Source organism: Trachypithecus francoisi, unplaced genomic scaffold (genome assembly GCF_009764315.1).
Source record: "Trachypithecus francoisi isolate TF-2019V2 unplaced genomic scaffold, Tfra_2.0 Lachesis_group5, whole genome shotgun sequence".
Classification (NCBI taxonomy): domain Eukaryota; kingdom Metazoa; phylum Chordata; class Mammalia; order Primates; family Cercopithecidae; genus Trachypithecus; species Trachypithecus francoisi.
The window spans coordinates 131,496,620-131,565,767 of NW_022681470.1; the positions used below are offsets into that span (position 1 = coordinate 131,496,620).

The window sequence follows — 69,148 nt, forward strand, 5'->3', positions numbered from 1 at the left end:
CGCTTGAACCCAGGAGGCACATGTTGCAGTGAACTGGGATGGTGCCACTGTACTCCAGCCTGGGCGACAGAGTGAAACTCCATCTCAAAAACAAAACACAAAAAATTGTTTGGTAGCTCACAGAAGTGATGAGAAGGCTGGAAAACTAGGCTCAGAAAAACAGGCTGGAGTGCAGTAGTGCAATCACGGCTCCTTGCAGCCTAGAACTCCTGGGCTCAGGTGATCCTCCCACCTTCGCCTCCCCCAGTAGCTGGGACTACAGGCGTGCACCACCCTGACCAGCTTTTTCTTTTCTTTCTTTTTTTTTTTTTTTGTAGTGGTAAGTTCTCACTATGTCACTCAGGGCTGGTCTTGAACTCTTGGACTCAAGCAATCCTCCTGCCTCAGCCTCCTGAAGCTCTGGGATTACAGGCATGAGCCACCGCGCCCAACCTGAGTGTGCTCTCTTAACTTACTCCTCCTGGCCACAAGATGGCTGCAGAAGCCCCTGGCATTGTGTCCTCATAAGAAGCAGTAAGGAAGGGAAGGGGGCAACAAGGCCTCTCTCTCCCTTGTCCAGAAACACCCGACCCCTTCAAGCTTGCTGGCCAGAGCTGGAAAACATGCCCAGATTGCAAACAACCCCAGCAAAAGGCATTGCCAAGAACGGCTCAGCTGAATCTTAACTCCGGAGGCTGGGCACATTGCTGCTGGGTTCTGATGGTGAGGAGGGAGGAATGGCTGCCCGGCTGGCCATCAGAATGAGAGCGACAGGAAGACGAGAACGAAGCAGGGGCCTTGCTGGGGGTGGAGCACCGCTTGGTGTCCTCCTTCCCCCGGGGTGTGCACACAGAAGTTGCCCATGGCCGCTAGTGTGAAGAAGGCTGCCCTCACCTTCCCGCCCCAGCACCTCTCCTTTGTGCAGCAAACATTCGAGCTATGCCCCGTCTGTGCCAGGCTCTGTGTTAGGCACTGGGCTGCTGAGATCCACGGCTGGGCGCCCCGAGGAAAAGCAGAACCTGAGGCTGCACCATGCAAAGTGAATCTCCAGGGCCCGTGAGAAAGGACGAGCTGGAGCTGCTTCCTCGGAGAGGGAGCCAGGGGCGGGTTTCCAAGCTGGCCAGGTCTGGGCCGGATTCCCACCTCACGAGGCTCCCCAGAGGCCCCCTTGGCCCTCACTTGCTGAGAGGCCCCAGAAGTCACACTTGGCCTCCCTCTTGCGGGCCTGCATCTGACCGTCCCGAGAGACAGCGTTTTCCCACAGCCCGAGCCCAGGTGCGAGGGAGGCTCCTGCGGCCGGCGTCCAGGCCTCAGCGAGGAGGCAGGGCGTCTGGAAGTAGACAGGCTTCCCCCAGGCTTGGGGCGGTGCCGGGTTCCAGACCCCTTTGGGCCGCCAGGCAGAGTGGGCTACGCTGCTCCAGGGGTGCATGCACACACACGTGTGTGTGTGTGTGCATTTCACTGTGTGCGGGTGAGCATGTGAACACGTTGCAGTGTGTATGGGCAAGCATGCATGTGCAGGCGTGCACGAGCACGACCATGTGAATGTGTGTGCTGCGGCATGCGTGTGCAGGTGTGTGCGTATGTGTGAGTGTGCGCAGGCGTATTCTGCCTTTCTCTGAAGGACACAAACGTTCACAAAGTGAAGATTCAAGCCAGTTTCTGCTAAATTAAAAACAGCTTTTTCGTGTTTAAAGTTTACAATACGAAAAATAATTTTCCTTTCTTGGGGGGATGTGGGAGGAGGCTGAGGGAGGGGCAGGGGGCCCCAAGAACATTCCACCAACCGGCATAGACGGTTATGCACAATCGATCTGGTTAGATACAGCAGCACCCCCGCCCTGGGCCGGCGCCCCTGCCAGCTCGTTGGGGACAAGATGTTCTGAGGTGTGAGCTGATCTGGGGGACTTGCAGCTGGCAAAGCTTCTCACTGCCCCCTGAAGGGCCCATGCCTCCAGTGGGGAAGGGTTCTCTTTGAGGGAGCTCAGGTCGGGGGTGGGGCTGGAATGTTCTGGTAAGTCCTGACAAACTCGCCTTTCGTTTTGATGCCCTGACAGTGTGGGCTTCTTTTAGGTTCCCAACCATGTTCTTATTTTAGCACTGCCCACCCCCTTAGCCTCTAGTGTTACCCCAGCCCCGATGGCTGCCACACAGGAGCACCAGGCATGCGGGCACAGCGACTTAGGCACATCCAAGCATGTGTGATATCCCAGGGCCTCCCCTCTAGGAAGGCCGTCCGGGAACATCAGGCTTTCTCTGCTAACCTGCAACTGGTAAGTGGCCTGCTCTGGGCAGCCCAGTTCATAGTTTGGCCGGCCACGATGAGAGTAGGGGGCTGAAGGCTCTTCCAGAGTGCCAAGGTAGGCTGGGTATGGTGGCTCACGCCTGTAATCCCAGCACTTTAGGAGGCAGAGGCAGGCGGATCACCTGAGGTCAGGAGTTCAAGGCCAGCCAGGCCAACATGGTGAAATCCCCTCTCCACTACAAATACAAAAATTAGCCGGGTGTGGTGGTGTGCGTCTGTAATCCTGGCTACTTGGGAGGCTGAGGCAGGTGAATCACTTGAACCCAGGAGGTGGAGGTTGCAGTGAGCCGAGATTGTGCCACTGCACTCCAGCCTAGGTGACAGAGCAAGGCTCCATCTCAAAAATAAAAACAAACAAACAAAAAAAACAACAAAAAACGTCAGGGTGAAAGTCCTGGTCACACTTCCTGCTGCCTCTGCACCCCTGAGCCAAAGCCCAGCCCCCTGCCAACTCCTCTGCAAGGCTGGAAAAGGCTGAGATGGGGGAGAGGAGCCCCCAGCCAGACACGCGGAGGACACACAAGGAATCTGTGACCAATCAAACCCAAGCCGCACAAGCTCAGTGCTGGGCTGGCTCCATCTCTTCACCATAACATTTTTATTAAATAAAGGGAAATATTAGGAGACGACGTCTGCTAAGATAGGAGGTTAATTCTCTACACGGTGAGTGGGTCACAGAGACAAGACATCAATCATCTGTTAGCAGCAAGAGAGACACTTCAAGTTGCCCCGAGAGTACAAATCCCATCTATGAGACAGCAGTGCTGGCTTCTTAAAAAAAAAAAAGTAAAACCAATCAAAAAGAAAAGGTTTAGAGGTTCACACATTGAAACAAATGTGGCCAGAGATGCCACAGAGCCCTTGAAGGGAAAGGCCTGACTGCCGGCTCGGTAGCAATGTTGACCCAAAAACAGGGCAGGTTGGAGAGTGGTGGGGCGTGGAGGGATGGAAAGGAGGGAGGAGAATAAAGACACCCCACCAGACCTGCGGAAAGCAACACTGTGGGATTCTGAAGTTAGCGTCCCCCTCCAGTTGTGGGAAGGGGACCGCCCAGCCAACAGGGCAAATGTAGAGGGCCAGGATGTCTCAACCAGTTAAAGCCCCACAAGATGCCTAGTGCCAAATGGAAGGTCCAAGGCCTGTAAAGACCGTTTCTAGGAGTTGATATGGTTTTTCCTCCGGAAAGCAGATGAAGACAGAAACTGAGGCATGACCAGGGCCTCCCCTCAGCAGCTTGGAATGGGGGAAGGAGGGTATCCCAGAGGAGGCAGACACGTGCCCTCGTCCTCCACCCACTCCAAACCAGGGGCTTCCAAGCTGCCTCTCACTGCTCCTGGAGGTCCGTGTATTATGGAGGTTTCTGGTGAGTTTATTTTAAAAACACGCGCGCAGGAGACTTGGAAGGAGGGTGAGTCATATACCACTGACTTTGGGTTCAATGTTGATGAGCTCACATCTGAATGCCTGAAATTGTGGGGCTGGGAGGCGGCAGAGAAGTGAGATGGAGCTGCACAGGGACCCCCTGGAGACCTGAGATTCCACCCACCAGCCCGCGGGGACTCGGGGATGGGGGGCAGGCGAGGAAACCACCCCGGGGAAAAATTTGCTGCCACCACTTCTGACGCTTTGCGGGCAGGCTCCCTCGGATGGACTTAGAGCCAGGATCTGCTTTGGGAAGGAGGGAGGGACCCCTGGGAGGGGGGCCTATCAACGCAGCAGGCCCCTCAAGGGCAGCCCGGGCGAAGGAGGGGGGCACTGGGGTTCTCAGGCAGACGTGCACTCGCCAAGCCCCACTTGGAGACAACATGCGGTCAGGCTAGGGTCCCAGGGGTCTTGGGGGCTACCTCCTGGTCCCGGCCCGGGGCAGCAGGACAGGGGCACAGGCTATGCCCGCGAAGGACTCCGGGAAGTGCAGGTCCCGCTCCCACTCGTCGGTGTCCGTGTTGTACACCTGTACGATGCCTGTGACGTTGTTGAGCCGCCAGTTGTAGCCCCCTACGATGTAGATCTTCCTCTCCAGCAGGCAGCAGCCGGCCTCTGACTGGCCAGCCCGCATGGGGCTGACGCTGGTCCACTGGTCCGTCTCCGGCACATAGTACTCCACAGCCAGCACGTCGAAGCAGCGGTCCACGTGGTCCATGCGGCCCCCAAGGGCATAGATGCGGCCGCCAGCGCCCACCATGGCATGCAGCACGCGGGGCTCGCTCATGGGTGCCTTGAACTCCCACTGGTCAGCCACGGGGTCGTAGCAGTGCAGGGCCTTCTTGTCCTCCACCGAGATCCCGTAGCCACCCGAGATGTAGAGGTGGCCCCCTGAGGCGGCCCCAGCGTGGCCCCAGGTACGGCGCTTGAGGGAGCAGGCGTAGCCCCACTCGTTGCGCCGGGGGCAGTACCGCTCCACGGAGGCCAGGCTGCCGGCCCGGTTGCGGCCGCCCGTGGCGTACACCATGCCGCACAGCACGTTCAGCTGGAACTGGATGCGGCTCTCCTGCATGGCCTGCAGGCGCAGCCAGCGGTTTAGGTGGGGGTCGTAGCGGTAGCAGGCGTCCACTGCGCCCTCGCCGCTGCGGTACTGCAGGTGCTGGCCCCCGGCCACGTACACGAAATTGTCCAGCACAGCCACGCACGTGTGGCTGCAGCCTACCTCCATCTCCGTGAGCTCACGGAAGTGGCGGGCGCCTGGCTCAGGCAGCTGGTAGACCTTGCTGCTGACGGAGCGGTCGCTATCGGTGTAGGGTGTGCCGCCGAAGGTGACCAGCGAGGGTACATCCGAGCGCACGGCGGTGCGTGGAGACTGCATCTCGTGCTGCCGGAAGGGCAGCACCTGGTAGTTGAAGGCCTCCAGCAGGTACTGGCGGCATAGCACGTCCTCCACCATGATGTCCAGCGTCTGCACACTGTCCACCAGCTCAGACGACTGCATGAGCGGGAAGCGGATGTGGCAGAGCACATGGCTGGCCCGCGGCCGACGGGCGGGGTCATGCTGCAGCCAGCGGACGGCCGCACGAAACAGGTCGATCTCGGCGCAGCTCTGCAGCCGGTTGCTCTGCAGGAAGAAGACCAGGCGCTCCAGCGGCAGGCGCAGGAAGTCCTCCTCCTCGGCGATCTGCAGGAAGTGCCGGAAGGTGAAGGCATCCACTGACTCCCGCAGCGAGGCCAGACTGAAGGTGGTGGCCATCTGGCCAATGTTGAGGCAGGTCTCCACGCTCATGGCCGCCTTCAGGAACTCCTCACACAGCTCCACCACGGGCAGCATCTGTAAGAACACAGCCGCGCCCAGCACGTCCTGCACACAGTCCAGGTCCAGGGTCACCTCGGCGCTGTAGGCAAAGTCGATGATGTGCCGCAGGCCACGGGCTGACACGCCCTTCAGCTCGATGACATCCTGGCTTGCCTCCCGCATGCCTCCGGTGAACATGGCCCTGGAGGGCAGAAACACAAGTGTGTGGCTCACAGTGGCTGAGGTGTGTTATGGCCAGCCAGGAATGATCTGGCCTGGGGAACAGCGGCCCCGGGACACAGAATGCAGGGCACAGCCAGCAAGAGGAAAGGAGGCGGACTGCTCATTAAAAACATGCAAAGGGACCAGGCGTGGTGGCTCAGGCCTGTAATCCCAGCACTTTGGGAGGCTGAGGCAGGCGAATCACGAGGCGAGGAGATCGAGATCATCCTGGCTAACAAGGTGAAACCCCATCTCTACTAAAAATACAAAAAATTAGCCGGGCGTGGTGGCAGGCACCTGTAGTCCCAGCTACTCCGGAGGCTGAGGCAGGAGAATGCTGTGAACCCAGGAGGCAGAGCTTGCAGTGAGCCGAGATCAGGGCACTTTACTCTAGCCTGGGAGACAGAGCAAGAGTCAGTCTCAAAACAAACAAACAAACAAACAAAAAACATGCAAAGGCTGGGCGCAGTGGCTCACGCCTGTAATCCTAGCACTTTGGGAGGCCGAGGTGGGTGGATCACCTGATGTCAGGAGTTCAAGACCAGCTTGGCCAACAGGGTGAAACCCCATTTCTACTAAAAATACAAAAAATTAGCCGGGCATGGTGGTGGGCACCTGTAAACCCAGCTACTCGGGAGGCTGAGGCAGGAGAATTGCGTGAACCCAGAAGGCGGAGGTTGCAGTGAGCCGAGATCATGCCTCTGCAGTCCAGCCTGGGCGACAAGAGCGAAACTGTCTCAAACAAACAAAACAAGAGAAAAAAAAAAAAAAAAGGTCTTGAATCCCACCCAAGCCATGCATCTTCCTATAAACAGCAACTCCCTGCTTGGCCCCTCTGCAGGGAGCCCTGCCCCTGCCCCTTCATGACTAGTTTTTGACTCTGTTGGAGCTACAGGAGTGGTGGCCCAGGTCAGCCTCACCCACAATGTGCCTAGCAGGGGGGCAGTTGGAGGGGCCAGGTATGGCAGTGCAGGATGAGAACACACCCTGTGGCTCTGGGGACAGATGCAGCCCCACCTGACACCTGAGCTCAGGAGCTGCAAGGCCAGTGCTTTGGAGGTGCCGTGCACCACAGTTCAGCCCTCACCTGCTCACTGACCTAAGCAGGCAGCTCTGACATGCCCAGCCCGAGTCTCAACAACTATCATGTGAAGAGGGGAAGGTAATGAGGGTCCCCAGGAATGGATGCCCCACCAGGAGGCTGTGCTGGGGTGACTGCTGTCTCCAGAGACAGGCTCAGGTGGTCGGGGAAGTGCCTCCCACCCAACAGCTGTGTCCCCAGCCTCCACTGAGACCCCAGCTCCGCCTTTGTACTGCTCTGCTCTGCAAGGCAGAACATGAGAGGGGGAGGTGACACAGGCCCCCGTGAGGGAGGGCAGCGGGGAGGCACAGGGTTCTAGGTCACAGTTCCCCTACAGCATTTAGGGTGTTCCCCAGCAGAAGAGGGGAGAGCACCCCAGCTCCAGGGGAATGGGTGGTTCCTTCCAGGAGGTGCACTGGCGTGGCATAGCAACTCTCATTCTGGTCGGTGCACCTCCCCTGATGGCTGTCTGAGGAGGACGGAACATCCCTTGTGCATTTTGACCCACAGAGGACTGTCCCCTAGTCTTGCGCCTCATGTGAGCCAGGTTCAGGGCTACAGGGGCAAAGACAGCTAGCAGGGCGCTGTCTCTGGGCTGCCCACTGACATCTGCCCAGCGAGCCGCTCTTCAGCATCTCTGAGAGGCCCAGGAGCAGTAACTACACTGCCAGCAATCCAGACCCTGCCCCGCTTGTCCCCATGGGTCCCCGCTGGCCCTTGGGCATGATATGATGAAGGCAGAGGCGGTCGCGGGCGACAGGAGGGAGCTTTGCCTTTTAAGGTCTCGCTGGCTGTAGTGCCAGCACAGGGGAGCCTTTAAAGGGCATGGCTGGCTGGGCTGGCCCACCCGTCCCCAAATCCAGAATAAAAATAGAAGCGGCGCCCCAGTTGGCTCGGCTGCTGCAGCCCCCACAACAGCCTCATTGAGCCCATGGGGCAGGCGGCCCAGGCCTCGGGGAACGTGTGGCTTAGTGGCACACCTGGGCTAGGGCCTGGGAACCGCCCCAGGGCGGCCCAGCTCTCTCTGGCAGGGTCACTGCCTGTCAGGAAGGAGGCTCACCTGCTGGTCACCCAGGAAGGGAGATCATCCAGCCCTGCAACAGCCCCCAGCTGGTGAGGAAGATGCACCCCCCACTCCACAGCCCTGTTCTGTGGTGCTCTCACTTCTGGCCCGGCCATGGCACAGGGACAGACAGACCCACGTGCCTGCCAAGGCCCCTTCTGTCACATGGGAGAAGTGTCCACAGCTCAGGACGACAGGCAGGAGAACTCATTCGGGCCTCAGACAGAGCCTGGGACACGGTGTTGGCAGACACAGGGTCCCTGCAGCCCTTGATGCCCCTCCAGTCCCTCAGCTGTCCTGCTCCAGGTATCCTGAGGAGATGCCCTGATGGTAGGGGCTTGTGCCCGTTTCACTCTCTCATCCCTGCTGGATCCCAAGGCCTAGAATAGTGCCTGGCATACAGCAGGCATCAAGTAGAGACAGATTGGGCCAGGCGTGGTGACTCACGCCTATAATTCCAGCACTTAGGGAGGCAGAGGCAGAGGCAGGCGGATCATGAGGTCAGGAGATCGAGACCATCCTGGCGAACATGGTGAAACCCCGTCTTTACTAAAAATACAAAAAAATTAGCCGGCCGTGGTGGCAGGCGCCTGTAGTCCCAGCTACTCAGGAGGCTGAGGCAGGAGAATGGCGTGAACCCAGGAGGTGGAGCTTGCAGTGAGCCGAGATTGCACCACTGCACTCCACCCTGGGCGACAGAGCGAGACTATGTCTCGAAAAAAAAAAAAAAAGAAAGTGGGTGCCATCTGCCCTGTCCCTGTCCCCACAGGCAGCTACCCCTTCCAGCTGCCCAGGGCCAGCGCTTACCTGAAGTAGTCGCTGCAGGCAGCCAGGACAACCTTGTGTGCAGGAAAGGCCTCTCTGTTGATGGTCAGCACAACATCGAGGAGCTGGCCCTGGGCGCGGAGGGTGGCCAGGCCCTGCAGGAGGCTGGTGCTGTGGCTGGGTGCCGAGAAGGTGCACTTGAGGGCCCCGTTCTTGTCCGCTGTGCTGTGGGGAGAGCAGAGGTGGGGACACAGCCCAGAGGTTTACACACACACTATGACCTTGAACACAACACTCAGTGCAAGAAGCCAGACACAGAAGGCCGCACTGCGTATGACTCCGCCGACGCAAAATGTCCAGACAGGCAAATCGGCAGAGACAGGAAGCAGATGGTGCCACCAAGGGCTAGGGGAGGGGAGGGGCGAGTGACTGCTGATGGGGTGGGGTCTCCTTTTGGAGGGATGAGAATGTTCTGGAACTAGACAGAGGTGGTGTTTGCACACCACTGTGAATCTACTAAATGCCACTGAATTGTCCACTTTAAGACAGTTTTATGCCATGTGAATTTCACTTCAATAAAAAAACCAAAGGACACATGGGAGCCTTCTTGAGTCCTCTGCAAGCCCCACTACAGCCCCGCACAACCCAGAGTATACGAGCCCCCTGTGGTCCAGCCCCCACTGCCCCTACTGCCCCCTTGTCCCCTCTTCTCCAGCCCCACCAACCCTTTGCAATTTCATTTGGGAAAACTGTTGAACGGATCAATGAATGAATAGCTTAGGAGCCATTAACGCACCACTTCTTCCTCAGAACACAACAGGGGGTGGACCCTGGTGCCACCTCCAGGGTCAGTTCCCTCCAAGACCCTCACTCCCACTGGGCTGAGGCACCCTGCTGTGTCCTCGTGGCCTCTGCCCTCCGGAATTTGCTCTCCCATTCCTGGGACCCACGCCTGCCCGTAAGCCAGGGCCAGGAATGTGGGCACTGATCTTTCCAAGAAAGCGGGAGGAGACGGAAGGCTCCTTGGCCCCACTGCCAGCCAGCCCCAAAACCACAGTGGGCATTAAAGTGCCAGCGTCAAACACAGGGTGCGCAGTGGGCATTCAGTCAACATAGCAGCTGCCACCAGAGGGCTCTGACCTCCCCCTCAGGCCACCCTTCCAGAGACCCTTGGGAAAGGGTGGGTGACCAAGACAAATTGCTGGGGAGAGGGGCTGAAGGGCCAGGCGCTGACCACAGGCCTGCAAGGCACTGCAGGCAGAGAAGTTGCCCAAGCCCTATCCCTGCCTGCAAGGCGCTCCATGTCCTAGAGGGTGAGGACACAGCACGGAGGACCCAGTGTGGGGCCTGTGCTCAGTGGAAAGCCTTTGAGTCCCTGGGGAGGCAGGACATATGCTACTCAGAGCCCAATGCCATGGTCATCTGGGCTGGCCAGGAATGCTGCGGTGTTTGCCGTGGAGGGTGGGGGTGCAGCCTTCTGAAAGCTGAGGAGGGCAGGGAAGGAAAGGGGTCCAGATGTATCCTGAGACTCTGGCTTGTCCCCGTGGCCTTTCCCCTGCCAAGTGGAGGGGACACTCACCTTCACTCCTCCCCTCCTCCCCTCCCCACACATCCGCCCCAATCGCACTTGACCAGGCTGCTGCGGTGAGCCAAGCCTCGGCTCTTTTTTCCCTAGACCCATGACAGATCCACAGTTCTGAGGCTTGTGAGGAGCATGTCGCAGGCTCATGGGCTGCCCTCCCCTGTCCAGCGCCCCCAACAGGGGTCCAGCACCTGCCTGGACATCTCCAGGGGCAGGGTCTTGTTGCTTCCCATGAATGCCACGCCCTCTCACCGACACCCTGTGACAGGTGTCCAGGCTGCCTGGGGCCAAAGTCGCATCCTGCATGTGCCTCTGAGGACCCTTAAGGTGACCACGTCTCTCCTTGTCCCCAGCTTGCCTCACTGGCTTTGCCAACTCCTCTTCCCTGCCCATGCATGCAGGGATGCAGCGTGAATGAGACAAAGTAGGCTCCGTCCTCATGGGCATCTGGTCCAGGCAATGGGAACCAAAAGGGGTCAGATCACCCAGAATCAACTTCGTTTTGCAGCTGTGGCAAGGGTTGTGCCATTGGGCTCCAGGTGACTCCTGCGGTCTTTCTGTGGACACTTTTGTCTCCCAGAAGTATGCATGGGCCTTGCCAGCCTTTGCCATTTTGCTTTTGTTCTGGTTTTTCCTTAAAAGTTCAAGGAGATTTTGGGGGAGGGATGGGAGGACTTCTTGTGCCTCCTTTAAAGCCCGTGGAGGCAGGTGTGCATGTGTACATTTTCATCAGAGGAAATGCGTCGCACTGGGGCAAGTTCATCATGGGGCCACTCAATCCTTAGGAGCATATTTACCATGCTTCTCCATATATAAAGAGCATCAAGAAATCAATACAAATTAGCCAGGCATAATGGTGTGAGCCTGTGGTCCCAGCTACTTGGGAGGCTGAGGTGGGAGGATCACTTGAGCTCAGGAGGTGGAGGCTGCAGTGAGCCATGTTTGTGCCACTGCACTCCAGCCTGGGCGACAGAGTGAGAACGAAAGATGCACAAAGAATGTGGGCTGATGGTTCCCAGGAAAGCAAGCAGAGCTGGCTGGAAGGATGTAAGAGTCAGCCTCGCTTGCAGTCAGGGAAGCACACTCGTCGGGGGTTTAGGAAGCAAGGTGACCCCCGGGAAGTCAGCTGGGTAGACCCAGCAATACTCTAAAGGTTCATGTCCTTTACCCAACAACTCTATTTCTGAAACTTACCCAAATACAGTCTCTAGGGGACACAGACAAGAAATAAGCTAACCACCCTTAGAGGAGATACACAGAATCACAGCACCTTCCAAGAGAGGGCTGCCCTATAGCTGGGTGAGGAGGCCCACGAATCCTGGGAAGATGTCGCATCCAGGGCTGCAGGAGGAAGGAAGAGGCAGAGTGCACACAGTGGGATGCTATTTGGGCTCAAAGTGCCACACATATGCATCTGCCCATGAGTGCACAGAACATACCTGGAGAATTGAGAAGCTGGACAGAGAGAACCTCCCTCTGGGGAGGAGAGGGGCTGCTGCCCTGCCCCCTGCTGTTCTGATGACTGAGGAACAGGAAACCAGGGAGGTGGGCCGGTGTTCCAAGCATGGGATCTCTGGGTTCCCCAGCAAGCGGAGAGGGTGCCCAGAACCCATAAGGCAAGATCAGTTCAGCTGGCTGGCAGGGCATCTCAGAGCAGACATCAGGGGCCAGCAGTCTGGGCCAAGCCAGCTCTGGTTAGTAGGAACTCAGCAGTCACTCAACCACCCAGGCCTCAGCTACAAAGCAGGGGCAAATGACCATCCAGCTCCCGAGCCCCGGGGCCACTGGAGGATGAGATGAGCAAACGCAAAGCCCTGGGACCCAGGCTGCCACCAGCACGTGACGACTACACACTCGGAGAATTTGGATGCTCCCATCTGGAAGTTAGGACACCCCAGGCCCAGAAAGCAGGGTGAGGCCCATTCACTGCTGGTTACAGGGCTCAGGGCCCACACTGGACCAAAGAGGGGAGGAAGCAGCTTGTCCTCCCCAGGCCACCTTCTCGTGCCCTGGTGATGCCTGACGCGTTCCACATGCCTATTTCCTTCCTCTCATCTTAGGGATGGGACAACTGTCCCTGAGGCCCCTGACGTCATCCTCACTGCCGCCCCTATGAAGCCAAACCCAACCCGCTACAGCCCCTCCTGGGGAACTCAGGGAGGGAGGAAGCCAGTAGGGGCAGAAGTCCCCCAGCCTGGACGGAGAAGCGAGATGCAGCCTGGGCGGAGGTGGGCAGGCGGAGGAGGAGGGAGGGCTGGGGCCAGGGCTGATGACTAAGGTCCTCTCCAGCCGGCCACTGGGAGGAGGGGAAGGACCCATTACTCAGGCCGGTCCAGACAGGGGGCGGCCGGCACGACGGGGCCACAGGCCCCCAGGAAGGCGGTGGCCCTGAGCTGGTCCGAGTCTCCAGACGGCCACTCAAGTCACGGTCACCCGCACGTGAGTCATCGGAGCCAATGCGTCAGCAGCCCCAGCCAGGGCCGTCTCAGGAGGCCATTGCTGCCCGCCCTGGCTGCACCCTCTGCCCGAATCTGGCCTCTGAGTGGCCACACGCCCCCGCTACAGGCCTGGCCCAGGCTGGGGGCCATTCTGACACCCGCTTGCCGCTGGATCCCCTGAGCAATGTCATCGGGCACCCTAGCCAGGCCCAGGCCTGTGCTGGACCCGAGGACACGCCCAGGTCTGCCCTGGCGACACCACCCGCTTCTCTCAGATGTCCCGGTGCAGGGGTGTGCTGGGGCTGACGTCCACGGAGCCCGGGTAGGGTAAACTCCCCCAGGTGGACCGCCTATTATGGGATTCCCGAGATCTCCAAGGGTTGCCCCGGGACCACCTGCTCGCTACTGACACACTCTGTGGAGGCTCCTTCCCTCCCCATACTGGTCCTTCGTGGGGCCCTCGAACCCTTGCCTGAGAGTCTGCTCTGGGAGAACCCAGCCCGAGGCAGGATGGCCACGTGGGGGAGGTCACAGGAAGCTCAGAGTTGCAGGGGCTGCGGCCAGGCGCCCTAGTGATGAAGCCTCGTGGGAGGATTAGGAGCAGGGGGAGGTGGGGGCTGCCTCGGGAGCCAACAGTGAGGGGCACGCACCTGTCAGAGCAGGCGCCCCTCCTCTGGCCCCGGGCTGGCCTCATCTCCATGGTCGGCTTCCCAATACACGAGGAGTGATCCAAAGCCCCAGAACGGTTCTTTTCATTGGAATGTCCAGAAAAGAAAAAAAAAAGGCAAGAACAAGAAAGAATTTCATGGAAACATTTCTTTGGGGTTTTGTAAAATCCTTTCCCACCCCCACGCTGAGCCCAGTGCTTGGGCCAGAACGGAGCCTGCCGGCATTGCCCCTGACAGGCGGTTCTGACGCGCATACTCCCTCACTTCCCCTCAAAGAGGAGAGCACTTCCACTTTCAAAGCCAATTTTGGTTTTATTGTCCATGTGGCTCGAAGGAGCGCAGCAGCGCAGCACAGCTGGTTGGCTCCCACCCCGGCCGATGCGATGCCGCCCCAGGGTCCCGGTGCATGGGTGGGGAAGAGTCTGTACTGCAGGGGACATCAGGGCCGGCTGAGAAGCCACTGCCCACTCTCTAGCCTCTCTCCCAGCCAGTCCCAGGCCGGCAACTGGACCAAGACCATCCTGAGAGCTTTGTCTGAGATCCAGCAAGAGAGGGAAACAGAGGCTCGGAGAGAGAGTGACAGAGACTTAGAGAGAGGGGACAGAGATCCAGAGGGGAACTGGGACCCAGAGAAAGAAAAACAGAACCCGGAGAGAAGGGGACAGAGACCCAGAGAGAGAGAAACAGATTCAGAGATAAAGGGACAGAGACTTAGAGAGAGGGCACAGAGACCCAGAGGGGGACAGGGACCCAGAGAAAGGTAGACAGACAGAGACCCAGAGAGAGCGGGACAGGGACCCAGAGAAAGGTAGACAGACAGAGACCCAGAGAGAGCGGGACAGGGACCCAGAGACAAGGAGACAGACAGAGACCCACAAAGAGGGGGACAGAGACCCAGAGAGAGGGAGACAGAGACCCAGGGAGAGGGAGAGGGAGAGACAGAGGCCCAACAAGAGTAGGAGAAAGAGACCCAGAGAGAGAGGAAGACAGAGACCTAGACACAGGGAGACAGGGAGAAAGAGACCCAGGGAGAGGGAGAGGGAGACAGAGACCCAGCAAGAGGAAGAGAAAGAGACCCAGGGAGAGGCAGAGGGAGACAGAGACCCAGCAAGAGGAAGAGAAAGAGACCCAGGGAGAGGGAGAGGGAGACAGAGACCCAGCAAGAGGAAGAGAAAGAGACCCAGGGAGAGGCAGAGGGAGACAGAGACCCAGCAAGAGGAAGAGAAGAGACCCAGGGAGAGGAGAGGGAGACAGAGACCCAGCAAGAGAAGAGAAAGAGACCCGGGAGAGGCAGAGGGAGACAGAGACCCAGCAAGAGGAAGAGAAAGAGACCCAGGGAGAGGAGAGGAGAGACAGAGACCCAGCAAGAGGAAGAGAAAGAGACCCAGGGAGAGAAGAAGACAGAGACTTAGAGACAGGGAGACAGGGAGAAAGAGATCCAGCGAGAGGGAGAGAGAGACCCAGAGAGAGGGAGACAGAGATGGGGAGAGAGAGACAGAGACCCAGAGACAGGGAGACAGAGACCCAGAGGGAGAGGGAGAGACAGAGACCCAGCAAGAGGGGGAGAAAAAGACCCAGAGAGAGAGGAAGACAGAGACCCAGAAGCAGGGAGACAGAGACCCAGAGAGAAGGAGACAGAGACCCCGAGAGAGAGAGAGAGAGAGAGAGAGGGAGAGAGGAACAGAGAGCCAGTGAAAGGAGGGGAAGCAGAGATGGTGGCAGGGGTGGGGGTGACAGCAACCTGGCAGTGTGGGAGGTGGTGTGGGGCTTGGGTGCCAGAGCTGTGGGGGGCCTGGAGTCCCACTACCAACCTCTCAGCCTCACAGCCACCACCCTGCTCTCCAACCACACTGACACCTTCTCTCATGACCCTTCCCACCCACTCTGACCTCACCAAGCAGGCACAGGTCTTCACACGCAGCCTCACAAATCCCCAGCAGCCGGGGAGGTCACAGGCTCAGTATCCTTCTCCAAGATGAGAACACCTCGGCCCAGCATGCCCCCGCCCTCCCCACCACCCCTGGCCACCAGCAGTTGCAGTCCTCGCTGGCTCTTGGGCACGTGCCTCGAGGGTAAAAGGTACAGAGAGGCAGGGTCCCACCCGTTCCACAAAGGCAGCTCCCCCAGCACTGTTGCCATGGTGACCACAATGTTTCACCGCACTGGGGACTGCTCCCAGCCCACAGGATGGAGTCGCTGGGTTCCAGCACCTCATGCTGGCCCTCAAAACACTCCGGCCCCCACGCTCACGTCAGCAAGCTTTCCCATGGGACAGTTCAGAGGCCCCTGAGGCTAGACCCGCCCTGCTTCTCCCCCAGACTGCCCAAGGCTACTTCCTGGGGTTATCCCTCCTGATAAGGCACCACCCCTTCCAAGGCACCTGCTGTTCTCTGCCTCCCTGGGTTCCCGTGGGAGTGGAGGAAAGATAATGGCTTCTGGATGGACAAGCGGGAGAGCCCAGGAGTGGGTGCAGGGCCCCACCGCAGTGTCCCAGCAGGCCAGGACATTCAGCCACTGACAGACCCAGAGACTGGAACAGAGGGACAGAGATGGGGAGACAGAGACCCAGAAACAGAGGGACAGAGACACAGAGATGGAGACAGAGACACAGCAACAGAGACAAAGAGAGACCCAGAGACAGAGACACAGAGACAAGGAGACAGAGACCCAGATATGGAGACACAGAGACTCAGAAACACAGAGACTCAGAGACAGGGAGACAGAGATCCAGAGACTCAGAGACGGGGAGACACAGACGCAGGGACAGGGAGACAGAGACCCAGAGACGGAGACACAGACCCAGAGACAGAGACACAGAGACTCAGAGACAGGGAGACAGAGACCCAGAGATGAAGACACAGAGACTCAGAGATAGGGAGACACAGACCCAGAGACAGGGAGACAGAGATTCCAACCACACTGATACCTTCTCTCATAACAGAGACAGGGAGACACAGACCCAGAGACAGCGAGACAGAGACCCAGGGACAGGGAGACAGAGACCCAGAGACAGAGGGACAGAGACCCAGAGAAAGGGAGACAGAGACCCATAGACAAAGGGACAGAGCCTTAGAGATAGGGAGACAGAGACCCAGAGACAGAGGGACAGAGATGCAGAAACACGGACAGAGACCCAGAGACAGAGACACAGAGACAGAAGGACAGAGACCCAGAGACAGGGAGACAGAGACTGCAGCTCAGGGGCTGCCAGGGTACAGCTGTCTGTGTCTCCCTCCTGCTTGACATGCTGGTTTTCTCCGATATCCTCACGAATCATTTCAAACAGGAACCCTGCACTCCCCCTCTGTGCTGGAAGGGCAGGCGTGCTGGGCAGGCCAGGCAGGGTCAGAGCCACCCTAACCTGCAGCCTCCCCACCCACCACCCTCAAGCCTCCTCCAAAAGCCCCGCGCCACTGAGGCAGACAGGGCTCGCCATGAGCTATGCCTGTTGGCCCAATTCACAGCGTCCTGCATGGATGCCCTCTGACCCCTGCGAAGGAACCCTGGCCTTCTCCTTCTTCCCAGCCTCCTGATTCGGAGCCATTCCCTGCCTGTCTGTCCTTGGCTTCAGCCTGTGCCTGCTGGGTGGGGACAGAATGACAGGAGACAGGGCATCTGGGAGTGCCTAGAAGGAGGCCACTGTACCACCTGGCACCCCCAGACAGCCCCCAAGTGACGGCCAGGGACACCAAGGCTCAGAGAGGGTGGCGAGCTGTTCAGGGAGGGCAGGCAGGCAGGTTTCGGAATCAAGGATCCACTGGAAAGGACCACCACCAATGACCCCAAGGACCCAGTGAGGGCAGGAGACACTCCCTCCTCTCAGGCTGTGCAGGTTGAGACGTGAAACCCACAGAGCTGGGAGCAGAAGGCTGAGGCCCGCCCACCCCCATCCTGCAGGTCCCCCACAAACCCCACCCTGAAGCCAGGGCAAGCTGCGTGGCCTCCCGTTCCCTGAGCCTTGCTTAAACCTTCCCGAAGACAGGGGGTCAGAGGTGCAGTGCTTTGCAAGCTGTCGTCTCAGGAGCATGGGGACATTCTAGATGAGGAAGCGGGCTGGAGGCATGGGTGGGTGGATGATGGATGGATGTGGCCACCTCTCACTTGCTCCTCAGGGGTCACCATAAGCCCAGTGCCCTCAAGGCCAGGCTGTGATCTCCTGCCCTAATCCCAGCCTCTGACCAATGCCACCGGGAGTCCAGGATGTGTGGGGCTCTGACTGCGGCTGATGGACAGGAAGATGCTATGCACAGCGCCCCTCATCCTGGACTTGCCCAATTCCAGCCACTTCTCAAGGCCAACAAGAAGGAAGCCCCACCATCCAGACAAAGGCCCAGAAGACAAGGGGGTGTTCAGACCCCACCTCTCTGACCAGCTGCAAGCTCTCTGCCCCCACAGCACGAAGACAAGGGGGTGTTCAGACCCCATGTCCCTGACCAGTGGCAAGCTCTCTGCCTCCACAGCACCCCTCCCATCCTGGCTCATGTCCAGATGACAATGCTGCCGCGTCCCCATCAGAACAGCCTTCACTGACCGAGGGAGCACCCAGTCTGTGCAATCTTGGCTCCTGGCCCACCTTCTGGCAGGCAGTCTCTGAAGGGGCACTGCTATCATCCCATCTTACAGATGGGGAAATCGAGGCACAGACAAGTTCGGCCACTGACCCAAAGTTATACAGTAAACAGAGAGGGGGGACACCAGGCTTGGCCAAAGGAGGCCTTCCTCAGCCAACACACGGGTGCTGGTTGGTCTCTCCCCAGCCTCAGGTGGGTGGGCCTCTGATCGTGACCATCACAGATGGGGAGACTGAGGCTCAGAGGGCTGAGACACCTCGCCAAGGCTCTGCCTGAGCTGGGAGGACGGACATGGAGCTGAACAGCAGGAAGAGCAAGACAGGCTTTTCAAGGCCGGCCCCAGGCAAGAATGTGGATTTACCCCACTAGTCCTCCAGCTACCTTGCAAGAGAGGGAACCCCACTCTGTAGATGAGGGGGCAGTGCCTGCCAGGTCCCGCTGGGAGAGCCTCGGTCTACGACTCATCAGCCACCCCACCTCCCTGATCCCCAACTGGGCCGTTTTTGTCTTCCCTGCTCCTCACTCCATCTGCCACATCATCTGTTTCCAGCCTGTCTCCCCACAGCTGAAAGGGGAACCCCATGGAAGCTGGGCAGGCAGGATTCTATCTCCTGCAATGTCCTGGTGCTCACCGCCATGCCTCGCATATGGCTGGAGCTCAGTCATGCTTTTCAGCTGGATAGGTGGACAAGCAGTCAAGTGAATGGACAGGTAGATGGATGGGTAAATGAGTGGGTGGATGGGCAAATGATGGATGGACAGATGCATGGGTGGGTAGATGGGTGAATCAGTGGGTGGATGGGTAAATGGGTGGGTGAATGGATGGGTGAGTAGGTGGATGGGGGGTGAATGGATGAATGGATGGATGGGTGGGGAGATGGGTGGGTAGATGGATGGGTGGATGAAAGGGCGTGTGGATGGATAGGTGAATTAATGGATGGCTGGATGGACAGATGAATGGATGGGTGGATAGCTGGGTGGGTAGATGGATGGATGGGTAAATAAATGGATGAAAGAGTGGGTGGATGGGTGGACAGACAGGTGCATAGGTTGGTGGATGGGTGGATGGATGGGTCGGTGGATGGTAGATGAGTGGATTGGTGGATGCTGGGTTGATGGATGGATAGTGATAGGTGGGTAGATGGGAACGGTGTCTGGATGGGCAGGTGGATGGGTGGATGGATAGGTGGGCAGATGGTGGATGAGTGGATTGGTGGATGGGTGGGTGGGTTGGTAGATGGATAGTGGTAGGTGGGTGGATGCGTAGATGGAAGGGTGGCTGGATGGGCAGGTAGATGAGTTAATGGATGAGTGGATGGAAGGGCAGGTGGGTGGGTGACAGACAGACAGGCAGATGGATGGGTGGGTGGGTAGGTGGGTGGGTGGATGAATGGGTGGGTGGATAGATGGAAGAGTGGGTAGGTAGGTTGGTGGGTGGGTGACAGACAGATGGGCATATGGATGGGTGGGTGGGTGGATAGATGGAAGAGTGGGTAGGTGGGTGGGTGCATGGAAGGGCAGATGGATGGAAGAGTGGCCTGATGAAAGGGCAAGTGGATGGGTGGATGGATGGGTAGGTAGGTAGGTAGGTGGGTGGGTGGATGGATGGATGGAAGAGTGGATTGATGGAAGCGCAGGTGGATGGGTGGTTGGATGGGTGGGTGGGTGGGCAGGTGAGTGGATGGAAAGGCAGATGGATGGGTGAGTGGATGGAAGGGTGGACTGATAGAAGGGCGGGGCGGATGGGTGGATGGATGGGTGGGTGGGTAGATGGAAGGATAGGTGAGTGGGTAGATGGAAGGGTGGTGGGGTGGGTAGGTGGTGGATGGAAGGGTGGATGGAAGGTGGACTGATGGATGGGTGGGTGGGTAGGTGGATGAGTGGGTGGGTAGATGGAAGGGTGGGTGGTGTGGGTGGGTAAGGGGGGGTGGAAGGGTGGGTGGGTTGGGGTGGGTAGATGGAAGGGTGGGTGGGTGGGTGGGTGGGTAGATGGAAGGGTGGGTGGGTGGGTGGATGAGGGTGGACTGACGGAAGGGCGGGTGGATGGGTGGATGGATGGGTGGGAGGGTAGACAGAAGGATGGATTGGTGGGGTGGGTGGAAGGGTGGACTGATGGGAGGGCGGGTGGATGGATGGATGGGTGGGTGGGTGGGTAGGTGGGTAGATGGAAGGGTCGGTGGGTGGATGGAAGGGTGGACTGATGAAAAGATGGGTGGATGGGGGCTGGTGGGTGGATGGGCAGGTGGAGGTATGGATGGTCAGGTGGGTGGGTGAACTGGTGGACACAGGAGTGAACAGGTGGGTAAGGAGTGAGTGGGTGGCAGACAGATGAATGGTGGATGAAGGGTGGGTGGATGGATGGACAGATAAATCCACGTCTTTGCACTAGGCCAGCCCTGAAGAGCCCCTGTCTTGTTCTTCCTGCTCCACAACCATCCTCCAGGCTCAGGCAGAGCCTTGGTGAGCAGTCTTAGCCCTCTAAGGCTCAGTCTTCCCATCTGCATCATGGTCATGATCATAGGGCCCACCCACTTGGGACCATGAAAAGGCCAAAAAGCACCTGTGTGCTGGCCAAGGAAGGTCTCTGCTGGCCACACCTAGTGTCCCTCTGCCTCTTGTTTACTGTGTGGCCTTGGATGAGCCCCTGAACCTCTCTGTGCCTCAACTTCCCCATCTGTAAAATGGGATGATAGCCATGCCCCTTTTCTAGGCTGCCTGCCAACAACAGAGCCAGGAATCAGAACTGCACCACCCCAGCTGATGGCCTTGCGCAAAGTGGGCGCTCCCTTGGTTCATGAGGGCTGTTCTGATGGGGACACCCCAACACTGTGGTCCAGGTACCAGCCAGGATGGGAGGGGTGCCGTGGAGGCAGAGAGCTTGCTGCTGGCAAGGGAGGTGGGGTTTGAAGGTGAGTGGATGGGTGAGGTGGCAGGTGGATGGCTCCCGGGTGGCAGCACTGGGCTGGAGCCCAACTCTTTTTTTTTTTTTTCTTTTTCTTTTTTTTTCTGAGACGGAGTCTGGCTCTGTCACCCAAACTGGAGTGCAGTGGTGCAATCTCAGCTCTCTGCAACCTCCGTCTCCCAGGTTCAAGTGATTCTCCTGCCTCAGCCTCCCGAATAGCTAGGACTATAGGCACCTGCCACCACGCCCAGCTAATATTTGTTTTTTTGTTTTTTTGTTTTTTTTTTTTTGAGATGGAGTCTCCCTCTGTCGCCCAGGCTGGAGTGCAGTGGCGCCATCTCTGCCCACTGCAAGCTCCGCCTCTGGGTTCATTCTCCTGCCTCAGCCTCCCGAGTAGCTGGGACTATAGGCGCCCGCCACCACGACCGGCTAATTTTTTTTTTGTATTTTTAGTAGAGACAGGGTTTCACCATGTCAGCCAGGATGGTCTTGATCTCCTGACCTCATGATCAGTCCACCTCGGCCTCCCAAAGTGCTGGAATTACAGGCGTGAGCCACTGCGCCCGGCCAATTTTTGTATTTTTAGTAGAGACGAGGTTTCACCACATTGACCAGGCTGGTCTCAAACTCTCAGCCTCAGGTGATCTGCCCGCCTTGGCCTCGCAATGTGCTGGGATTACAGGTGCGAGCCACCGCACCCGGCCTGCTGGAGCCCAACTCTTATCTTAGCTCACTGCTCGTTCCTCTCCGTGTGACCTCCTGGCCCGAGTCCTAGTGCATGTGATCCTTTGGGATCCACAGCGAAGCCTGCAGCGGGACTCTCCTGCACATCCAGTTTCTGGGCCTTTGCTCATGCTGTGCTCTGTGCTGAGTGGCCGACCCTCTTGCTTTCAGACCCTCCTCTCTTCACTGCACTCCTGAGCCCACCAGCATTTCTGCGCTCAGCCCTTCTGCTGCCTCCACTCCAGAGCCTTCTCTGCCATGGCCTTCCTCACCCTCATGGCCCAGTTGGGTGCCCATCCAGGGCTGATGAGTGGGCAGGTTTCGGCCTGAGGCTTCCCTTTCCCATTCCTTCCCACTGAGGGGAGACTGCTTCTGTGACAGCCCATCCCCCGACTTGGTCCCACTGCGTTGGGCCAGGAGCAGGGACCACTTGAATGAGCAAATCCCTTCACTCTACAGTTCAGGCAAGTAGGTACATGACTGCACAGCCCCAGAGCACCGTTGGAAACCCAGCGAAATTCCAGCACTGCTGAAATCTAGCATCTCGGGGTGGCAACGTGCCGCAAGGCAGCCCACTCCACTGCCTCCACTGGCAGGACAGGTGTTGAAGCCCCAGAAGGGACAGGGCTGCCACATGGCACTGCTCATCCCCAGCAGAGCCGGGCCAGATGCAGGCACTCCACAGCTTAGCCCAGCGCCTTTGAAAGACAACACAAATTTCAGTGTCAGAGGGGGTCTATCATGAGTATCTTCATTTTTGGGGTGTTTACCATCCCTCCCCTCTTCTCATAAGGCCCCCCTGTTTTCCTCAGGAACCTCCTCTTCTCTATTCTCAGCCCCAGTGTTGGAGATCAGGCAGACCCCATTGCTGGACTGAAAATACGGATGTGACGCAGACTGGACAGAGGCTCTGGGGCCCCTGGTCATAGGGATTCATCCTGGGATGGGGACTTGGGACTTGGCCTTTCTGATCCAATCAGAGCCTTCCTTGGGATTTTTACTGGAGCCACCAGGATGAAGGGTCACCTTTCCAGTGGTGTTGGCGGGCTAGAGGAGTGGCAAGGTGAGGTCCCCTTTCTACCAGGTGGGCAGCACCCAGACAAGAGGGATGGCAGGGCTGAAAGAAGGGAGCCACAGATTCCAGGCTTCAGACCTTGCACCCCAACGTACCTAAAACCGAGTGTCTCCTTGCACTTTTTAAAATGTGAACTTCAAGTCTTTAACTGACGGCAGTGTCTTGGGTTTCTGGCTCTCCCCACCAAGAGGGGCCTCGGATGTCAGGAGCCTCAGATCCGTCCACCGCATTCCAGACAAGCCTCTGGAAAAACCGCTGTGGCCTTAACACTTTTCCAGCTGCCGCCTCTCCCTACAGTGCACACGAGCTTCCTACCCGGGCTGGGGGGCGAGGAAGCCCCGCTGAGGGCCATTCTGAGGGCGAGTGGGCGGTGGCCATCCCCAGCCGCAGCCCCGCCTGTCTGTGACAAGACAGGCGGCTCCACTCCGTCCGCCACGACTCCCAGAAAAGGTCAGCAAGCTGCCCGCGCCCCTGACCAATGCGAAAGTTCAGCAACTCTAAATGCTAACAGACTGGAGGCGTGACTGAGGCTGGAACGGCAGAGGGGCCCGGTGCCATCAGCCTTGGCGAGGAAAACATCACCCGTCATCTGTGCAAGTGACTCACGTGGAGTGTAAACATTTGTGTGCTCCTGACCCCCCGTTTCACACGACAGAGAGCCACAAGGACCCGAGGAGGGGGAGCCAGAGGAGAGACCTAGAGAAGCCCTCCTGGGACAGGACGGACTTCACCAAGAAGAACGCATGCTTCCGACTCGAACCTCAGTCCTGCAAGCTTTTCAGAGAGAGGATGATTCAGGTTGATGGCAACAGAGAGGGTGCCTTGGGGGTCCTCTGTGGGGCTCCCCTACGTGTCTGTCGCCTCACAGTCACCTTGACACTCCTTCCACCCCGCTCCGGGAAAATGTCCCGCTCTCAGCTCCAGTAACAGACGATCTGGGTGATCACATGCCTCTCTGCTCTGCCTCCTTCGGCAGACTGCCTCAAATTCTAACATCCCGTGGAGAACAGAACTCTCCGGATATCCAGCCCAGACCGCTCCCGCCTGCCCGAGTCCGTCTTTGACCCCTGTGGAATTTCACAGTTGTGGCGTCAGTAAACATCTTCGGCCTCGATCCTCGGGTGACCCCCCTCCAGGCCTTTACAAGCCTGAAGGTCCACCCCTCAAGGTCTCCTCCAGGCCCAGCCTGTTCAATTCCGGAAGCCCTTGCCCTCGCAGGAAAGGTCTGTGATTCCCCCAAGGTGCCGGTTACTTCCTCCCAGATCACAATATTTTCAGTGTGCACTGTGGTGGTGCACACAGAGCGATCAGGCGCTCCGCTGCGCGGTGAGGGGTCTGAAATCACGCTGGATATGCACCAAAATCCGCTCTGCAGAGGAGGAATGCTAGGGAATTGCTGGCGCTGCCGTTGGAGACGAGTCCTGTGAATTCTGCGCAGCCCTCTCCGGAGAGACATGTGGAAGGGGTGGGGTGGGGGGCAGGAAGGGACTGGAGGCTGGGGTTAACAAGTGTTAAGAGAGCAGGTCCGCACAGCTGCAGAGCGGCTACCAGAGGAGGAGGGCGGGGCTGCCGGCAGCAGGAACCCAGTGGGCTTGGCCCCCACTTCCACTTCAGACAGCTGGACAGGGAGAGAGCGGCTGTCGTTTGCTGCCTTTGCTTTAACATGCAGGGCTGAGGTTTTGCTCACTCATTAAAGACAGCACATGGAAAACGGTACGGTGCCCTGGGCTCTGTAACAGGGCCGGTTTACTGACAACACGCCTGTGAATTTCTGCTGCTCTGCCCACACCCTGCTGGTTCAATGAAGCGAAGAGGAAGAGGCGGATGACCCTTGGCCAGCCTGGGCATGCAGAGCTATGCCAGGAGGCTTCCCCTCCGGTATGCGTCGAAGACTGTGTGGGGTGGGGTACTCACTGGAGCTGTACTCAAGAGCATCTACCCTGTGCCAGCAGCTGTGCCAGCACCAGGACCACTACTATAAACAGAACCGATAAAGCCCTGCCCTTGGGGAACGCACATTCTACGGGGACATGGGTCCTTAAGCACAGAGAATGTACCGTGACGACAGGGCGAGCAGTGGCGCCACGGCGGACACAGTGGCCAGGCCCCGAGGAGACAACACTTGAGCCGTGCAAATCACTGGGACAGGACATTCCAGTGAGCGTGCTTCAGAGCCCAGCAGAGCCATCAGGGCTGCGGAAGCTCAGGGGCCTGGCAGGTCACATCAAGAAGCAGATTTTGTTCTGAGAGTGAGGGAGCCACTGGCAGGTGTCTGGCGGTGCAGTGAGGTGGTCTGATGCCTGCCTGAGGAGGGTCCTGCTGGCTGGAGTTGGGGATGACGCCCAGGAGGGGAAGAGCCAGGAGTGGCTCTGAGCTGGGATGGGGAGGAGACGGCAGGAGGGGCTGGCTCCAGGCTGTGGCTCGAAGGTGGAACCCAGGAGAGATGCTACCTGGGGACCTCCCGGGCAGCTGCAGCCAGACTGAGGCCTTCTCTCAGGAGGAGGGACATTCCCAGGACTGGAACCTGCTGGTGGGAAGACCTGAAGCCCTCAAGGACTGTGGGAGCTCCAGGTGGCACGAACCCTGAGCAAGGAGAGGCATGAAGGGCTTTTCTGGAACACAGGCAGGGCTGCGAATCCCCCAGGCCAGGTGGCGTCTCCAAGTCCCTTGCTTGTTGCAGGCAATACAGCCTTGCAGGACCAAGGACAACCTTGACCTTCAGCCTGCCCGGTGGGGAGGGCAGAAACCAGCCACCACTATCGGTCAGCACAAGCTCAACCTTCAAGCATCCCCAAGCCTGCGCGTGCCTCTCCATCCCTCCAGGGCCCACCCTGGCTGAGGCTCCCTTGTCTCTTGCCAGAGGGATCCTTTCTTTTCTGAGACAGAGTCTTGCTCTGTCGCCCAGGCTGGATGGAGTGCAGTGGTGGAATCTTGGCTCCTGGGTTCAATCAGCTCTCGTGCCTCAGCCTCTAGAGCAGCTGGGACTACAAGCACCCGCCACCGTGCTCGGCTAGTTTTGTCTATTTTTAGTAGAGACTTGGTCTCACTATGTTGCCCAGGCTGGTCTCTAACTCCTGACCTCAAGTGATCTACCCGCCTCGGCCTCCCAATGTGCTGGGAATACAGGCGTGAGCCACCACACTCGGCCTACAGAGGGGTCCTTTCAAAACAGAAGGCTACCGGGCGCGGTGGCTCAAGCCTGTAATCCCAGCACTTTGGGAGGCCGAGACGGGCGGATCACGAGGTCAGGAGATCGAGACCATCCTGGCTAACACGGTGAAACCCCGTCTCTACTAAAAACTACAAAAAAAAACTAGCCGGGCGAGGTGGCGGGCGCCTGTAGTCCCAGCTACTCGGAGGCTGAGGCAGGAGAATGGCATAAATCCAAGAGGCGGAGCTTGCAGTGAGCTGAGAACCGGCCACTGCACTCCAGCCCAGGAGACAGAGCGAGACTCCGTCTCAAAAAAAAAAAAAAAAAACAGAAGGCTGACCAACATGCCCCTCACCCAAACCCTGCCCTGGCCCCTTGGCCCAGCCAGCCTGGAAATGACCACACGACGTTCTCTAACTCTTGCTGACATGTATGCACCCCACGGGCAGGGCCCATCTGTCCCATGGACCCTGCATGTCCAGTACCTGGCACAGGCGGACACAGGAGACTGTGGCACCCACACAAAGGCAGAGAAAGGTGTGTAACAAATCCTGTCCACAGAGCAAAGAGCTGGGGATGCCGGGACACATGCTGCCCAGTCACCCCATGCCTGCAGTAGATCCCACCCACTTCTTCCAGGATCCAAGGCCCCAAGTCGCTGAATTATTTCTATCTCTGTCCTTCCCCCTCATCCTCTTCTCTCCCTCCTCATTCTCCTGTTCTCCATCTTTCTCCTCTCTTCCTCTTCCTCCTCTTTTCCTCCTCCCTCTTCCTCCTCCTCCTTTTTCTCCTCCTCCTCTTCCTCCTCCTGCCTCTCATCTCTTCCTTCTCTTCCTCCACTCTTCCTCCTCCTCCTCTCTTCCTCCTCCAGGGCCTCTCAACACCAAATCTAAAACATCCCCTAAAACCAAAGGGTAGGTATCTCTCTCTCTCTCACACACACACACATGCAAATATCAGAAAGAGGAAAAAACGAAAGAGCTGGAGTGAGGAGAAAGCCTTACTTTTACAGTGTCTGAGGAGAGATGGGTGAGATAAAAAGTAATTGCTGTGGGGGAGGTGGGATGACATTCGCATGGGCTCCCTGGAGATGGTGCGATTGTGGGGGAGGGTAATAAAACCTTTCTTCCCCAGTAACTATGGACCACGACAAGGAGGCAGTCCCGGAGGTCACAGCTACCAGGTGGAAACAGTCCAGCTGTGACGATCGCACCGCGCGATTCAGGGTGAAGTGAGTGCTTTCAGAGCAATTCCACTCCCAGAGCTCTCGGGACCTGCCAACAAGGAGGGGAGGAGGGGGTGGCCTCCCTCCCAGAGAAGGGGCTCAGCTGTGAGGGGCAGATTGAGTGGCCTGGATGTGGCCTGGCCTGCAGGTCAGTGCCCCTCTTGAGCTGGCCCTGTTCCACCTGCCCCCATCCCTGCTGAGACGCTCCCGCCCCCTCCCCCGCTGAGCTCCTGCTCCCAGGCCTGCTCCTGGCCTGACCTGCCCTCTCCAGCTCACGCTGGATGTGCTCTACTCTCCCGCTGCCCCTGCTGCTGTCCCTCTCACGGCCACCAAATCATGGCACTACTGTCTTCCCAAAAGCTCAAGCTGACCCTCTCCTTTCCTTGCCTGACACATGCACGCCACATCAAGCCTTGCTGGCACCGATGATCCCCTCAAGGCCCATGCGGGCATGGCAGACAGGATGGCAATATCCCCATCATGGGCGATGTCAGCACCGCCACAACAACACTGATGAGGCACATGCGGCCTCTCCCCACTCATTTCCTCCCAGACACCCCCCACCTGGTGGGCCTAGAGCCCATTTCCAAGATGAGGAATCTGTCACAGCCACACCCCACAAAGAGGGACCCACAGTCACCCATGCGTGTGATAAGACACCTCATGCCATGATATCTGACCACATTTTCCAGGAGAAGGACTTGAGTCCACGTCTTAGAAGGGTCAAAATCCTCCTTCTAAAAGGGGCATGAGGTCGGGCGCACTGGCTCATGCCTGTAATCCCAGCATTTTGGGAGGCCAAAGCAGGTGGATCACCTGAGGTCAGGAGTTCAAGACCAGCCTGGCCAACATGATGAAACTCCATCTCTCCTAAAAATACAAACTAGCCAGGCGTGGTGGCGGGTGCCTGTAGTACCAGCTACTTGGGAGGCTGAGGCAGGAGAATCACTTGAACCCAGGAGGCGGAGATTGCAGTGAGCCGAGAACATGCCACTGCACTCCAGCCTGAGCAACAGAGTGACATCAAAAAAAAATAAAATAAAAAAGAAAGGGGCAAGAGGCCAAAGGAATGAGAACTTCCCCAAAGCAGCAAGAACCTCCTTGGAAAGCCACCTCTTCCCCCAGGTATTCCTAGCAGGAGCTGGGGGGCTGGACCCTTCCAAGGCCTCTGGGCTTGGTAGAGATGATCTAGATTGTGAAGAAATCTTCGACAGGCAAAGGCCACCGAGCCAGACTGACTGTGACGAACCCACCGGGCGCAGCGTCTCGGCCACAACTTTCCATGCAAACACTTTCAGCAGGCAGCAAAGCCCCTGGGCACAACGTCCCAGCCAGCCATCACTTCTTTTTTTTGAGATGGACTCTCACTCTGTCGCCCAGGCTGGAGTACAGTGGCACGATCTCAGCTCATTGCAACCTCCTTCTCCCGGGTTCAAGCGATTCTCCTGCCTCAGCCTCCCGAGTAGCTGGGATTAAAGATGCCCACCACCACACCTGACTAATTTTTGTATTTTTAGTAAAGACTGGGTTTCACTATGTTGGTCAGGCTGGTCTCAAACTCCTGACCTTGTAATCAGCCTGCCTCAGGCTCCCAAAGTGCTGGAATTAGAGGCATGAGCCACCACGCCCAGCCTAGCCACCACTTCTTATGCAAACGCCTGAAGCCTGCACATCCCTCACCCAGATCCCCCCACCTCACCCCCAGGAACAGCATGACTCAGCGAGCCCGGGCCCTACCCAGGCATCTCCAGGGAGCGTAGGCCAAAAAGTGTGGATGCCAAAGGTCCCTGTCGGAGAGGCTGCGAGGCCAGAAGGTTCCTCCAAAACTCTGGCGGCCAGGTACCTCACAGTGATGGAATTATAGCTGGGGAGGTGCAACTCCCCAGAGGGTTTGCCTCCCCTTGCAACACCCCAAGTGGCCCAGGCCTCCTTTCCCTCCAAGGAGTCTAGACCCCACGGCCCAAGCTGGGAGGAGGCCAGCTGGTGAACAAGTGTCCTTTGTGCCTGCAGCAAGGACCCCACCTCCTCTCCGCGCACCCCAGCCAGGGCAGCCCCACTCTGTCCATCCCTGAGGTTCGGCTCAGTCATTAACGACCATCTCTACTAGGCAACGGGTTTTTTGTTGATCCCTCGAGATAGGAAGGAAGGAGAATAAGCTTTTCTCTTTCTTTTTTCCCCCTTGGTTGCAGAAGACAGAAGTTGGAACAAACAAGTTATATAACGTTGGGGGCGGTGGGGGGTGGGGGAGCGCAGTCCCTCTTGGGGACAGTTTCTTGAGTTGTGGTACCGATGGAAGAGCCAAGGGGAAGACAGGAACTGCCCCCGCCCCTGGCCAAAAGACAAAACCTTCGTGGGACAAAAAGGCTGATGCGGGCGTTGCCTGGCAGGCTAGAAAGGCAGTCACAGAGACTAAGACCAGCCCCTAGTGCCCCCCAGCAGCCCCACAAGCCTCTCTGGAAAGGCCAAAGATCGACCTGATACCATAGAAAGGAATTCCCACCTGCCAGACTGCAAGCCTCAGAGAGCAAGAAATTTTTGCACACCCCCATCCCTCCCTTCCTCCCTCTCTCTCGGCCACGTCTCTGGGACACTTCCTCCTGTGTCATTCATGTTCCAGGCACACAAGAGGGCACAAGAGAGACAGGCTCTCCAACCTCAAGGCACTTGCAGAGGAACATAACAAATAACGTTAGGTGGTGACCAGCATGATCAAGAATATACAACAAGCATGCGCTCCAGCAATTCCGCTCCTAGATGTGTACCCCAAAGGACTGAACATGAGTGTTTAGACAAAAATGTGTACACTCATGTTCATGGCAGCATGATTCATAATAGCCAAAAGGTGGAACCAATCTAAGTGTCCATCAACAGATGAATGGATAAATATGTAGTACATCCACACAGTGGAATATTACTCAGCCATAAAAAGGAATGAAGTGCTGATTTAGGCTACAACATGCATGATCCCCAAAGCATCAGGCTGAGTGAAAGAAGCCAGACTCAAAAAGCCACACAGTGTATGATTCTATTTATAAAACTTGAAAACAGATAGAGACAGACTGCAGATTGGTGATTGCCACAGGCTGGGCAATGGAGAATAGGGGGTCAGCGCTAACGAAGATGGAGTCACCTTTTGCGGGGGACAAAGATGTTTTGGAACTGGACAGCAGTGATGGTTGCACAATTCTGTGAATGTACTAAATGCCACTGAATTGTTCACTTAAAGTGGGTGAATTTTGTTATATATATTTTACCTCAAAAACAAAAAACAAGGCCGGGCGCGGTGGCTCAAGCCTGTAATCCTAGCACTTTGGGAGGCCGAGACGGGCGGATCACGAGGTCAGGAGATCGAGACCATCCTGACTAACACGGTGAAACCCCGTCTCTACTAAAAACTACAAAAAACTAGCGGGCGAGGTGGCGGCGCCTGTAGTCCCAGCTACTCGGGAGGCTGAGGCAGGAGAATGGCGTGAACCCGGGAGGCGGAGCTTGCAGTGAGCTGAGATCCGGCCACAGCACTCCAGCCTGGGTGACAGCACGAGACTCCGTCTCAAAAAAAAAAAAAAAAAAAAAAAACAAAAAACAAAAATACAGGTTGGGCACAGTGGTTCACACCTGTAATCCCAGCACTTTGGGAGGCTATTGCAGGAAGATCACTTGAGCCCAGGAGTTCAAGACCAGCCTGGGCAACATAATGAGACCCCGTCTCGGCTGGGCACAGTGGCTCACGCCTGTAATCCCAGCACTTTGGGAGGCCAAGGTGGGCGGATAACCTGAGTTTGGGAGTTGAGAACAGCCTGACCAACATGGAGAAACCATGTCTCTACTAAAAATAAAAAATCAGCCAGGCATGGTGGCACATGCCTGTATTCCCAGCTACTCAGGAGGCTGAGGCAGGAGAATTGCTTGAACCTGGGAGGTGGAGGCTTCGGTGAGCTGAGATCGTGCCATCGCACTATAGCCTGGACAACAAGAGCAAAACTCCGTCTCAAAAAAAAAAGAGGCTGGGCGCGGTGGCTCAAGCCTGTAATCCCAGCACTTTGGGAGGCCGAGACGGGCAGATCACGAGATCAGGAGATCGAGACCATCCTGGCTAACATGGTGAAACCCCGTCTCTACTAAAAATACAGAAAACTAGCCGGGCGAGGTGGCGGGCGCCTATAGTCCCAGCTACTGGGGAGGCTGAGGCAGGAGAATGGCGTAAACCCGGGAGGCGGAGCTTGCAGTGAGCTGAGATCCGGCCACGGCACTCCAGTCCGGGCGACAGAGCGAGACTCCGCCTCAAAAAAAAAATGATCCTGTCTCTATAAAATAATATATATATATATATATATTTTTTTTTTTTTTTTTTTTTTTTTTTTTTTTGAGGCGGAGTCTCGCTCTGTCGCCCAGGCTGGAGTGCCGTGGCCAGATCTCAGCTCACTGCAAGCTCCGCCTCCCGGGTTTACGCCATTCTCCTGCCTCAGCCTCCGGGTAGCTGGGACTACAGGCGCCCACCACCGCGCCCCGCTAGTTTTTTTTTTGTATTTTCTTAGTAGAGACAGGGGTTCACCGTGTTAGCCAGGATGGTCTCGATCTCCTGACCTCGTTATCTGCCCATCTCGGCCTCCCAAAGTGCTGGGATTACAGGCTTGAGCCACCACGCCCGGCCATATATATATTTTTTTGAGACAGGGTCTGGTTCTCTCGCCCAGGTGGGAGTGCAGTAGAGGATCTCAGTTCACTGCAACCTCTGCCTCCCAGGTTCAAGCGATTATCTTGTCTCAGCCTCCCGAGTAGCTGGGATTACAGGCACGTGCCACCAATCCTGGCTACTTTTTGTATTTAGTAGACAAGGGGTTTCACCAAGGTGGCCTCAAACTCCTGACTTCAAGTGATCCACCCACCTCGGCCTCCCAAAGTCCGGGGATTACAGGTGTGAGCCACCGCACACAGCCCAAAACAATTTTTAAAAATTAGTCAGGTGTGATAGTAGATGCCTGTAGTCCCAGCTACTCGGGAGGCTGAAGCAGGCGCATTGCTTAAGCCCAGGAGGTCAGAAGGCTGCAGGGAGCTATGACACTGCATGCCAGCGTGGGTGACAGAGTGAGACTCTGCCTCAAACCAAACTAACCAACCAAACAAAAAACCACAACAAGCTGGGCACAGTGGCTCACGCCTGTAATCCCAGCACTTTCGGAGGCCCAGGCAGGCGGATTACCTGAGGTCAAGAGTTCCAGACCAGCTTGGCCAACATAAGGAAACCCCATCTCTACTAAAAATACAAAATTAGCCGGGCTTGGTGGCAGGTGCCTATAATCCCAGTCACTTGGGAGGCTGAGGTAGGATAATCAGTTGCTTGAGCCGGGGAGGTGGAGATTGCAGTGATCATGCCACTGCACTCCAGCCTGGGCAACAAAAGTGAAATCCATCTCAAACACACACACACACACACACACACACACACACACCACACACACACACACAACTAGGTGACTAGAAAAAGTGTCCTGGGGACTACTTGAGTTTGCACGGTCAGGCAGGTGGCTCTGAGGAGCCAGAACCTTGGAGAGTGGAAGGATGAAGAGGGAGGAGGTGTGGGCAAGTTGAGAAAAGGAGGTGGGTCGTGCACTAGGCCTGGCTGTCCTATTTGCAATAAATGAAGGAACAGACAAACAACGCTACAAAGACTCAATGTCTCAAAATGACTTTTGGGAGAATGTCTTGTACCAATCTCCCTCAAAATATGATCCATTTTCTGCATGCTCCATCTTGCCACATTAGGGGTTCTCCCCACACTGGCACCTGAGGCATGAGATACCCCTATCAGTGGCTCCAGTGATTTTTCACTAGGATGGAGGAAAGGGGACAATGACAAAGATGTCTTTTAAGAAAGAGGGCCAGGTGCAGTGGCTCACGCCATAATCCCAGCACTTTGGGAGGCCGAGGTGGTCGGATCACGAGGTCAAGAGATCGACACCAGCCTGACCAACATGGAGAAACCCTATCTCTACTAAAAACACAAAAATTAGCCAGGTGTGGTGGCATGCACCTGTAATCCCAGCTACTTGGGAGGTTGAGACATGAGAATTGCTTGAACTCGAGAGGTGGAGATTACAATCAGCTGGGATTGGGCCGGGCGCGGTGGCTCAAGCCTGTAATCCCAGCACTTTGGGAGGCCGAGACGGGCGGATCACAAGGTCAGGAGATCGAGACCATCGTGGCGAACACAGTGAAACCCCGTCTCTACTAAAAATACAAAAAGCTAGCCGGGCGAGGTGGCGGGCGCTTGTAGTCCCAGCTACTTGGGAGGCTGAGGCAGGAGAATGGCGTAAACCCGGGAGGCGGAGCTTGCAGTGAGCTGAGATCCGGCCACTGCACTCCAGCCTGGGTGACAGAGCAAGACTCTGCCTCAAAAAAAAAAAAAAAAAAAAGGCAACACAACTTAAAAATGAGCCAAAGATTTGAAAAGACACTTTACCAAAGATACGAATAGCTAGGAAGCTCATGAAAAACTGTCCAACATCATTAGTTATTAGAGAAATGCAACTTAAAACCAAAATAAGACTGGGAACAGTGGTGTGCATACTCGTAATCCCACTTATTCCATAGGCTGAGGCCAGAAGACTGCGTGAACCCAGGAGTTCCAGGGTGCAGTGAGCTGGGATCGCACCATCGCACTCCAGCCTGGGCGACAGAGTGAGACCTCATCTCACAAATAAATAAATAAATAAAAACACCAAATGAAGGCACCAGCATACACCTTAAGAATGGCTAAAACTAAGGACCGGCCATACCAGGTGTTAGTGAGGATGAGGAGCTGGAACTCTTGAACATTGCTGGTGGGGATGCAAAATGGTATAGCCACTTTGGGAACGAGTTTGGCAGTTTCTTAAAAATTAAAACATGGCCGGGCTCGGTGGCTCACACCTGTAATCCCAGCACTTTGGGAGGCCAAAGCGGGTGGATAACCTGAGGTCAAGAGTTCGAGACCAGTCTGGCCAACACGGTGAAAGTCCGTCTCTACTAAAAATACAAAAATTAGCTGGGTGTGGTGGCACATAAGTACAATCCCAGCTACTCAGGAGGCTGAAGCAGGAGAATAGCTTGAACCCAGAAGGCAGAGGTTGCAGTGATCCAAGATCACGCCACTGCGCTCCAGCCTGGGCAAAGAGAGAGACTCCATCTCAAAAAAAAAAAAAATTATATATATATATATATATATATATAGAAACATAGGCGTGGTGGCTCACACCTGTAATCCCAGCACTTTAGGAGGCCAAGGTGGGAAGATCGCTTGAGCCCAGGAATTCAAGACCAGCCTGGGCAACATGGCAAGACTTTGTCTCAACAAAAGCACAGAAAAAATAGCTGGGTGTGGTGGCATACACCTGTGGTACCTACCAGCTATTTAGAAGGCTGAGGTGGGAGGATCACCTGAGCCCAAGGAAGTCGAGGCTGCAGTGAGCTGTGATTGCACCACTTCACTCCAGCCTGGGCAACAGAGTGAGACCCTGTCTCAAAAAAAAAAATTTAAACACATCTACCATATGAGCTAGTCATTCCACTCTTAAGTATTTACCCGAGAGGATGAAAGTATATGTCCACACAGAGACACATACCCAGATGTTCATAGCAACTTTATTTGCAGTTGTCAAAATGGAAATAACCCAACAGTCCATCAACCAGTTAATGGATAAACAAACTGTGTCCATCCATCCAATCTCGTCTGGATGGACACAGTTTGTTTATTTTCACTCCACAGTGAAAAAGAACAAACTTCTGATACAACAACACAGATGAACTTCAAAAACATTATGTTAAGGAAAGAAACCAGACGCAAAGGCCACATGTCTGATTCCATTCTTATGAAATTTCTAGAAAAGACAAAGCTACAGAGAGTGAAAGCAGATCAGGATGTCCCCAGGGCTAGATGCTGGGGGAGCAGGGTTAATTGCAAACGAGGTTGGGGGAACTCTTTGGGTTGATGGAAGCATTCCAAAAAACTGGATTGTAGTGAAGGATGCACAACTCAGTAAATGTACTGAAACTTAATGATCTGGGTTGAGCACAGTGGGAGGCTGAAGCAGGAAGATCACTTGAGGTCTCAGGAGTTCAAGATCAGCCTGGCCAACATGGCAAAACCCCATTTCTACTAAAAATACAAAAATTAGCTGGGCATGGTAGTGTGCAGCTGTGGTCTCAGCTACTTAGGAGGCTGAGGCAGGAGAACTGCTTGAACCCAGGAAGCGGAGGTTGCAGTGAGCCAAGATCACACCACTGCACTCCAGTCTGGGCAACAGAGTAACACTCTGTCTCAAAAACAAAAACAAAAACCTTAATGAACTGATAAATTAAAATGAATGAATTAGCTGGGCACAGTAGCTCATGCCAGCACTTTGGGAGGCCGAGGCGGGCGGATCACCTGAGGTCAGGAGTTCAGACCAGCCTGGCCAACAGTGAAACCCTGTCTCTACTTAAAAAATACAAAAATGGGCCGGGCGCGGTGGCTCAAGCCTGTAATCCCAGCACTTTGGGAGGCCGAGACGGGCGGATCACGAGGTCAGGAGATCGAGACCATCCTGGCTAATACGGTGAAACCCTGTCTCTACTTAAAAATACAAAAAAAACTAGCCGGGCGACGAGGCGGGCGCCTGTAGTCCCAGCTACTCGGGAGGCTGAGGCAGAAGAATGGCGTAAACCCGGGAGGCGGAGCTTGCAGTGAGCTGAGATCCGGCCACTGCACTCCAGCCTGGGTGGCAGAGCAAGACTCTGTCTCAAAAAAAAAAATAAATAAATAAAAAATACAAAAATGGTCAGGCGCAGTGGCTCACACCTATAATCCCAGCCCTTTGGGAGGCTGAGGCGGGCGGATCACAAGGTCAGGAGATCAAGACCATCCTGGCTAACATGGTGAAACCCCGTCTCTACTAAAAATATTAAAAAAAAAAAAAAAAATTAGCTGAGCTTGGTGGCGGGCGCCTCTAGTCCCAGCTACTAGGGATGCTGGGGCAGGAGAATGGCGTGAACCCGGGAGGCAGAGCTTGCAGTGAGCCGAGACCGTGCAACTGCACTCCAGCCTGGGCGACAGAGTGAGACTCTGACTCAAAAAACAAACAAAAAAAAAAAAAAATTAGCTGGGTGTGGTGGCACGCACCTGTAGTCCCAGCCACTCAGGAGGCTGAGGCAAGAGAATCCCTTGAATCTGGAAGGCAGAGGTTGCAGTAAGCCGAGATCGTGTCACTGCACCCCAGCCTGGGCGATAGAGCAAGATTCTGTCTCAATAAATAAATAAAAACAAAATGAATGAATTGTATGCCATGCAATTAATTATATCTCGATAAAGCTGTTTATAAAAAAAGCCATGCCCAGCATGGTGGCTCACATCTGTAACCTCAGCCCTTAGTGAGAGGTAAGGCAAGAAGATTGCTTGAGCCCAGGAGTTTGAGACCAGCCTGGGCAACAGAGCAAGACCTGGTCTTTACAAAAAATGTGACAATTAGCCAAGTGTAGTGGTGCACACCTGTAGTCCCAGCTACTCTAGAGGCTGAGGTGGGAGGATCACCTGAGTCCAGGAGTTTCAGGCTGCAGTGAGCCTTGATGGTGTCACTGCACTCCAGCCTATATGCCTGGGTGACAGAGTGAGACCAGGTTTCAAAAAAAAAGAAAAAAAAGCCCTACCCCCAGGTTATCCCACTACAGTGCCCAAGGCAGGGACCTGGGGTTCACTGTCCCTCTTCCCTGTCCCTCACTTGCCAACTCATACCCAATTTTCAAGCCCTGGCCACTCCGAGTATCTCTGAAAATCCTCTGATGTCTCCTGGCTCCCTACTGCAGGACAATCTTGCCCCACACATACCCCAGAAGGCTGGTCACCCCTCTGGACACAAACCTCCTGGGTTCCCCACGGCCCCTCTGGCAGATCAGACTCAATGCCCACAGACCTAAGTCTCAACTTGCCACTCAGCATCCTCAGGAACAGGCAGGGCCTTTGCCCCCTCTGTGCCCTGGCCCAGCCATCCCTCCTCCCTTCCTCACCCATCCCATGCACGTTCCATTCAGTACCAAATCACACAGCCAGGTCATCAGGCCATTCCCTCCAGCACCAGCCCAGAGGTCCAAAACTCCACAGCACATAAGTATCAATAACATCATCATTTATCATGTTGACTGAAATTATTGGCTCCTGGAAGCTCACCAACAAGAAAAAGTCTGAATTTCCTCCTTGGCCTGACCCGGGTGGCAGGCTAGAGGAGGAGCTGGGGTGGGAGGGTCTGGCTTTGCCCAACAGGAAAAGAGCAGGAGATCACACTCCCTAAGGCAGGTGTTCTTTCCCTTCGACAATCCAATACAATGCATGCACGCACATATCATTAGTTACTGATGATAACTAATTGTCATGCAAACCTTGAGGTTCAAGCAATCCATGTTAGAACTGGGCCATGGGGAAAGAGGGCCTCCCTCTGACAAAAGGGGTGAATTCTGTCCCCTTGTCTGAGGGCAAGACCTTTCTATAAGTCCTTTAGCCTGTTGGGGATGTGGATTTGGACCCCATGGGGCTGGAAAGGAGGAGCACCAAAAAAGAACCCTCTCTACGTTCTTTATAAACCCCTGGAGTTCTCTCATCCACCTCAGGTTCCCTAGACCCACCCCAGCCCCTCAGGGGCCCTGGCAACCCCAGGCCCTTTCAGCTTCCCCGTCTTAGGCTCCCAGGTTCACCTGAGTCCCCCACTGAGAGCCTCCCACAGTCTCCACTCCTCCCAGGGCCCCTCAGCACGCTCTCAGGACCACCTTTAGCCACCTCGGGGCCCTTCAGCACCTCCCAGGAAGCCTTGGGCCTTAGCCCCTTCCTCAGAGCCCCCAAGACACCTCACCACCCTCAGACTGGCCATGGCCCCGGCTCAGGCCCTCTCTGCCGCCCAGGCCCTTTGGCATCCCCAGTTGCCCCACGGCCCATCACAGTCAGGAGCCCCTCGGTTTCCCTTCAGACCCCCAGGATTCTCAGGTCCCTAGGATCGCCTGCAGACGCCTCGAGCCAGCCCCGCTACAGCTATCCCCTCAGTAGCCCTCGGCTCCTCCAGTACCCCAGGGCCCCGTGAAGTCCAAATTCTCAGCGAAAGACCCTCGAGTCGTGCCAGGCCTCCCCTCAACCCCTCAGGATGCCCAAGACTGCCCACAGGTGCCCTGGGCTCCAAGACAGGTGCAGGTCTATCCTGCGGGCCGGGTCTCACCTGTTCGGGCGCTCGGGACCGGGGCCCGCACCGAAAGCGCCTCCGCCACCAGCACCGCCGCTGCTACCGCCGGACTCCGCCATCTTTCCCCCGCCGTCGCGCGTTCGAGTGACGGGAGCCGCGCGCGCAGGCCCGGGAAACCGAGACGCGGGGGGCGGGGCGGGGCCAGGTCTGTGGAGGGGCGGGGCCGGGACCAGTAACCAAGGATTGGGGCGGGCCCGGAACCGGAGGGGCGTGGTCTACGGAGCGCCGGGGCGGGCCTTGGATAAAGGGAGGGGCCTGCTATGCAGAGGAGCGGGTCAAGGGCGGGGCCTGGGCTAGGGGGTGCGGGATTGGGGCGGGGCCCTGGCGTGAGGGGCGGAACCAAGTCTGAAATAGAGGCCGTTCTGGGCTGAGAGGGCGTGCTGTCTGTGGATAGGTGGGGCCAGGGCGGAGCCAGGACAAGTAGGTGCGGAATGGGGTTGGTCCCTGGGCTAGCGGGGCGGGGTCTGAAGAAGGGGCAGGCCCAGGGCAAGAGGAGGAGGGACAAGGGTCCGGCTTGCGGAGGAGGCGGGGCGCAGGATGAAGGGCGGGGCCAGGTCTGAGAAGGGACAAGGTGGAGGTTAGGAATGCGGTGGGGGCATGGTCGGGGAGGTAGATAGGAGAAGATGGGTCTGAGGATGGGACGGGTCTGGACAGGAGAGGGGAGGAATGTGAGGATGGGTGTGGTCAAGCGAAGAGAGGGCCTGGTCTGCGGAAGGGCGGGGCCTGGGCCAGTGTTGGGGTCTGGTTGGAAAGAGGGCGGGGAAGTGTGTGCGTGGAGGGGGCGAGAGATTGGCGGGGCCTGGGGGGGCGGAGCCTAATCTGATGGGGTGTGGGGCCGGGCTAAGTGAGCGGCGGATCTGAGGAGGGGTGGGGCACATGCAGGTGTTAAGGAGTGTCTGTGAGTGACCTGGGGCGCTGTCAGGCGTGCCCGGGGCGTTGGCTGGGCGTGGTTATACTTTGAGGCGCGAGAGCCACAGGAAAGAGAGCTATGGGTAGGGTGGGCGGGAGCGTGAGATGGAGCATGGAGAAATGGGTCTCTGAGCTCTGAGAACCACACCCTCCCTCTCCCCACCCTGCACACCCGACTCCAGTCTTACCTCCTTCCCAGGCCTTTTTCAGGGGCGAAACTCACCCATGCCCAGGCCTCAGACTTCCAGCCCCTCATGGGTCCCCACCCTCCCCTGACATACTCTCTTCAGAGCCTCCACCCTCAGACCCTGACCATCTGCCCTTAGGTTCCCAAGCCTCCTGCTTCATACATTTTGGCTTCTCATGCTCTAAAACCCTCCACATCCAACTATCTCCCATCCTCTACTCAAATCTCAACTCCCACTCCCCAAAATTCCTGCCCACAGATCCTTCAAACCTTACACCCCTAAAGTCCATTCCACTGGACCCTACACCCTCAGATCCCCAAGCACCAGCCCTCCCAACACACTGACCCTCAGCCAGGGCTCAAAGTCCTGCATCTATAGGTGTGCTAAAGTATCTAGAGCTCTTGGGGGCACCCCTCACCCCCTCAACTCTGGTAGGGTCCAAGCTCCCAGGATCCCCTCTGTAGCTTGGAGCTCGTTTATTCTTTTAACCTCCAAGTCAGAAAACTCTGACTTGTGCAGTCTCAGGCAGAGAGCAGGGATCCAGAAGGAGCTCAAAGCCCTCTCTCCAGTCAGTGCTGGAAGGTGGTGGCTATGGGGCTGGAGACCCCATAGAAGGAAGGAAGGGGCCTGCTTGGGTGGACTCTTGCAGTTGGACCATACTCAACCAGCACCTCCAACAGAGGGCCTGATACAACAGTAGGTGCCTAATTGTTACACAAAATGCTCTCAGATGACCCTGTGCAAGTTGACAGATACCAAGTGCTGAAGGGAACTGCTGGCATCTCCAATACACAGTAAGCACTCCGCAAATGTTGAACGCACGCGTGCATGAGCAGCTCACGTTCTGGCAAGCTCTGCACACGCACACACACCCTTGCCTGCCCCAAGTCGGCACCACCGCAGGAGTCTTTGTTCCAGACGAACCACATGCAGGCATCAAACCTCACTCAGCAGCGACCTACAGCTGACACACCCGCCACAAATAACATCTGAAGTCAATGGTGTCCATATGCACGCACACTTCATAAACATCCAGATTTGACCCATATGTCAGACACACAGACACACAGCTGAAGATAAGAAAGAAGAGGTTCTCTGGGCTTCTGGCTGTGTGCACACACATAGTGTACTGTAGACTCACGGCACTTTACACACACTGTGTGATCCGTCCTCCAAGATCACATAGCACAGGGCAGCCAGTGCAATGTCCCTGGGGCGTGCCTAGAGAGTGGCCTGGCAAAGAAAAATTAGGAAAAGGGAGAGGAGAGGGGAGGAGAATGGGTGGGAGGCAACATGAGGTGCTTCAGGTCACAGAGGGCTTTGGGGATCATTTTTGGGGTCCTCTGCATGAAATGAGAAGGGAGGGGGGCTTGTAAGCAGTGGCAATGTAATTGACACTGGGTTTTTGTTTCGCTTTTGAGAGGGAGTCTCGCTCTGTGGCCCACCCTGGAGTGCAGTGATGCAATCTCAGCTCACTGCAACCTCTACCTCCCAGGTTCAAGCCATTCTCCTGCCTCATCCTCCCAAGTAGCTGGGACTACAGGCATGCGCCACCACGCCTGGCTAATTTTTTTTTTTTTTTTGAGTCGGAGTCTCACTTTGTCGCCCAGGCTGGAGTGCTGTGGCACAATCTCGGCTCACTGCAACCTCTGCCTCCCGGGTTCAAGTGATTCTCCTGCCTCAGCCTCCCAAGTAGCTGGGACTACAGGCGTGTGCCACTATGCCCAGCTAATTTTTGTAGTTTTAATAGAGACGGGGTTTCACCATGTTGGCCAGGCTGATCTCGAACTCCTGACCTCAAGTGATCTGCCCGCCTTGGCCTCCCAAAGTGTCAGGATTATAGAGTGAACCACTGCACCCAGCTGACACTGGTTTTAATGGTGTCAATTTAACAGTGTTACAGTGTCTGACTGTTTAACAGTGTCTGACAATTGGGGGACAATATCTTGAATTTGGGACATGAGTTAGGAGGCATATAATCCAGGGAAAAATGGTAGGGCTCATCCCAGGGTGGTGGACATAGAGGGGTGAGAGGTAGTCCTAGCTGAGATGCACTTTGCATGTGGTACCAAAAAGAGATGGAACAGATGGGATGTTGAGCAAGGCAGAGTGAGGCTAGTGACCTCTGCCACAGTTGTTGGCCTGAGCCCTAGTGGCCACTATCACTGGGATGCAGCAGAGACAAGTGGGGGACCTGGAGGGCCTACGCCGGTGACTGCACACGCCTCATCCAATAATGCTGACCTGTGGTCTGGCAGAGCCGGCAGGCAGGAACACAGCAGGCAGCGTCCACAGGCCTGGCCACCATCTGGCCCACAGCTGGCATGGCTCTCCTGGAGGCAGGGGCCACGCCACCTGCTCTCCCACTCCAGAGCAGCTGCAGGGCTCACACTCCCAGATCAGAGCTTGGAGGCCTCCCTTATAATCCCCAGGTGTTATGGAGGAGGAAAGTGAAGCCTTGGGGGAAGGCTTCAAGTTCCTGTGGTTTTAGGCTGGGGACAGTGTCTACCCCGTCGGGCGGTCACCACAGAGTGGTCCTGGGGCAAGCTCAAGGTTCCCCGACACCAACTGCCTGTCCTCAGGCCTGTTTGATTTTTCTCCTAACAAACTCTGTTTTTTTGAGATGGAGTCTTGCTCTGGCACCAGGCTGGAGTGCAGTGGCACAATCTTGGCTCACCACAACCTCCGCCTCCCACGTTCAAGCAATTCTCCTGCCTCAGCCTCCCAAGTAGCTGGGATTACAGGCATGCACTACCACGCCTGGCTAATTTTTGTATTTTTAGTAGAGACGAGGTTTCACTATGTTGGCTAGGCTGGTCTTGGATTCCTGACCTCAGGTGATCTGCCCACCTCAGCCTCCCAAGGTGTTGGGATTACAGGTGTGAGCCACCGTGCCTGGCCCTAAATTATTTTTAATGGAGGCAGCACCTCCTTTCAGGATCATGAGTGGGGCTTGCTGACAAACACCACGATCTCTTTCTGTTACCCCAGCCAGCAGCCTCCTGCACCTCCTTGAAGTCATGTCTGCACTGGCCCCACCTTCTTTTTTTATGTTTGATTTATTTATTTAAATTTTTATTGTTTTTGTTTTGTTTTGTTTTTTTGAGACAGAGTCTCACTCTGTCACCCATGCTGGAGTTCTGTGGTGCAATCTCATATCACTGCAACCTTGACCTCCTGGGTTCAAGTGATTCTCCTGCCTCACCCTCCCAAGTCGCTGGAATTACAGTTGCCCACCACCAGGCCTGGCTGATTTTTGTGTTTTTAGTAGAGATAGAGTTTCATTATGTTGGCCAGGCTGGTCTCAAACTCCCAACCTCAGGTGATCTGCCCACCTCGGCCTCCCAAAGTGCTGGGATTAGAGGCATGAACCACCTTGCCTGTCTACCTTCTTTTTTATGTTTTATTTATCTGTTTTCTTAAAAGACAGGGTCTTGGAAGGGTGCAGTGGCTTATGCCTGTGATCCCAGCACTTTGGGAGGCAGAGGCGGGTGGATCACCTGAGGTCGGGAGTTTGAGACCAGCCTGACCAACATGGAGAAACCCTGTCTCTAATAAAAATACAAAATTGGCCAGGCGTGGTGGCTCACGCCTGTAATCCCAGCACTTTGGGAGGCCGAGGCAGGCGGATCACGAGGTCAGGAGATCGAGACCATCCTGGCTAACATGGTGAAACTCCGTCTCTACTAAAAAATACAAAAAATTAGCCGGGCGTGGTGGTGTCCCAGCTACTTGGGAGGCTGAGGCAGGGGAATGGTGTGAACCCGGGAGGTGGAGCTTGCAGTGAGCCGAAATCGCACCACTTCACTCCAGCCTGGGTGACAGAGCAAGACTCCGTCTCAAAAAAATAAAAGTAAAAATAAAATAAATAAATAAATAAATAAAAATACAAAATTAGCCGCGTGTGGTGGCACATGCCTGTAATCCCAGCTACTCGGGAGGCTGAGGCAGGAAAATCTCTTGAACCCAGGAGGCAGAGGTTTCAGTGAGCCAAGATCACACCATTGCACTCCAGCTTGAGCAACAAGAGCAAAACTCTGGCGCAAAAAAAAAAAAAAGACAGGGTCTTCGTCTTGCTCTGTCACCTAGGCTGAATGCAGTGGCATGATCATAGCTGACTGTAACCTCCAATTCCTGGGCTCAAGTCATGCTCCCTCTTCAGCTTTCTGAGTAGCTGAAACTATAAGGCATATGCCACCATGCCTTTCTAATTTTATTATTTTTATATATATATATATATTTTTTTTTTTTTTTTTTTTTGAGACAGGGTTTCACTCTGTCACCCAGGCTGGAGTGCAGTGGTGCAATCTCAGTTCACTACAGCCTTGACTTCCTGGGCTCAAGTAATCCTCCCACCTCACTCTCTCAAGTAGCTGAGACCACAGGCGTGGGCCACCACGCCCAGCTAATATTTGCTTTTTTTTTTTTTTTTTGTAGAGTTGGGATTTCACCGTGTTGCCCAGGCTGTTCTTGAGCTTCTGAGCTCAAGGAATCTATCCACCTCAGCCTCCTAAAGTGCTGGAATTACAAGCATGAGCCACCACGCTGGGCCTTTTCATTTATTTATTTATTTATTTATTTATTTTAGAGATAAGGTCTCGCTCTGTCGCCCAGGCTGGAGTTCAGTGGCACAATCATAACTCACCGCAGCCTCGACCTCCTGGGTCAAATAAGCCTTGTACCTCAGCCTCCGGAGTAGCTGGGACCACAGGTGTGTGCCAGTAAACCTGGCTAATTTTGTTTTTTTTTTATTTTTTATTTTTTTATTTTTTTTTTGAGACAGAGTCTCGCTCTGTCACCCGGGCTGGAGTGCAGTGGCCGGATCTCAGCTCACTGCAAGCTCCACCTCCCGGGTTTACGTCATTCTCCTGCCTCAGCCTCCCGAGTAGCTGGGACTACAGGCGCCCGCCACCTCGCCCCGCTAGTTTTTTTTTGTATTTTTAGTAGAGACGGGGTTTCACCATGTTAGCCAGGATGGTCTCGATCTCCTGACCTCGTGATCCGCCCGTCTCGGCCTCCCAAAGTGCTGGGATTACAGGCTTGAGCCACCGCACCCGGCCCACCTGGCTAATTTTGTAAAAAAAATTTTGGGCCGAGCGCGGTGGCTCAAGCCTGTAATCCCAGCACTTTGGGAGGCCAAGACGGGCGGATCGCGAGGTCAGGAGATCAAGACCATGCTGGCTAACCCAGTGAAACCCCGTCTCTACTAAAAAATACAAAAAGAACTAGCCGGGCGAGGTGGCGGGCACCTGTAGTGCCAGCTACTCAGGAGGCTGAGGCAGGAGAATGGCGTAAACCCAGGAGGCGGAGCTTGCAGTGAGCTGAGATCCGGCCACTGCACTCCAGCCTGGGCAACAGAGCGAGACTCCGTCTCAAAAAAAAAAAAAATAATTTTGGTACAGACAGTCTCACTATATTGTTCAGGCTGGTCTCAAACTCCAGGCCTCAAGTGATTCTCCCACCTCAATCTCCCAAAGTACTGTGATCACAGGTGTGAGCCACCACACCTAGTGTATATCTTGATTATAGGGGTATCTTAAGAGGATTACATTTGCCAAAACTCATTGAACTGGGCATTCAAAATGGGTGTGCCATTGGATGTAAATTATGTCTTATTAAAGCTGATTTACGGAAAAAAAACTCAGGCCAGTTGCGGTGGCTCAAGACTGTAATCCCAGCACTTTAAGAGGCCAAGGCAGGAGGATCACTTGAGTCCAGGAGTTTGAGACCCGCCGTGGCAACATAGAGAGATCCCATCCCAATAGAAAAACAAAAAAAGGTGAAATCCACCCAATGTGACAGAACTAGGACTACCTCTTGGGGGGTGACCAACTAGGATCCCCCAACTCTGGGGACTAGGGTGCTGAGAGGCTCCTGGGGATTCAACTCTCAGCCCATCCGACATGATCTTGACCTTAGCCGGGCGCGGTGGCTCGTACCTGTAATCCTAGCACTTTGGGAGGCCGAGGCAGGCGGATCACTTGAGGTCAGGAGTTCGACATCAGCCTGGCCAACATGGTGAAATCCCATCTCTACTCAAAATACAAAAATCAGCCAGGCATGGTGACGCATGCCTATAATCCCAGCTATTCAGGAGGCTGAGGCAGGAGAATCGCTTGAACCCAGGCAGTGGAGGTTGCAGTGAGCCAAGATCTCGCCACTTCACTCCAGCATGGGCAATAGATACTCCGTCTAAGAAAAAAAAAAAACAAAAACCCTTGACCTCATGTTCCAAGATATTCTGAAAGGTACATTCTGATGGGAAAGACAAATCTGAGATACATAACTGATAAATGACCAAGGCCATTTCAGATGGCAATAACTGCCTTGAAGGCAATGAGCTGAGAGTGATCAAGTGTGTGTTGGGTGGGGGAGCACTGCTTCAGCCAGGAGATCAGGGAGAGCCTCCCTGAAGAGGTGATGATGTCCCAGCTTCAGTAAAAGCAGGGGACAGAATGTTCTAGAATATTCCAGGACATTCCAGAACGTTGTGCAAAGTTCCATAATATTCTGAGAGGACATAATGTGAAGGACTTAAGCCCAGTGCCAGAAAAAGCTCAAGGGATAGAGATGAGGCCGCATTGGCTCAGAAGAAGTGGGCAAGGCAGAGCAAGGATGCAGAGTGTCGACAAAGATGTATTGAGAGCAGCCTCCTTGGTGTGTGGGACACAGCTGTGACCGAGACGCCTAGGGCGTCGCATCTGGCAGAGGGAACATTTATTAAACCAATCATCACACAAGCAAACAAGCCATCACTTAATTGTCACCATGATAAAAGCTGGGGCTGAGCCAGGAGGTCAGGCTGAAGAGTTGGCCAGAAGGAGCGAAGAGGGCACAGCCTCCAGGCAGAGGGAACAGCCTGGATGGGGGCCCTGAGGAAGGAGAGTGTGCCAGGAGTTGTGTGGAGCCCAGCAGGGACCTGAAGTCTCCTCCTCGTGCCCCAGGAAAAGACAGCCACCATGCATCCCCATCCTACCCTCCAAGTGTTTACAGAATGTCCCCTGTGTGCCAGCTGGATGCTGGGGACACCCTCTCCCCATCTCTTCCCAGTGGATTGCCACCCCTGGGCTAAGAAACTCATGCCTGTCACTAGGGAACCAAGTTGCCATGGCAACCCTGTGCTACCGTTGCCATGACGCCAGCCACCCACCCACCCACCACCAGGTCTGTGCGCAGCTCAGGATGAAAATGGAGGGAGGGGCAGGGCTCTAGGACAGAAGAGGAAATTGAAGCTTGGAGACAGAGCTGTGGTGAGTCTGGTCTTCAGCCACATGGTCAAAGGGACCTTTCTCTCCTGGGAGTCAGGATAGCGTCAGGGGTTGGTTACTGGGCAGAGCAGCCCCAAGGCCTCTGCATGGCACACAGGGTTCTTTCCCAGACACCCTTGTTGGGTCATTCCTCTGCGATCTGCGTTTATGGGTGCTGCGATCACAGCTGACCCAGCTCTGCCCTCCCAGTGAGCCCAGTCTTGAGTGACGTAGGAGGCAGAAAATGAACCCATAAAGAAGTAAATAGGCTGAGCACAGTGGCTCACGCCTGTAATCCCAACACTTTGGGGTTGAGGTAGGTAGTGGCTGAGGTAGGTAGATCACAAAGTCAGGAGTTCAAGACCAGTCTGGCCAACATGGTGAAACCTTGTCTCTACTAAAAATACAAAAAATTAGCCTGATGTGGTGGCAGACGCCTGTAATTCCAGCTACTTGGGAGGCTGAGGCAGAAGAATCACTTGAATCTGACAGGCAGAGGTTGCGGTGAGCTGAGATTGCACCACTGCACTCCAACCTGGGCAACAAGAGCAAAACTTGATCTCAAAAAAAAAAAAAGAGAGAAAGAGAGAAAGGGTTGAAGACATTGTAGGCAAACACACACACCCCAGGACGCCTCTGACACACCTACATGCACAGACAGATCTAACACACACACATGCACACCCCCACACAATGCTTTTCCTTCCACTTGGGACACCCTCCCTTCTCCCCAGATCATATTCATCCCTCAAAACCCAACTTGACTGCCATCTCCTCCAGGCAGCCATCACTCACCACCTGGTTGGAAGGGACTCCCCTCCCACTTCCACACACCTATGGAGCTCACTGTTTGTGCCCACACCACCTGGCATGACTCATTCTACATTTGTGAGGCATCCACTCTGGACCTAATCCTAGGCTGGTCACAGGATTCAAGAAGTGATCAAGGCCAGGCCCAGTGGCTCACACCTGTAATCCCAGCACTGTGGGAGGCCAAGGAGGGCAGATCGCCTGGGGTCGGGAGTTTGAGACCAGCCTGGCCAACATGGCAAAACCCCATCTCTACTAAAAATACAAAAAGTGACCGGGCATGGTGGCACACTCCTGTAGCCTCAGCTACTTGAGAAGCTGAGGCAGGAGAATCACTTGAACCCAGGAAACGGGGCTTGCAGTGAGCTGAGATCACGTCACTGCACTCCAGCCTGAGCGACAGAGCAAGACTGTCTCAAAACAAAAAAAAAAGTGATCAACTACACACGGCTGTGAAAAGAGCAAACAAAAACACTGCCAGCCCAACTCGGTGGCTCATACCTGGAATTCCAGTACTTTGTGAGGCCACAGCGGCTAGATCACTTGAACCCAGGAGTTCAAGACCAAGACCAACTTGAGCAACATAGGGAGATCCTGTCTATACAAAATACTTAAAAAATTAGCCCTTGTGGTGGCACTCACATGTCATCCTAGCTGCTCAGGAGGCTGAGGTGGGAGGATCACTTGAGCCTGAGAGGTCGAGGCTGCAGTGAGCCATGATTGCACCACTGCACTCCAGCCTGGACAACAGGTGAAAGAACAAAAATCAAATAAACAAAACAAAGGAAGGAGGAAGACTGCAGGTGCTGGGTAGATGCCTACCAAGTCCGTAACAGCATTGCAAAGCAAAGGCGAGCTGTGGAAAAGACTCTGAGGCAGGACCATTGATTCAAAATGAGGACAAGTGCATTTTGGTCTCCAAGACCAAACGGCAGGAGGGATGGCACAAAAGAGGTGGCTGCCAGGCTGGCAAAGATCAAAAGCTCTTCATGGGTGAGCAGAAGAATTAGATTCTCCCCCCTCAACCTCCTGAGTAGCTGGGATTACAGGCCTGAGCCACCACACCCAGCTAATTTTTGTATTTTTAGTAGAGGCAGGCTTTTTTCATGTTGGCCAGGCTGGTCTCGAACTCCTGACCTCAAGCCATCCACCTGCCTCAGCCTCCCAAAGTACTGGGACTATAGGTGTAAGCCACCATGCCTGGCCTCTATTATTTTGTTTTTTTTTTTTTTTTTGAGACGGAGTCTTGCTCTGCCACCCAGGCTGGAGTGCAGTGGCCGGATCTCAGCTCACTGCAAGCTCCGCCTCCCGGGTTTACGCCATTCTCCTGCCTCAGCCTCCCGAGTAGCTGGGACTACAGGCGCCCGCCTCGTCGCCCGGCTAGTTTTTTGTATTTTTAAGTAGAGACAGGGTTTCACCGTATTAGCCAGGATGGTCTCGATCTCCTGACCTCGTGATCCGCCCGTCTCGGCCTCCCAAAGTGCTGGGATTACAGGCTTGAGCCACCGCGCCCGGCCTATTTTTGTTTTTATTTATGTATTTATTTTAAGATGGAGTCTTGCTCTGTTGCCCAGGCTGGAGTGCAGTGTCATGATCTCGGCTCACTGCAAGCTCTGCCTCCCCAGTTCAAGCAATTCTCCTGCCTCAGCCTCCTGAGTAGCTGAGATGACAGGCACGCATCACCAAGCCCGGCTAGTTTTTGTATTTTTAGTAGAGACGGGTTTTCACCATGTCGGCCAGACTAGTCTCTGACTCCTGACCTCAGGTGATCTGCCTACCTTGGCCTCCTAAAGTGCTGGAATTACAGGCATGTGCCACTGCACCCAGCCAACAAATAATTCTTAATGATGAATGTCGCCAGAGCAGGGAAGATGGACAGGAAGCGAAACATGGGGATCCTAGGGGATACTGATGTGGCTGAGAACTTGGTGAAGCAGGACCAGGAGTGTGCTCCTGGCAGAGGGGACTGCATGTGCAAAGGCCCTGGGGCTGGAAGGAAAAAGATAGGCTCAAGAAATCCAGATGGAACCTCACGCAGCCGCTGGAGCAGAGGGAGTGAGGGGCGGAGTCTCACAGAAGCACCTGGAGGTGTTAGTGAGACCCAATCGTGGGAATCTCTGCTGTCTGGTGATATTTGGGCTCCTCAAGACAACAGTAAATCCCAGAAAGGTGTGAACTCTGGGATCAGATTTGCTTTATCCAAGATGGAACCAGAGGGCGGCTGGAGAGGCCGGAAGCCCCAAGAGGAGGAGGTGGGCACCATTGCTGAGTGAGAGGCTGGGGCAGCTTGGACCTCGGTGGTTGCCATGGAGACAAAGAGATGCTTGTGGGCTAGAGATATGCTTTGCAGGCCTAGGGGACAAGCCGTGCTGATGGAATGAAGTGAGGTGAGGACAGTTAAGAATCAAGATGCAGCCCAGATGTCTAGAGCCACTGAGATGAGAAACTGGGGGCCAGGCAAGGAGACAGAGTGAGTCCAAATGAAGTCCCTTTCAAACTGGGCTGACCAGTGACAGTAGCCATTTAAATCCACAGTGGGGCTGGCCGCAGTGGCTCATGCCTGTAATCCCAGCACTTTGGAAGACTGAGACAGGTGGATCACTTGAGGTCAGGAGTTCAAGAGCAGCCTGGCCAACAAAAATTAGCCGGGCGTGGTGGTGGATGTCTGTAATCCCAGTTACTTGGAAGGCTGAGGCAGGAGAATCACTTGAACCTGAGAGGCAGAGGTTGCAGTGAGCCGAGACTGCGCCACTGCACTCTAGCCTGGGCCACAGAGCAAGACTCTGTCTCAAAAATAATAATAACAACAATTTTTAAAAAATCCGTGGCAGGGATGGCTGCACAACATTGTGGATGCAATTAATGCACTCAAAACTTGTGAAAATGGCAAATTTTGACCAGGCATGGTGGCTCATGCCTGTAATCCCAGCACTTTGGGAGGCCGAGGCAGGAGGATCGCTTAAGTCCAGGAGTGCAAGACCAGCCTGGGCAACATAATGAGTCCTCGTCTCTATAAAAGATAAAAAAATAGGCAGGGCACAGTGGCTCACGCCTGTAATCATGAGCACTTTGGGAGGTCAAAGCGGGCGGATCACCTGAGTTCAGGAGTTCAAGACCAGCCTAGTCAACATGACGGAAGCCCATGTCTACTAAAAAAAATACAAAAATTAGCCAGGCGTGGTGTAATCCCAACTACTTAGGAGGCTGAGGCAGGAGAATCACTTGACCCCAGGAGGCAGAGGTTGCAGTAAGCCAGGATTGTGTCACTGCACTCCAGCCTGGGCAATAGTGAGACTTTGTCTCAAAAAAAAATCAAAAAATTATGGCTGGGTGTGGTGGCTCACCCCTGTAATCCCAGCACTTTGGGACGCCAAGGTAGGCAGATTGCCTGAGCTCAGGAGTTGAAGACCAGACTGGAAAACATGGTGAAAACCCGTCTCTACTAGAAACACAAAAAATTAGCCAGGCATGATGGTGGGTGCCTGTAATACCAGCTACTTGGGAGACTGAGGCACGAGAATCGCTTGAAACCAAGAGGCAGAGACTGCAGTGAGCCGAGGTCATGTTGCACTCCAGCCTGGGCAACAGAAAGACTGTGTCTCAAAAAAAAATTAACAAATTAGCCTAGCATGATGTCATGTCAGAGACAGGATCTTACTCTATCACCCAGGCTGGCGTGCAGTGGTGCAAACACAGTTCACTGCAGCCTCAACCTCCCCAGGCTCAAGCAATCCTTCCGCCTTAACCTTCCAAGTATCTGGGAGTAGCTGGGACTACAGGCAGCTGCCATAATACCTGGCTAATTTTGTATATATGTATATTTTTTGTAGAGACAGGGCTTTGCTTTGTTGCCTGCATCTGGCCTAAAAAATTGTTTTAGAGAAAGAGTCTTGCTATGTTGCCAGAGCTAATGTGAAACTCCTAGTCTCAAGCAATCCTCCCACCTCAGCCACATTAGTAGCTGGGACTAGAGGCACATGCCCCCACAACTGGTCAATTTTTTTTTTTTTTTTTTTTTTTTGAGGCGGAGTCTCGCTCTGTCGCCCGGACTGGAGTGCAGTGGCCGGATCTCAGCTCACTGCAAGCTCCGCCTCCCGGGTTTACGCCATTCTCCTGCCTCAGCCTCCCGAGGAGCTGGGACTACAGGCGCCCGCCACTTCGCCCGGCTAGTTTTTGTATTTTTAGTAGAGACGGGGTTTCACCGTGTTAGCCAGGATGGTCTCGATCTCCTGACCCCGTGATCCGTCCATCTCGGCCTCCCAAAGTACTGGGATTACAGGCTTGAGCCACCGCGCCCGGCCCAATTTTTTTTTTTTTAAATGAAGACGGGTGCCTCAGCTGGGTGCAGTGGCTCATGCTGTAATCGCAGCACTTTGGGAGGCCGAGGCAGGCGTATCACGGGAGGTCAGGAGTTCAAGACCAGCCTGGCCAATATGGCAGAACCCCATCTCTAATAAAAAAAAGGCTGGCCGGGCGCGGTAGCTCACGCCTGTAATCCCAGCACTTTGGGAGGCCGAGGAGGGTGGATCACGAGGTCAGGAGATCGAGACCATCCTGGCTAACAGGTGAAACTCCGTCTCCACTAAAAACACAAAAAATTAGCCGGGCATGGTGGCGGGTGCCTGTAGTCCCAGCTACTCGGGAGACTGAGGCAGGAGAATGGCATGAATCTGGGAGACAGAGCTTGCACTGAGCCGAGATCGCACCACTGCACTCCAGCCTGGGCAACAGAGCAAGACTCTGTCTCAAAAAAAATAAATAAATAATTTTTTTTTTTTTTTTTTTTTTTTGGAGTCTCGCTCCGTCGCCCAGGCTGGAGTGCAGTGGCTGGATCTCAGCTCACTGCAAGCTCCGCCTCCTGGGTTTATGCCATTCTCCTGCCTCAGCCTCCCGAGTAGCTGGGACTACAGGCGCCTGCCACCTCGCCCTGCTAGTTTTCTTTTGTGTATTTTGTAGCAGAGATGGGGTTTCACCATGTTAGCCAGGATGGTCTCGATTTCCTGACCTCGTGATCCACCCGTCTTGGCCTCCCAAAGTGCTGGGATTATAGGCTTGAGCCAGTGCGCCCAGCTAATAAATAAAAATTTTTTAAAATGCAAAAATTAGCCGGGCATGGTGGCATGTGCCTATAATTCCAGCTACTCGGGAGGCTGAGGGAGGAGAATCGCTTGAACCTGGGAAGTGAAGGTTGATGTGAGCTGAGATCATGCCACTGCCCTCCAGCCTGGACGACAGAGTGAAACTCGGTCTCAAAAAAAAAAAAAAAAAAAGACAGGTCCCTCACCATGTTGCCCAGACTGGTCTTGAACTCCTGAGCTCAGGCAATCTGCCCACCTCAGCCTCCCAAAGTGCTGAGATTACAGGCCGGAGCCGCCATGCCTGGCCTATTATTGTTATTATTTGAGAAAGTGTCTCACTCTTTCGCCCAGGCTAGAGTAAAGTAGCATGATCTCGGCTCACTCCAACCTCCGCCTCCCAGGTTGAAGCAATTCTCATACCTTAGCCTCCCAAGTATCTGGGATTATAGACATGAGCCACCACACCCGGCTAATTTTTTGTATTTTTAGTAGAAATGGGGTTTCACCATGTTGGCCAGGCTGGTCTCGAGCTCCTGGCATCAAGTAATCCTTCTGCCTCACCCTCCCAAAGTGCTGGGATTACAAGCATGAGACACCGCACCCAGCCTTTTATTTTTATTTATCTTTTTTTTTTTTTGTCACTCTTCTCAGCCAGGCTGGAGTGCATTGGTGCAATCATGGGTCACTGCAGCCTTGTCCTCCTGGGCTCAAGCTTCGCCTCATCTCCGCCTCAGCTTCAACTTAGCAGCTGAGATTACTGGTGCCCACCTCTAGGCCTGGCTAAATCTTTTAATTTCTTGTCGAGATGAGTCTTGCTATATTTCCCAGGCTGGTCTCAAACTCCTACACTCAAGTGATCCTCCTGCCTCAGACTTCTGAAGTCCTGGGATTACAGGCATGAGCCACCATGCCAGGCCAAGGGGCTTTTTTCTTTTTTTTGAGACAGGGTTTCGCCCTTGTTGCCCAGGTTGGAGTGCAATGGTCCAGTCTCGGCTCACTGTAACCTCTGCCTCCAGGGTTCAGGCGATTCTCCTGCCTCAGCCTCCCGAGTAGCTGGGATTACACAGGCTTGCGCCACCTTGCCCAGCTAATGTTTGTATTTTTGTAGAGACAGGGGTTCCACCACGTTGGCCAGGCTGGTCTTGAACCCCTGACTTCAGTTGATCCACCCGCCTCTGCCTCCTAAAGTACTGGAATTACAGGCTTGAGTCACCACGCCTGTCCCCTCCAGAGATCTTGAATATCTCCAGGGGAGGCCACTTGGTCAAGCTGTGGTCTTGGGTCAGGGGATGCTGGGAAGGACACCAGGAAAGACCTTGACTCCTCCCTCCTCTCATCTCCTGCCAGTGGTCCCTCTGACTGACTCCAGTGGAAAGAAGAGGGCCGAAGTGGATCAACCTTCCAGGATCAGGGTAGGGTGAAGGGTGGAGAGTCTTACACGCAGCCCCAGTAGGTATCATCTAATTTGCAGCCCCAACCTGCCAACCCACTGTCACTCCAACAGCCTGGAATCGCTGGGAATCTCCGCCCCATTGCCTGTGGGCTGGGGCCGTCATGCTCCTCATCCCGAGCTCTGCCCAGGGGATGAGGCCCTATATCAGTCAGGAATCTCTGGTTTCGAGCAACAGGAACCAACTCAAGTTAACTGAATCTCAAAGCGGAATTACGAGAAGAATCTGGAGGAGTCTGCAGAACAGACAGGAATGGAAGGGCGTGGCTCCCTTCCTGCAGTCAAGAGGCTGAGATGGGAGAATGGCTTGAGCCTGGGAAGTGGAGGCTGCAGTGAGCTGTGATCGCACCACTGCACTCCAGCCTGGGTGACAGAGTGACACCCTGTCTTATTTTTTGTTTTGTTTTGTTTTGTTTTTGAGACGGAGTCTCGCTCTGTCACCCAGGCTGGGGTGCAGGGGCGCGATCTCGGCTCACTGCAAGCTCCGCCTCCTGGGTTCATGCCATTCTCCTGCCTCAGCCTCCGGAGTACCTGGGACTACAGGTGCCCGCCACTGTGCCCAGCTAATTTTTTTGTATTTTTAGTAGAGACGGGGTTTCACTGTGTTAGCCAAGATGGTCTCGATCTCCTGACCTCATGATCTGCCTGCCTTGGCCTCCCAAAGTGCTGGGATCATAGGTGTGAGCCACCGCGCCCGGCCGACCCTGTCTCATTTTTTGAAACATAAATAAATCAAGCTGGCTGGGTGCAGAGGCTCATGCCTGTAATCCCAGCACTTTGGGAGGCTGAGGCGGGCGGATCATCTAAGGTCAGGAGCTCAAGACCAGCCTGGCCAACATGGTGAAACTGCGTCTCTACTGAAAATACCAAAATTAGCTGGGCGTGGTGGCATGCGCCTGTAATTCCACCTACTTGGAGACTGAGGCAGGAGAATCACTGGAACCCGGGAGGCGGAGGTTGCAGTGAGCTGAGATCATGCCACCGCACTCCAACCTGGGCGACAGAGCTAGATTCTGTCTCAAAAAAAAGTAGACTGGAAGCCAGGTGGCTACAAAATCAAGTCCTCTTCAACATGCAACTTGTCCCTTCATGGGAGGGACATCGGGCACAGGAAGGGACACTGAACTGCCCCTGTCAGATGGGTGGCACAAGCCACTTTTTTTTGAGACAGAGTCATGCTCTGTCACCCAGGCTGGAGTTCAGTGGCGCAATCATAGTTCACTGCAGCCTCCATCTCCCCGCCTCAAGCAATCCTCTCGCCTCAGACTCCCAAGTTGCTGGGACCACAGGCTCAAGTCACCATACCCAGTTAATCATATACATAGATGCTTTTTCTTTTCTTTTTTTTTTTTTTTTTTTGTAGAGATGGGGACTTGCTATGTTGCCCAGGACAGTCTGGAACTTCTGGGCTCCAATGATTCTCCTGCCTCAGTCTCCTAAAGTGCTGGGATTACAGGCATGAGCCGCTGCACCTGCTCACAAGCCAGTTTTCCAGGTACATCTGTAGCTGAGAGTATGACTCTCAGCATAGGGAAGTTAGAGCAGAGGGAGTGCCCTTCCAAGAGACAGCTACTTTCAGTCCCCGGTGCCACCTGAGTTTCCAGGGCTTTCCCATGTCAGAAAGGTCCTGCTCGGCAGGGGTCACAGCTATGTATGGGCCACACCCCAAGGGCAGACAGACAACTGAACAGAAGCAGGCTCAGCCTGAGACTCTTTTATATACATGGTTTATTCCTCCCCAGTCCCAGACAAGCCCCAGGCACACACTCTCAGGGCATGGAGATGCCCACACCCCATCTCTCGGAAGCTAGGTCTCTGGAGATCGGGATGGGGAAAAGGGGGAAGCCTTAGCAAGACGCAGCTCCCCCTTGGCCTCAGCCCCCCCAAGAGAGGGGACAGAGAAGGAAAAAGTATGGCGACACAGGACTGGGGTTCAAATACTGAGAAAGCCACACAATAGAAGACAAAAAGTAGCAAGCCGCGGAGAAAGCGGGGACAAGGAAGAACCAGCGCCCAATCCCGCCCTCCTCCCAGCTGGGACACTGCATCCCCAGGACTCTGTGGGGCAAGGGGTGGGACTGGGAAGAGAGGTAAGATTTGGGGGTGGAGGGGCTCAAGGCTGGACCCACCCTACCCTTGGACTCCTGGGCTCAGGGCAAGTGAGGCCCGAGGGGCCCCTGCAGTTGGCAATGATGGGGCCAGCAGAGGCCTACAGCTTGGTCAGGTCCAGCTTCAGCTTGTAGGGTGGCGGGCTGTCCTCATAGGCATGCGACGGCGGAGGGTACAGGGGCCAATCAGGCTCAATCATGAAGCCCTTGTGCTGCTCCAGGGTCAAAGGCTGCAGGAAGAGAGGGGAGGAGGGAAGTGGAGAGAAGCAGAGCAGCCAAGCCCCCAACCCTGATGAGTCTCCTTCCCACCTCTGATTTTTTTTATTTTTATTTTTTGAGAGTCTCTCTCTGTTGCCCAGGCTGGAGTGCAGTGGCGCCATCTCGGCTCACTGCAACTCCGCCTCCTGGGTTCAAGGGATTCTCCTTTCTCAGCCTCCTGAGTAACTGGGACTACAGGTGCACGTCACCACGCCCAGCTAATTTTTATATTATTAGTAGAGACAGGGTTTCACCATGCTGGCCAGGCTGGTCTCGAACTCCTGACCTCAAGTGATCCACCCACCTTGGCCTCTCAAAGTGCTGGGATTACAGGTGTGAGCCACCACACCTGGACTGTGTGTGTGTGTGTGTGTGTGTGTGTGTGTGTGTGTGTGTGTGGTGGGGTCTTGCTCTGTTGACCAGGCTGGAGTGCAGTGGTGCCATCACAGCTCACTGCAGCTTCAAACTCTCAGGCTCAAGTGATTCTCCCATCTCAGCTTCCCAAGTAGCTGGGATCACAAACATGCACCTTCACATCTAGCTAATTTTTTCTTTTCTTTTCTTTCTTTCTTTCTTTTTTTTTTTTTTTTTTTTTTTGAGACGGAGTCTTGCTCCTCTCTGTCACCCAGGCTGGAGTGCAGTGTCACGATCTCGGCTCACTGCAAGCTCCACCTCCAGGGTTCACGCCATTCTCCTGCCTCAGCCTCCCAAGTAAATGGGACTACAGGCGCCCGTGACCACGCCCGACTAATTTTTTTGTACTTTTAGTAGAGATGGGGTTTCACCGTGTTAGCCAGGATGGTCTCAATCTCCTGACCTCAGGTGATTTGCCTGCCTCGGCCTCCCAAAGTGCTGGGATTACAGGCTTGAGCCACTGTGCCTGGCCACGTCTAGCTGATTTTTAAATTATTTATAGTGACTAGGTTTCACTATGTTGCCCAGGCTCTGGGCACCACAGAGGTGTCACCAACATACCTGGGCACCACAGAGGTGAGGCCCACACCACAGAAGTGTGGCCACCTCTGACTTCCTGTATCCCCAACTAAGAGTGGATGTTCTGCTGGGTGCAGTGGCTCACGCCTGTAATCCCAGCACTTTGGGAGGCCAAGGTGGGAGGATCACAAGGTCAAGAGATCGAGACCATCCTGGCCAACATGGTGAAACCCCATCTCCACTAAAAATACAAAAATTAGCCAGGCGTGGTGGCATGCGCCTCTAGTCCTCGGGAGGCTGAGGCAGGAGAACTGCTTGAACCCAGGAGGCAGAAGTTGCAGTAAGCTGAGATTGTGCCACTGCACTCTAGCCTGGTGACAGAGAGAGACTCCATCTCAAAAAAAAAAAAAAAAAGAGTGGATGTTCTTCCGCCAATTCAAAGGGCAGTAAAGAAACTGGCTCCAGGTCATGCAGCAAGTCTGAGGTCCTGGCTGGGTGAGTTGGCTCATGCCTGTAATCCTGGCACTTTGGAAGGGCAAGGCGGGTGGATCGCTTGAGCCCAGGAGTTCGAGACCAGCCTGGGCAACACAGTCCCCATCTCTACAAAAAATACAAAAATTAGTAGGGCATGGTGGCAAGTGCCTGTGGTCCCAGCTACTCAGGAGGCTGAGGCAGGAGAATCGCTTGAGCCAGGGAGGCCGAGGCTGCAGTGAGCTGTGATTGCACCACTGCACTCTATCCTGGGTGAAAGAGTGAGATCCTGTCTTAAATAAATAAATAAATATATATGTGTGTGTGTGTGTGTGTGTGTGTAGGCTGGGTGTGGTGGCTCACATCTGTAATCCCAGCACTTTGGGAGGCTGAGGCGGATGGATCACCTGAGGTCAGGAGTCCAAGACCAGCCTGGCCAACATGGCGAAACCCCATCTCTACTAAAAATACAAAAATTAGCTGGGCATGGTGGCCCACACCTGTAATCCCAGCTACTGGGGAGGCTGAGGCAGCAGAATTGCTCGAACCCGGGAGGTGGGGGTTGCAGTGAGCCGAGATGGTGCCATTGCACTCCAGTCTGGGTGACAGAGCTAGACCCTGTCTCAAAATATACATATATATATGAAAAAAAGAAAAAAAAGGTCTGAGGTCCTGGTGTCTGCGGGAGCAGGTGGCCAAATCCAGGGCCAGCAAGCAGCTCTCTCTGCCTCCATCCCCTCCCTCAGCCCAGTGCCATTCACAGATCCCACCCACCTGGAACTTGAGGTGCTGACCAGGCGCGGTCACCAGGGTGGAGCAGCTCAGCCACAGCATAACCAGCACGGAGAGGAAGAGGCAGCAGGCCAGGATCCAGCGAGGCAGACCCGAGCGCCTGCCCCGCCCGGCAGGCACCACTCAGCTGCCCGGGCCGGGGCCAGGGAGACCCGCACCTCCAGTCCCACCCCCCTCCCACCCCCAGGGTCCTGCCACCCACCGGGACATGCAACTGAGGAAGTCATTGTCCTGCGGCTCTTCAGACTCCACCTTGGCCTTGCTGCTGGTCTTGACTCGGATCTTGGCCTTCCTCACCTTATCCAGGGGGCCTACAGGGTCTGAGAGATCAGCTACCACTCAGCGACCACCAGGTCTTTGCCAAGCAGCCACAATAACCATGACCAGGAGGGAGGAGGTCAGGACCTGGGTCATGGAGTCCTGGAATGGAGATCAGAGCCCTGGGAGATGGACCATAGAATGCTGAGAGAGGGACCATGGAACCCTGGGAGATGGAACATGGAATCCTCAGAGACAGACCACGAAACCCTGGGAGATGGACTGCAGAACCCTCGGGGATGGACCCATGAAACCCTGGGAGATGGACCCTAGGAGATGACCCTAGGAGATGAATCCATGGAACCCTGGGAGGTGGACCATGGATCCCTGGGAGATGGACCATGGAACCCTGGGAGGTGGACCATGGAACCCTGGGAGGTGGACCATGGATCCCTGGCAGATGGACCACGGAACCCAGGGAAATGGGCCACGGAACCTGGGGAGATGGACCACAGAACTTTGGGAGGTGGACCACGGAACTTTGGGAGGTGGACCATGGAACCCTGGGAGGTGGACCACGGAACCCTGGGAGATGGACCATGGAACCCTGGGAGATGGGCCGTGGAGCCCTGGGGGATGAGCCATAGAACCCAGGACTTGAGAGATGGAGATCCCAATCCTAGAGGGTCTGTTTGCCAGGCAGACTCCTTGTGGCAGTGGGGTCACCCATGGAAGGAACACTCGTCTAGGTTGCACCTTACCCACGTGCACCTCCAGGGCTTCAGGGTGGGAGCCTCGCCAGGTCACCTCCACGCGCTGCAGACGGCCCCCCTGGAAGCCGAGGCTCTCCACTACGGGCTGGGTCTGGGCCAGGAACAAGAAAGCACAGAGAGGCCTGTGAGAATAGCATTCCTGGGCCCAGGCAGGCCCTCTGTGACTGCCACGTCCCACGCCCAGCTGATACCCAGTTCTCCTGGGGAGACAGTAGGGAGGACACCATCCCATGCACTGTGGGCTTGATGTCAGGAAGGGCTTGATGTTGTTATTTTCTGCTTTCATGGACTCCTCCATTTGCCTTAACCCCATCCTTTAGCTCTGGAAGTAGGAACATGATCCAGACCAAGCCAGTGGATTGCCTGAGAGACGGTCATATGATCCATCCAGGGCCAATCAGAGTAAATCCCAGCTCAGTTAAAACCCCCAGATGGGGCTGGGCGCAGTGGCTCACGCCTGTAATCCCAGTACTTTGGGAGGCTGAGGCGGATGAATCACCTGAGGTCAGGAGTTCGAGACCAGCCTGACCAACATGTCAAAAACCCATCTCTATTAAAAATACAAAAATTAGGCAGGTGTGATGGTGGCCACTAGTAATCCCAGCTACTCGGGAGGCTGAGGCGGGAGGCTGAGGCAGGAGAATCGCTTGAACCTGGGAGGCAGAGGTTGCAGTGAGCTGAAATCATGCCATTGCACTCTAGCCTGGGCAACAAGAATGAGACTCCATCTCAAAAAAAAAAAAAACCCCAAAGGGTTTATGACCTAGAGCCTCTGGCATCCACCTTACTGCCAAGAGGAAGTAAATGCCTGGGAATGAAGCCACCACAGAAGAAAGCAGAGTCAAGGCATGGAGTGAGACACTGAGCCCCTGGATCCAGCTGTGCCTGAAGCTTGCACACTGTGGACTTTGCATCTCATGAGCCAAGAGTAAATGCATCCCAGCTTCTTACCCTGCCCACCCATCTGCCACTGTGGCATGGCCCCTGTCAGGGGTCTCACCTGAAACACCACCACCTTCCCATTGTCAGTCTGCAAGTAGTATGTCCAGGTGGAGGAGACAAATCCCTGGGCTGAGTTGACGAGGTCATTGCAGAGGGTGGAAAACAAGTCCAAGAGGGAGAGGGCCCCACTTGGAGCCTCCAGGACCGTTCTCTGATGAAAAAAGGTCCAAGACACAAAGATGGCACCAAAATAGGGTATTAACCAATGAATGGGAGGGGGCAGGGTGCGGTGGCCCATGCCTGTAATCTCAGCACTTTGGAAGGCCAAGGCAGGCAGATCACTTGAGGCCAGAAGTTCAAGACCAGCCTGGACAACATGGCGAAACCCTGTCTCTACTAAAAATACAAAAATTAGCCAGGCATGATGGTGCACACCTGAAATCTCAGCTACCCGAGAGGCTGAGGCATGAGATTTACTTGAATCCGGGAGGCAGAGGTTGCAGTAAGCCAAGATTATACCACTGAACTCTAGCCTGGGTGAAACAGTGAGACTCCATCTCAAATAAATAAATGAATACATAAACTAATAGGAGGGGAGCTGGGAGAATTCACTTGGATTGGATGTGGCTAAGTGATTTGAGCCAATGGGACTTCTTACAGTGAACACAGATCTCAGCGTGGCAGTTGGCTTCCTGTGTACCCTTAGGGAAGTGGATTGTGCTCTCTGAGCTCTAAAATGTGTACCATTCTCTTCCCTCGTGGAGTAGCCATGAAATTTCAACTAGAGGATGCCTGCCAAGTGCCTGGCACAGCACAGGCACTTAATGCGTAGTAATCCCTATTACTAAAAATATCATCATCCTCATTATTCTTATTTTGACAGCGTCAAGACAGAGCTCTAATGGCCGGGCATGGTGGCTCACGCTTGTAATCCCAGCACTTTGGGAGGCCAACGTGGGAAGATCACTTGAGGTCAGGAGTTCAAGATCAGCCTGGCCAACATGATGAAACCCTGTCTCTACTAAAAATACAAAAATTAGCCGATTATAGTAGTGGGTGCCTGTAATCTCAGCTACAAAGGAGGCTGAGTCAGGAGAACCACATGAACTAGGGAGGCGGAGGCTGCAGTGAGCCGAGATTGTGCCACTGCACTCCAGGCTGGGCAACAGAGCAAGACTTCATCTCGAAAGAAAACACAAAACAAAACAAAACGAAGCGAAAAAGAGGGAGCTCTGAATCGGAAGGGCTGACAGTGCAGTGAGCTTTTCTGAACAGCAGTGAAAGCTGGGAAGGGGTGGAGGAAAAATGGGAGAAATGGTGAAAGAGCTTTCTGCAGAGTCCCAGCCCCTAGGTCTCTGGCTATGCTACATGACTTTCTGTGCCTCAGTTTCCCCTGATGCAGCATTGCTTGGACTACAATAGATGAGCCATTATTATTTCTCCCACAAGGCAGCGTGTGCGTGCTCACAAGGCAAGGCTACTCTACTCTGAGTCGCAGTTCTGAGCCCCTCCAGGTGACAGTGATCACCAGCTAATCACAGGGGAAGGGGGTGCCTAAGATGAGTGAGGTGAGGAGTGGCCACAGCCCTGGTGGCTTCAAATCTCGCCCCTTGCACAGCCCTGTGTATGACCTGGGAGGTTGCCCCCTGGACACTAAATGGGGGTGACATTGTCCCTGGTACCTCCGAGTGACACAGAGACATTTGGTACAGGTTGAAGTCAGGCTCGAACGAGGACAGATATTTGATAAACGGTGGCTGTTTTCTGCCACTTATTCCTCAAAAGGTGGTGGAGCATGGGGGTCACTGTTGCATTTCAGAGATGACAACTAAGGCTGGAGACATGATGGGGCTGGATGGAGGTTGCCTGGCAGGCCTGGTAAAGAACGCAGAGTCTGGCAGAGTCTCTGCATTCGAATGAAGATTTCCCATGGGGTGAAGCAGGTGGGGGTATTGGGAAAAGGGACCCAGGCCGCAGTCGGAGGCCCACCTTCTGCTCCGGCTCAGGCTCCGCAGGCTGGCTCCAGCAGCCATGGCTACAGGCCTGCTGCTCTGCCTCCTTCACATAGGCTTCCACGCAGGCTGTGGGAGGTGGGAGGGGGTGACTGGGGATGGCCCTTCCCAGGTCACCTCTTCCCACCCTGGTACACCCTGCCGGCGGGCCCTCACCTGCTTCACACTCAGTTTGGGTGGCATTAGGCTTGGAGCTCCTGGCCACGAATCGGCAGATGGAGAAGAGGCGGCAGCCACGTTCGCAAGCGCTGATCAGAACAGCTCTGTCATAGGGAGACTCAGAGGCGCCCTCCAGTCCCGCCTGGGGGAGGGTGGGACACGGAGCTCAAGTCATGGGGAGGGGCGGGAGGAGGGTGGGGGGACCGGAGCATTCAGGAGAGGCTGGGGAAGGCTTTCCCGCTCCCCACCAAGTCTAGCCAGATGGAGATGAAGTTGGGAGAGGCTACAAATGTTAGTGGGGCTCTTAGCTCTGAGGAGGTGATGGGGAGGGAGCTTGAGAAGAGAACTGCACAGTGAAGGTGGAGAGAAATGAGCCTTCCCCCAACTAGGCTCCAGGGAGGAGGGGAGAGATGGAGAAGGATTCTCAGACCTGGAGGAGGAGGGGGAGGCTCAGAGGAGGGGGTTTTGGTCACACTCAGATCAGGCTTGAATCCTGGGGAGTGGTGGTAGGAGCAGGGGCTGTAGCTCTGAGTGGGGAGGGAAGACGATGTGGAGGAGGGGAAGTGAGGTGGGGAGACCGTCAGGCCTGAGGGAGCTGGGGGTTGGGTGCTGGAGGGTCCCTACGCAGCAGAGTGCGGAGGGAGCCCAGGAGGTAGTATCAGCCCCTTATCGCAAGGACCTGCATTCCCAAGCCCTTCCCCATCAGAGGGAACCCCATCCCGTCCTCCACTGGAGGAATCTCCGCATTCCGGAACCCTACCTCCTCAGGGATATCCCACCACCACCAAAGTCTCCTGCTGTCATCCAAGACAAGCCCATCCCAACGCCTCCCCCTTCGGAGAGATCACGCGTCCCCCGCTGGCACCTGGCACCGCACGCGCCTCACCTGGGAGGGCCGCGGGCCGAGGCGGTCGCGGCACCGCAGCTGGCAGTTCTGCGTGTCCCCGAGCTGGGGGGCGAAGGGATCGCGGGCGGACGGCGCGGAGGCGGCGGGCGGCGATGCCAACAGCAGCAGCAGCAGCAGCAGCGGCAGTGGCATCAGTGCCACCGCAGCCATGGCCAGGCGGAACGCGGGGGGTGCGGGGGACTCCAGCTCAGGCCGGGCACGGAGGATGCAGCGGCTGCGGCGGGGACCGGGGCGCTGACGTCACCCGAGCGAGGCAGCCTGGGAAGGGGGGGTGGGAGATGCGGAGAGCGGGCGGGGGAGCTGAGCTGCGGCAACCGCGCGGTGCGGGTCGGGCAGGGCAGGTGCATCACGGCCCCCACCGTTTATCCCATCGCGGGGATCCCTGGACACCTCCCTGGTGTCCACGGACGGGGGATCTCTGCTGGCGCTTGGTGCCAAAAGGAAATATATAGGGGGATGGGATGGAGGGGGCTATTCGCCAGGGATGTCGAGGAGAGCGGAAAGCCTGGAGGAGAAGGCGATGTGTGCGCCTACCACGCGGGAAAGAGGAGAAAGGGGTGTCCAGGCTACAAGGGAGGAGCTTGTTGCAGGAGGAGGGAGGGCGATGGGGCTGGAGTCCAACCAGGGAACGGAGAGGGAGGAAGGTGAGGGTCGCAGGACCCGGCAGCTGAGGCCTGGCATCTTCTCCTTTGACACCCAGGTTAGAAAGGAGACAACTTGTGCAGAGTTTGCCTCCTCAGGGAAGCCCTCTGAGCCCCTCCCTTGCTCCTTCAGCCTCGCCTGCCTCTGGCCCAGCCCTGATCCACTGACCTAGGGGATCTGACCCTATCTCCCCAAGGCTGGAGAGCCCTGGGCTGGGGCTTAGTGGGAGGGGACACAGAGGTACGCTCAGGAGCAAGGGGAGGGGGAAATGCTAACATTTCTAATTCTCGTGGGAAAAAGGGGCAAATAGCGACACTTCTGACTTCCACAACCATCACACCCCAGGGCGATGGACTGCAGCCCCAGGAGCCGAATCTCGGGTTAGGGGTACCCCCAGCTTCCTTTCCGCCAGGCACGGGAGTGGGGACGCCCCTCTAAACCTGGATCCTCTGCAAAGATGCCCCCGCTTTCGCTGGCATGCCTGGCACAGGTGCCTGCAGAGCCGCGCAGCCGCCCGCGGGTCCCCCACCTACGCTCCGCCCCTGTAGACCCGGCGACAGCCTCGCAGGGTCGGCGGGTCAGAGGGCGGCTCAGGTTCCGGCCCGGGAGGAGGGTGTCCCGGGTGGGGGCCTGGCGCACCCCCTCCCCGGGCCTGCGGCCTAGCTTTCATCTCAGCTGCCCCGGGCCGGCCCCCACCTGGCTTAATCAGGCGCGGCTGTGCCTGGCGGACCCCGAACATCTGGATCCCGGTGCGGCCCCTCCCCCGCCCCGCCCCGCCCCTCCCCTCCCTTGCTAGGCCGCTGTGACCCTGCGGCTAGCGCCTCCAGCTCGCAGTTTGCGCCAGAATCCAGCAGAATTCCGCTTCTAACCCATCCGCGCGCCAGGTCCGCACCTTGGGAAACAGCCCTGTGCGTTGTGACCAATACTGTCCCCCATGTCACAGGTGGGAAACTTAGCCTCCGGGACGCGTTGGCAAAGACAGTATTCAAGCCCACACATGTTAATTCCAGAGGCCCGCGTGCGCCTAACCCCTCCACAATTACTGTCCTTCATTCATTCCAACAAAACACTTTTTCCTGCAATAACCGTATAAGATAGGTACCAGCAGCGTTGCCCTTTTATACGGGTGAGGAAACACGCTCAGACTGCAAAGTGGTTCTGTTCAGGTGACAGGGAGAGAAGCAAAGAAAAGCCAGGAGAGCCCTGCCAATGATGGGAGGGGACCTTTGGGCATAAGAGGCATTGCTTAAAGCGCATCAGGGAGGAGGGACACCCCGCGCCCTTTCGCAGAAGGAGAAACTGAGGCTGAAGGAATGGGTCGATCACCCAGGTCGCCCGAGAGGAGAAGGGAAAGAGGCTGATTGCCGCCCACCCAGCCCCCTTTCCGCTGCACTAGGCCGCTGGGGGGGTTGAGCGGAAAGAGGACTTGACCCCGGCCCCCAAGGTGAGCCCCCGCGCCCCTCCTGCAGTTCCCGGGGGAGCCGGTCCAGGTGAGGGGCGGGCGGGCCGGCGGGCGGCCAGGGTCGGGTTTCAGGAAATCCGCCGACATTCCTTCGGGGCTTAAGAGGGAAAGTTGACTCGGCGCCGCCCTCGCCCCCCCCCCCACTTCCTACCCCCCGGGGCGGCCTGGCCGGGGGCGGCAGGCGGGGGGCCTGAGGCCGGCCTGGGCGTGAATCAGCGGCAGGCCAGGCGTCCGGGAAGCCACAGCAGCCGAGGTCAAGGCAGGCAGCGGACAAGCGCCCTTTGTCCCTTGCCGCCCTCACCACGACCCTGCTGACCCCCACCTCCAAGCAGGGTACAGGCTGGGGAGGAGGCAGGGTACCATGGCGCCGGTGGTTGTTGCTGAGGGCTGTTGGGGGAGGAAGGAGGGATGTGGCTGCCCCCCTAAAGCAGCTGGTGCCTCCTGGGATCCAGACTTCAGAGGCTTCTCAGGGTACAGATGGGCAGGGAAACTGGCCTCCCTGGGGCAGGTCTGCAACTTTCCAGGCAGATCCCCTAGGCAGGTCTGCAACTGCCCAGGCCCCGCCTCCAGTTCCTCAAGTCCAGAGCGCATTAAACTGAGGACCCAGGCATCCCTTCTCTCCAGGCTCAGCCTCCAGGGCAGAAATGATAAAGCCTAGGGTACACACAGGCCCTACTTTCCTATGCCACAGACCCTGAACCAGGTGTCCAGACCCTCACTGCCCCTTAATTCCTGAAAGCACCTGCCTGGAACACCAGGCAGCTAGTCCCATACTGGGGGGGGAGGGGTCCTGAGTACGGGGCTCTCAGAATGGGAGAGGCAGCTCTCAGCCTTGCTCCCTCCCTCCCAGTGGTTGTGGGTCCCCACAGGACCCTGAAGATGCCATTTCCACTGCCCTCTCCCTGGTGCACCCTCAGTGCCCTGGAATCATGAGGGAGCTGGGGATGGAGGCCCCTCCAACCTAATACCTCTAATCCAGAAGTGACCTTTTTGAGTGGAGGGTGCAGGACTAAGGAGGGGTCCCTCCCCCACCCCAAGGGGAGGCCCTCCCTCTGCCCGAGGGGAGGCCTTCCCTCCATCTGCCCCTTATACGTTCCCAGCCAACTTCAAGGACTTGGGTCAATATTTGTCAGAAGTTCCGTTGACGCTAGCTCCCTTTTGTCCTCAAGGAGATGATGGAACTGGGGAGGAATGGGTTAAACTTCTGGGGGCCCTAAGGGCACTCTGGGGTCAACTCCCTTTCCCTGAAGTCAAAGATGTGGGGTAAAGGTCACCCAAAGGCAAAGGTCACACTCCAGGGTGGGGCTGGGCAGGATTGGAAAATGGTACCTCCCTTTCTATGGGTAAGAACAAGAGAGGGATGTCTACTGGCTAGGGTCACACAGCAAGACAGAGAGTGTGTTCCAGGCTAGAACCCCAGGCAGCATGACTTGCTGGGACTGAGTTTTCTTGCTACTTGGAGGGACTAAGAGTTCTCCATCCTCTGCTTTTGCAAATATTTAGTGAGTGCTTTGCTTTCAGTCCCCACTGGGCCCACCATGGGGTCCAAAGGGGCTGAGGCTGCCCACAGTCTAAAGAAAATCAGTGGGCCGGGCGCGGTGGCTCAAGCCTGTAATCCCAGCACTTTGGGAGGCCGAGACAGGCGGATCACGAGGTCAGGAGATCGAGACCATCCTGGCTAACACGGTGAAACCCCGTCTCTACTAAAAAAAATACAAAAAATTAGCCGGGCGAGATGGCGGGCGCCTGTAGTCCCAGCTACTCGGGAGGCTGAGGCGAGAGAATGGCGTAAACCCAGGAGGTGGAGCTTGCAGTGAGCTGAGATCCGGCCACTGCACTCCAGCCTGGGCGACAGAGCGAGACTCCGTCTCAAAAAAAAAAAAAAAAAAAAAAAAAAAGAAAATCAGTTGCACAAGAAATGAAATGGTTGGAAGAGTTGTGTTTCAAAAACAATGACACAAAGCGAAGGAGAGGGAGAGTGCTGGGGGAAGGGTGGAGGGCCTCTCTAAGGAGGTGGTACTGGACCTGTGACTGACGGAGGAGAAGGAGCTAACTGGGGAACCTGTGGGGAACAGCATTCCAGCAGAGGGAACAGCCAATACGCAGAAGCCCTTCGATAGTAACAAGTCTGGTATGTTTGGGGAAACAGGGCTGCAGTGGCTGGGGCGGAATGAGGGAGAGGAGGGGGAAGAGGAGAGGAAAGAGGAGGGGAGAGGATGGCGGGAGGGTGGCAGGGCAAAGATCTGCTTTTTCTGCTTTTAAAAGCTCCCTTTGCCTGGTGTGCAGAGGAAGGCAGAAGGGTTATCAGAGAAGCCCCAGAGCAGGCCGGGAAGCATCCCTGAGGGGGACCGTGGGGCCTGGATCTGAATGGGGTGGGGAGAAGGGGTCGGCGTCTCAGAATGGAGATGTGTTTTGGAATCAGAGCCAACAGGATTTGCTGATGAATTGGACATGAGGGATGAGCGAAGGAGAGAGTTGTCACGTGCACTTCCAGGTCTCTGGCCTGAGCACCTGGATGGATGGGGGAGCCCTTTCCCAAAACCAAAATGACTGGAAGAGAAGTAGAAATGGAGGGGGGAATAAAATCAAGGTTTTGCTCCAGAAGCCTGAAATCCTCCCAGAAGTGGGTGAGGCGTCTCTTCCCAGAAGGGGGTGACAGCATCTACAAACAGGAGCCATGGGGGAGTAGTTGTGAGTATCCTAAAAACTCAGTTCCAGCCAAGAACTGCCACCTCCACTTAACCCTCTGGGTCCCCTGGCAGGTAGGACTATGGCTCCATGTTTCAGAGAGGACAAGCAGGCCTGGGGGTCACCTCTGCTCCAGGAGATCTTCCAGTGCTGTGCTGAGGGCTTGGATTGCAGAGACTTCTGCTGCCTTGCGTCTTCCCACGGAAGCTTTTAGGCTGGGTGGTGCCCACTGTGCCGAGGAAGAAACTGAGGCACAAAAGGCCTGGTTTCCCAAAGTAAATGGCAGCGTCTCTCCTTGTCTCTGTTCTCCATCCAGAGTTCAGATGGGGCAGGGGCGCCCTGGGTCGGTATAGGCTCCCATCCCCCAATCTTGTTTTTTGATAGTCTGGAGTCTGAACTGGAGATTTAAGTAGAAGAGGGTGGGGCTTCAGTATTGGGCAGAAAAATGGGGGCTCCTGAGCCCCCCTGAGACACTTTTGTCCCCTTGATTGGTTGGGGACCTGAGAAAAGAATCCAGGCCTCTAAGGGACTCCTGGAAAAGGGGACTTGGAGCCGTTCCGTTCCCTGGGCGCTGCAGCTGGGGGCGGGGCTGCGACCCAAAGTGGGTAATTGCACCCCCCAACTCTCATTTCAGGCACCCCCATCCGCAGCAGCCTTGGAGGCCAGGAACCCTTTATTCCTGGGCGCCCGCATGGGGTAGGGACCGGGAGGAGGGAGATGAGACGCCCGGGCCGGGAAGGGTCCCGAAACTCGAGCAATGGCCAAAAATAATAACACGGAGAAGGCTCTTTGCGCAAAAGAAGGAAGACAAACTGCGTCGCTCCGGGCAGCCGGCGTTACCTGGAGTCGGCGGGCGG

General features: G+C 55.6%; 2 protein-coding genes across 3 annotated transcripts; both read right to left on the reverse strand.

Moving 5' to 3' along the window:
• Nucleotides 1–2,811: 2,811 nt before the first annotated feature.
• On the reverse strand, nt 2,812–38,347 carry KLHL26 (kelch like family member 26). 2 transcript variants are annotated; one of them, XM_033196735.1, is made up of 4 exons: nt 38,181–38,290; nt 13,306–13,403; nt 8,678–8,860; nt 2,812–5,706 (listed from the first exon to the last, which is right to left on the reverse strand). In XM_033196735.1, the coding sequence occupies exons 2-4, from the start codon at nt 13,353–13,355 to the stop codon at nt 4,125–4,127; spliced, it is 1,815 nt and encodes a 604-aa protein (XP_033052626.1). In that variant the 5' UTR covers nt 13,356–13,403; nt 38,181–38,290; the 3' UTR covers nt 2,812–4,124. The 2 variants fall into 2 exon arrangements, with proteins under 2 accessions (XP_033052626.1, XP_033052625.1); XM_033196734.1 differs by lacking the exon at nt 13,306–13,403 and having other exon boundaries at nt 38,181–38,347.
• Nucleotides 38,348–55,596: 17,249 nt separating this feature from the next.
• Nucleotides 55,597–63,767, reverse strand: TMEM59L (transmembrane protein 59 like). The gene is made up of 8 exons (XM_033197413.1): nt 63,479–63,767; nt 62,590–62,734; nt 62,411–62,502; nt 60,480–60,632; nt 59,468–59,570; nt 58,651–58,768; nt 58,431–58,548; nt 55,597–56,224 (listed from the first exon to the last, which is right to left on the reverse strand). Exons 1-8 carry the CDS (start codon nt 63,647–63,649, stop codon nt 56,096–56,098), a joined length of 1,029 nt encoding a protein of 342 aa, XP_033053304.1. The 5' UTR covers nt 63,650–63,767; the 3' UTR covers nt 55,597–56,095.
• Between the last annotated feature and the right edge of the window lie 5,381 nt (nt 63,768–69,148).

Coding starts and splice junctions, on each gene's coding strand:
- TMEM59L (XM_033197413.1), bottom strand. CDS start 63,649: ATGGCTGCGGTGGCACTGATGCCACTGCCGCTGCTGCTGCTGCTGCTG. Junction 60,633..62,410: donor AGCCTGAGCCGGAGCAGAAG/GTGGGCCTCCGA, acceptor TTTTTTCATCAG/AGAACGGTCCTGGAGGCTCC. Junction 59,571..60,479: donor GGAAGGTGGTGGTGTTTCAG/GTGAGACCCCTG, acceptor TTCCTGGCCCAG/ACCCAGCCCGTAGTGGAGAG.
- KLHL26 (XM_033196734.1), bottom strand. CDS start 38,263: ATGGCGGAGTCCGGCGGTAGCAGCGGCGGTGCTGGTGGCGGAGGCGCT. Junction 8,861..38,180: donor GGTCCCGAGCGCCCGAACAG/GTGAGACCCGGC, acceptor CTCTCCCCACAG/CACAGCGGACAAGAACGGGG. Junction 5,707..8,677: donor GCCTGCAGCGACTACTTCAG/GTAAGCGCTGGC, acceptor TCTGCCCTCCAG/GGCCATGTTCACCGGAGGCA.